At 41.9% G+C, this 72,089-nt stretch overlaps 1 protein-coding gene across 1 annotated transcript; it reads left to right on the top strand.

Moving 5' to 3' along the window:
* The first annotated feature begins 24,209 nt into the window (after positions 1 to 24,209).
* Positions 24,210 to 55,624, top strand: LOC123948966 (solute carrier family 22 member 10-like). The gene is made up of 10 exons (XM_046016194.1): positions 24,210 to 24,774; positions 26,005 to 26,108; positions 46,414 to 46,568; positions 46,671 to 46,839; positions 48,220 to 48,343; positions 49,594 to 49,709; positions 51,148 to 51,362; positions 52,803 to 52,911; positions 53,713 to 53,916; positions 55,244 to 55,624. Exons 1-10 carry the CDS (start codon positions 24,373 to 24,375, stop codon positions 55,302 to 55,304), a joined length of 1,659 nt encoding a protein of 552 aa, XP_045872150.1. The 5' UTR covers positions 24,210 to 24,372; the 3' UTR covers positions 55,305 to 55,624.
* The last annotated feature ends 16,465 nt before the right edge of the window (positions 55,625 to 72,089 follow it).

Genomic DNA, 72,089 nt, shown 5'->3' with positions numbered 1-72,089 from the left:
GGACAGTGGTGGCCTACCCCGGGGGCCGTAGGCTAGTGTCACCAGCGCTGCTGACGAAATGCAGCTGGTTAAGTTTCTCAGACTCGTAGAGAACTCAAAGCTGAGATTTAAGGTATCTAAGTAGGAGAACGGAATCAGAATGCAAAGGGATCGGATGGGTGAGTGCTGGGCCTGCCGCTGTCTAGGTATGCCCCTTCAGTCAAGCCGCATCAACTGTCGAAACACTGGCTTCCCCACCTGCAAAATGGGGGCAGTGTCACCTCTCTGCCGGTGCCGTGAGGGTCGGTGAGAGGACCTGTCCGCAGCAGCCAGCTCGCGCTGGGCTACGGGATGGCTGCGGCTTTGTCTAATGACAACGGGAGCTCCTTGGGGCCAGGGGACTCGTCTTTCAGTGCTGTGTCCCCAGCGCCTGGTACGGCGTGGGCACCGAACAAATGTTTGTCAGATGAACGAACAAGATGAGATTTGACAGGGATAAATGTCAGTTCCTGGACTCGGATCCAAAGACCCAGCTGCACAGAGATGCGGTGGGGGGCGGGGGGTGGGGAGAAATGGCTCAGCCATCAACAGCACATGCGAGAAAAGTCGAAGGAGTTAAGCGGGCAGAGATATTGGCCAGCACGAGGTGGGCTGCCAAAAAAACCAGGCAGGGCGAACTCAGGTGGCATCACAAGAGGCCCAGGGCTCAGAAGGAGGGAGGCCATTGTGGCCAGACCAGCCTCCAGAGCCCCGTACCATTCTGTGTTCCCCCTGTGGTGTGCTTGCAGGAATCCGGGCACTGAGCTTGGACAAGGGGAGTGCCCAGGGTCACAGGGTGATGCTCAGAGCTTGCCTGTTCCACCCGCGTGGGCGACCAGCACGTGGCTCCAAGCCTCAGTTTCCTTGTTGGGAAAGTGTGCCCGCCACAGGCTGCAGCTCACTTGGCTGCTGGGGAAGAGCAGGAATGGGGGGTCCGAGCCTTGCTGGACTCACTCCCCTACGCCTGCCCCGCTGGTCTCTGCACCAGGGTTGTTCACACGGGAGGACAACGGGCGGGCAAGCTGTGGGCGCCGGCACCTGTCTCTTGTGCCCTTGGAGAGGATTACACGGCAGCCCCTCCCACCCTGACCTCCTCACTTTCCTCCTTTTGAGGCTGATCCTGGAGTTCAGCCACTTTACCCGCAGCCAGCTTCCTTCTCGTCAGCATGTTTTGGGTGTAGGACTGTGTGTGCAAAAAGCCTGGCCTCCGCGTTCCTCTTCCGCCCACCAACCGCGCTGCGCGCCTGCCGCGAGCCTGCCTGGGGAGGCCCGGTGCGCCCTCTGGTGGTCGCAGGGAGCACTGCGCGGGGCTCTGCGGGAGGTCTTGGAGCAGAGCCCATCAGAACCACGTTGCAACTCAGACAACCCGGTAAAAATCCTGGACGCCATCAACAGGTGAATGGATAAATACAACGTGGTATATACACGCAACGGAACATTATTCAGCCTTAGAAAGGAATGGAATTCTGATACATGCTGGAACATGAGTGAGCCCTGAAAACAGGCTTAGTGAAAATCAGACACAAAACAAGAAATATTGTATGAGTCCATGTATAGGAGATGTCTAGAACAGGCAGATTCATACGTATAAAAAGTAGAGTAGAGGTAACCAGGGACTGGGTGGGGAAACGGGGAGCTATTGTTCATGGGTCCGGAGCTTCTGTGTGCCATTATGAGAAAATTTTGGAAATGAATGGCGGTGATGGTCACACAACATTGGGAAGATACTTAATGCCGCTGAATTGTACGCCTAAAAATGGTTCGAATGGTAAGTTCATGTTATATTGATTTTATCACAATTAAAAAAAGTACCAAGAAAAATCCTGGACCTACCACTTAAAAGCTGCATGACCTTGGTTAAGTCACTTCACTTCTCTGAGCCTCCGTGTCCCCATCAATTCTACCTACCTCCTGGCCAGCACCCTGGTCCAAGCCAGCCCTTCGCTCGCCTGGAGGATTGCGAACAGCCTTCGTGATGGTTTCCAGTTTCCCTCCTGGGCTTCTTACCCAAGTCTTTTTCTTTTTAAAAAGATTTTATTTATTTATTTGACACAGAGAGAGACACATCGAGAGAGGGAACACGAGCAGGAGGATTGGGAGAGGGAGAAGCAGGCTTCCCGCTGAGCAGGGAGCCGGATGCGGGCTCCATCCCAGGATCCTGGGATCATGACCCCAGCTGAAGGCGGACTCTTAACGACTGTGTCACCCAGGTGCCCCATCCTACCCAAGTCTTTTCCAACTAAGCTGCAGAATATCTAAAACTATAAACCAGATCAAGCCTCTTGCCTGCTTAAAATTCTCCCCAGACTCCTCCCGTTGGCTGACAGATCTGGGTGGCAACCCCTCTCTCCTCTCTCAGCACTTCCTGTCCCCCCTTGTTCCCGAGCTGTCACTCCATGCTCCTTCCTGCCTCCAGGTCTCTGGCCTTGCTGGTTACTCTGCCTTGAACACGGATCTCCAGATTGTCTTGTTTTGCTGACTGCTTGTCGCTGGGGTCTCAGCTCACATGTGGCATCACTCTGTACCACCCACTCCAATGTGGCCTCGCCTCCCAGTCTCATCGCGTGTATCCTGCTTTATCTCCTTTCTCTGTAACAGCAGCCATTATCTGAAATTGTCTTATCTTCTTTATGGAGCTTGTTTATTCAACTGGCTGGATTTCGTAGGGTGCAAGCGGGAAATAGTTCAATTTTTCTCACCCCCAGCACATGGTTTGTCTCTTCTCTCTTCCCCCTCCTTGAAAATATTTCACGGACGCCTGGCTGGCTTGGTCGGTAGAGCGTAGGACTCCTGATCTTGGGGTTGTGAGTTCAAGCCCTACGTTGGGTGGAGGGATTACTTAAAACTAAAATCTGTAAAAAGAAAAAAAAGAGAGAGAGAGAGAAAATATTTCAGCTAAATGTAGCTTTATCCATTTCCTTCTGATATTAGAACAATTTCAATTTCTGGCATCAAAAATTCTGATTCTTTTAGGAGATGTATGTTGAAGGATTTAGGAGTGCGCTGTGATGGCTGAAGCTTGCTTTCAAATGGTTCAGCCAAACCATGAACGTGTGTGCGCGCACACACACACACACACACACCCGTCAACAATTTTTGGGTGAGCATATGGGTGTTTATTGCACTATTCTTTCAACTTTTCTGTGTGTTTGAAAATTCTTGTAAAAAGTTGGGCAAAAAAGAAACTATTTTTGCCAAGTTGAAAAATAAGGCTCGTCCTCTCTCAATAGATATATTTATCCTCCATTCAATATCAGCTTCTCCAGTGCAAGCCAACCGGGTTCTCAGCAGCTGGGAAGGTGGGCGGTGGGTGTGTGGTCACAGAGGGTCGGCTCTCTGAGACTCACTTCCTTCCTCTGGGGAAGGCAGCTGCATTCTGGCTCCTGCAGAGGGGTCCGGAAGGGAGGAAGGGGACTCCAGGAAAAGGGTAGTGCTCCTTGATGATGCTGTTGTCACACAAGGAATGTGGATTGGTGGGCTTACCTCTTGGAGGGCTCTGCCCCGCGCTGATCCCCATGCAGAGAACGTCTGATGCTGGGGAGTGCTCAGACCCTGCCCAGTGCTCCTGATAAAACCTCTTTCTGTGCCCACAGGCAGCCCTCTTGGGTGAGGTCCCTTTGAGAACACTCCAGTCCAGCTCTCTTCTGGATGTCCACTCTGGCCACGGTGGGGGGCAGGTCTCCCCACTGAAGCCCTCTCTTCCCTCTCTTCTGCCAGGCTGGAGACTGTTCCAGGTTTCTGGTCTCCATTTCCTCCCACCTTCTCTCCCTGAACTCTGCACTGGAGACTGCAAGGCTCATAGGGTCAGCGGCTCAGCCAGCGCCCTGGATGACAGTGTGGGGATGAAATGCCACGGTCCTCTCTGGCAGCCTCCGCCCCCTATGGTGGCGCTCCTGAGTCCCCCTCACCTGACTTGAGGGGTGGCGTGTTTTGGGGGGGGGTGTGCGTCCACACTCTTTCCCTTCTCCTGGGCTGACCACCTCCTTTGGAGAAAGTTCCAGCTCAGAACTGTCTTTCTTGAACTTCTCAACGTCATGGGCATAGGGGGCGGATAGGACTTGCTTTTGTTACCTCTCAGTGAGCCAGCCGAGGTAGCCCTCTGGGCTTTGGGGTCTCCGCAGAGAGCCCTGAGGGCAGAAAAGTCCCTACAGGAGTTGCTGTCCCCTCTAGTTACTTCTTGTAGTCTCTGCAGAAGACAGCACAGACCGGAGACCTTTATCATTACCGACCACTGGCTGACCGTGAAAGCAGACAGAGGCCACGCTGTGGTAGGTCGGGAGGCAGGATGTGCAGACCAGGAGTTCACAGCAGAGAAACCAGGTGGACCCAGATCCCCGGACCCGCCCCAGGCTCAGCCTCATCCCCACCCCTGCTGAACCAGCCAGACCCAGTCTTTATTATGATTATTATTTAAAGTACTCGGTGGAGGGGAATGCCATGCAATCCCAGTTCATTCCAAGCCCACATCTGAGATGCTTGATGATGAGATGAGTGTCGGTTCGCTCCCTGTGACATTACACGTCACGGGTCAGCCCCTCCTCTCAGCTTCTGCTTTGGAGGACGTCCCCACTGAGATGCCACACTGCTTTCTTCATTGGTTTCCTCGTACTCTTCGCTGGTACAGGGGTGTCCTCTGGCTGGGGGCATGCTCGGCCACTCACTGGCCTTACTTCTTGCGCACCGCCCCTCCCAGTTTGGTGCCAGTCTGTGTGATGGAGATGTCCATGTTGCTGTTTGCCCTGACCCCATGGGAACCATTTATCTGGTAGCCTCCTGGGGGTGCTGAGACGTCCAAGATGGGGGCTGCAGCTGGCATTGATTTACTGGCGGCCGCCCAGCCTCAGTACCCAGACATTTGGCTTTTCACACACACACACGCACACACATATTTTAAAAGTCTGATGCTCTACCGACTGAGCTATCCGGGCTCACATATTTTAAAGATGTATTTATTTTTATTTTATTTTGAAGATTTTATTTATTTATTTGACAGAGAGAGACAATGAGAGAGGGAATGCAAGCAGGGGGAATGGGAGAGGGAGAAGCAGGCTTCCCGCTGAGCAGGGAGCCCAACATGGGGCTCGATCCCAGGACCCCGGTATCAGGACCTGAACTGAAGGCAGACGCTGAATGACTGAGCCACCCAGGCGCCCAAGATGTATTTATTTATTTTTAGAGGGAAAGAGGAGGCGCAGAGGGGGAGGGGGAAGGAGAGAATCTCAAGCAGACTCACCGCCGAGCACAGACCTTGACAGGGGGTTCGATCTCCCAACCCTGAGATCACGATCTGAGCAGAAATCCAGAGTTAGACTCTGAACCCACTGACCCACCCAGGTGCCCCTGGCTTCTGACTTATAGATGACAGGAGGCCTTTGGTTACATTATAGTTCTAGACAACTCCTCTACTCCTCACCTTCTTGTCCTGGCTGAGTGCCTACTGGGCCCATGGCCAGCCATGTGAGCCAGAGAGGTGCCAGGGCGGTTGAGGGCAGAAGCTGGGTTTGCGAAGCCAACCGTGGAGTGGTGTTGGTCACGTCATTAGCTGTACCAGCTCTACACAGAGTCGGGACTGAATGGTCCAGCAATTTCTCCTGGCTGTGCTGTGCCTACGTGTGTGTGTGTGCATGCGTGTACACAAGCAGGTGCACAAATATGTGTGTACGCACACGCACATCGGGAGGGGTGGATTTCCGTGTTGCTGGATCCTGAACTACAAATCAGGTGCTAAAAAAGAACTAAAGGTTTGGGGCGCCTGGGTGGCTCAGTGGGTTAAAGCCTCTGCCTTCAACTCAGGTCATGATCTCAGGATCCTGGGATGGAGCCCCGCATCGCGCTCTCTGCTCAGCAGGGAGCCTGCTTCCCTTCCTCTCTCTCTGCCTGCCTCTCTGCCTACTTGTGATCTCTGTCTGTCAAAAAATAAATAAAATATTAAAAAAAAAGAACTAAAGGTTTATTATACTGATCAGTTATCTCCTAAAACTCAGCGGCTGACAATAGCAATGATTTATTTTGGCTTCCGCCTCTGTAGTTTGCCTGGGGGTCAACTAGACCCCGTCTTAAGTCTTGCTGGGTTTAGTCAGCTCAACCTGGAAAAGAAAATGGTCCCGATAACAAAGAACGAGCAGAGAGCAGAGAGAGGACAGGCACACGCACTGTTGTGCGCTTGTGCGTGTGTGCGCATGGGTGTGCACGGTGTTGGTGTGTGCACGCGTCTATGTGTGATGGGCATGCGTGCTTGCGTGTGTCCGGTGGCTAGGTTGTAGGGTCTGGGGTGGGGTCAGACAGAGTGGTGGTGGCTTTGAGGGGGAACGTGTGTTTGCACGGGGGAGGGGGGAGGTCTTGGCAAATACAAATTAAAAGTAACAAAACAAGGAGCACCTGGGGTGGCTTGGTTGAGCATCTGTCTGCCTTCAGCTCAGGTCATGATCTCAGGGTCCTGGGGTCAAGACCTGGGGAGGGCTTGAGCCTGCTTCTCCCCCTGCTTGTGTTCTCTCTTGCTGTCAAACAAACAAAAATCAATAAAATCTTTTAAAAAATCCTCTAAAAAATAACAAAACAAGTTTAATTCTCCCTATTGAAAAAAAAAAGGGAAGACACTTTCTCCCTCTCTTTTTTTTTTTTTTTTTTTTTTTAGATTTTATTTATTTATTTGACAGATAGAGATCACAAGTAGGGAGAGAGGCAGGCAGAGAGAGAGAGAGAGAGGAGGAAGCAGGCCCCCCACCAAGCAGAGAGCCCGATGCAGGGCTCGATCCCAGGACCCTGGGATCATGACCTGAGCTGAAGGCAGAGGCTTTAACCCACTGAGCCACCCAGGCGCCCCTCCCTCTCTTTTCTTAGAGCATTCAGCTTAGAAACCTTGCAATTTTAAGTTCTGCCTCTTTGAAATATATGTAAATCTTTTCATAAGTGAAGACTCTTGCCAGCTCTACATCCCAGGAATGTTTCCTGAAGGACCTGGAATCCATCTCCTTGAAATGGAATCATGGAGGAAGAAAGCGCCGGTCTCCCCCTTTCCGTGGGGGAGTATCGGCCTGACTTCACGGGTGCCTGGTTCCAAGCTGCAAACCTACCTCCTGTCACAGAGATGGGAAGGTATTTTTCTTCTGCGTGAAGGCAATTAGCAAACACAGGTGACAACCGTAATTGCTAGGAACGTTCAGCATGAACTGTGTGCGCCTTGCTATCAAGTCCTCTTGGTGGGGGCCGGGCTGTGTCTGGAGCCCATGCCATGTGTGGTACCGGGCCATCTACCTGGCCGTAGAAAAGGAGCGAAGTCTTCCTTCGCCGTCTCTTTGCCGGTCGCCCGTGATGTGCAGCGCATTCCGGCGGAACCCTTATTTAATAATAAACCTGCGTTCCTTCCCTTCTACTTCTGCAGAGAGGTGTTCTGGGTTGGCAGGAGAGTTTGTCTAATTTGTATTTTCCAGTCAGTGTCTAGGCGCCCTCCAGCGACTTTTTGGTGCACGAACGTGCATCTTTTCCAGAGAGAGAGAGAGAGAGAGAGAGAGAGAGAGAGAGAGAGAGAGAGGAAGCAGCAAGCAAGCAAGTCTCCCAGCCTCCCGGGCCTCCTGGACCACCGGGGCCTCCCCCGCCAGCCTTCCTGGAGGCCGCCTCTCCCAGGGAAGGGGGGCGCCTTCTCAACGAACGGTCACAGCGGCGGCTGCGCACCTCGGCGTGCCTCGGCGCACCAAGCGGCAGAAGCCAGCCGGACCCGGGCCCAGGCCCAGGACACGAGCCCGGGGTGGGATCGCGGCTGCTGAGCCGTGGGAGGCGCCCACGCCTCCCCGGCGGAGACCCACGGCCCCGCGGCCCGGTAACCCCGCCAGCCTCCGGATCGGCCCGGGACGGCTCGACAGCGACGCCCTGTGGCCGCGAGGGGCGCCAGCGGCGGGACTGCCGCTTCTCTCGTGTCCAGACTGACCACCACCCTGTGGACAGCTTCAGCTGGGGGCGAAGGACGATAATAAGGCAGCTGGGGCCCTGATCAACCGACTGGGAAAAACAGTCGCTATCATCTAACATTTCCTGACCACCAACGAGTTATAGCGCGACAGGCATCCCTCATCCCCACCTGGGTGGGGCGATGGGGTAGGGAGGGGCTTGGGTTTGGCATCAAGGTGTCTGTTTCCCACATTGCTTGATATAACGCATTGACTGTTCAGTGACGTGTGTCGTAGGCCGTGTCAGGATGTCCCTGAAACAAAACGGCAGCACCAAAGCAGCCTCAGCAAGGCGTCTCACACCCCAGCGGCTACATCCCTTAGGTCAGGCACGGGAGAGGTCCCAGGGCCACTGGGCTGCATTCCTGAAGCTTTCCGTGTTGTGCTCCAGGGAACGTCTTTCACACATAGAGTCGGTTAAGTCGTGCCTCCCATTGGCAATGTGCCTGCGAACACAGGCCAGTGAGGGTTGGGCCCTCACTGGGTGTGGGAAGGGAGAGGACAGCTCTGATGTGTCCCCAAGGATCTGGATCTAGAGGGCAGGTGCTCCTGGCACAGGACTGGTACATGGATAATTCCTTGTGTACTAATTCCTGCCCATGGGCATGTGTTGGGAAGCACTCTGTGCTTGGTTTGCGTGGGAAAGAGTGGTTGATTGGTTACGGTATGAGTTCGCTATGGCCGCTGTAATGAATTTCCATAAACGTAGTGACTTAAAGCAACACAAATTTACTGTTACAGTTCTCGAGGTTAGAAGTCCGAAGGAGTCTCACTGGGCTTAAATCAAGGCATTAGCAAGGCTGTGTTTCTTCTAGAGGCTCTAGAAGAGACTGTTTCCTTGCCTTTTCCAGCTTCTAGAAGCTGTCCACATTCTATGGCTTGTGGCCCCTTCCAGCAACCACATTGCTCCAACTTCTGCTCCCATCATCACATCTTCTCTGACTCAACCATTGATCCCATCCAGATAATCTAGGATGACTTTGATCCTGCAATTTTCTTGCAATCTCAAGACTGGCAAAATCCCTTTTGCCCTGTAAGGTAACATATTCAGAGATTTGGGGGATTAAGATGTAAATACTACTGGGGGGACATTATTCTGTCTACCACAATTTCCGATATCTGTTTCTTACTTTGGGCTCTCTTATAAGCGTACTGAGCCTGAGACATGAGCAAGTAGTTTATTTAGGAGGTGGCCCCAGGACACACAATAGGATGGTGGGGAAGTGGGATGGGGAAGGGAGGGGGACCAATAGAAGGTGTTTCATCAAGCCAGATACCCCTGTGGGCACCTGGAACTGAATCCCACTGGGGAACTGCAGGAAACAGCATGGAGCTTGTGTCTCTGAGTTATTCCTGCACCCAGGCTGAGGGAGCTGGGGTATTTTGATATGAATTCTGGCAGCCACGGGTCATGGAATGTTGTGCAAATAATTAATTCCTCTGCACTTGGAGGCTGCCCTGTTTGCGGAGAGCAGGCTCCAGGGGCCAGAGAAAGCCTGTTGGTAAGACAATAGGGAGTCAGGCCATCAATGACTAAAATGGCCAAGACCAATGGCCTGTGGTCAGGGGGTCGACAGTCTCTGCCGGTCAGCTGTGGGTAATGGCTCTGCACAGCATAGCAAGGCTCTGTGCACCTCTATATTCACAGGACTCCTAGGAAGGGCATGTGGCCAGGCCCAGGAGTCAGTCCACCTGGTTTTCTCCACGGGTGGGAAGGGAAGCAGGTGTAGTCATCATCCCCTCCCACAGCTTGTTCACAGACACCATCTCATCTGACCTTCCATGAAATAGAGACCCCTGATAGGACCTTTGCTCACTTGGAATCAGGGTGTGAAGTTTCTGGCACCCAGTGGAGAAGGAAGGAGTGGGGGAATATTGCAGGAGAGGTGTGAAGTGGGGGGGGGGCAGAGGGGTACTCACCCAGCGCCTCATACCGCAACTAAGCCCTGTCTGCGCTCACCGACTTTTCCCAGTGGCGGTTCTTCCCCATCTTCTCCTTCCCCTCCCCCTCCTTTTCCCCCTTCTCTAGTGTGCATTTTTAGAATTACCATTTTTTGTCATGTTATAATTAGACTACATACCAAACACATGCCCAAACACCAGCTCTGACTTGTACCATCATTTACTATAACCCTTCCTTATGGAATTATTCAAACATATATTAAGATCATTCAGCTTCAACATTTATCAACATTTGGTAAATTTTGTTTCACCTATATCCTCCCCTGCTCAGTTTTATTCTCATTATTTAAAAGGACAATTTAGGGATGCCTGGGTGGCTCAGTCAGTGAAGTGTCTGCCTTCGGCTCAGGTTATGATCCCAGCGTCCTGGGATCGAGTCCCGCATTGGGCTCCCTGCTCAGCAGGGAGGCTGCTTCTCCTTCTGCCTGCTGCTCCTCATGCTTGTGCTCTCTCTCTCTCACTCTCGTTCTATCTCAAATAAATAAATAATAAACCCTGAGACCATGACCTGAGCCAAAGTCAGACGCTTAACTGACTAAACCACCCAGGTGCCTTCCATAGCCTCTTTATAACTTAACCTCAGAAATGACAGCTTATCACTCTTGCTGCTTTCTGTTTCACCCAAACATTTAAAAACTAACGTTTATGCTCCTGAATCATCAGTTACACTGACATCAAAGGCCTCAGCAGGCTCTTGGGTCTGATTGGCTTACCCTTTCCTCCCTTTGTATTTGTCAATGAGGAAGGGCTTCGAGAAGTTTGCATGGAGCACTGGGTGTTGTGCAAAAACAATGAATACTGTTACGCTAAAAAAAATAAATAAATTAAAATTTTAAAAAAACTGTTTCTCAAGTAAATGTAGCCTGTAAGCAGAGTTCAAACTTGATCTGCTCAGTTCCATACCCCAGCCGTGCCCTTTCTATTGGGCCTTGATGCTTCTTGAGGGGCGAGTGGGTTCTGTGAGGGACCCTCAACAGCCTATTGGTGGTCGGTTTCTTTCCCACTCAGTTGACTGGCATCAGTCTCCCGGGGCTGTTGTAACAAAATACCACAAGTTGTATGGCTTGAAGCAGCAGAAATTGTCTCGCCGTGCTGGAAGCTACGAGTCCAAAACAGAGGTGTCGGCAGGGTTGGTTCCTTCTGAAGTCTCTTAGAAAGAGTCTGCTCGATGGGCTTCTCTTAGCTTGTGGTGGCCCCAGTCATTCCTTGGCTTTCAGAGGCGTCACCCCAATCCTTCATCCTCACGTGACATCTGCCGTGGGTGTCTGTGTCTTCCTGTGGGGACGTCTCTGGGGCTGGGTGAGGCGCCCTCCCCTCATTCCAGCAGGACTCATCTTCACTAAATACACCCGCAATAACCTCTTTCCAAATAAAGTCACATTCTGAGGTAATGGAGGCCGGGACTTCCACAAATCTTTTTTGGGGAGACACAATTCAACCCATAACAGACTCTGAACAGAACTGAAAAGAGTAGAATTTAGGGCATTTGAACTCGTTGGGAAAAATTACAGGCTGGAGGGGTATTTCCCTCAGCAAGTGTTCCTGTCACAGAATCCCGAGCTGTTGACCAGGGTCGGGAGGAGAAGATGTCCTTAGGACACCTGGGGAGGGCTTATTCCAAAGCATATCTTTTGGGGTGTGTGTGTGTGATTTTAAAAATTTTATTTTATTTAAATTCAACGAATTGACATGCAGTGTATTATTAGTTTCAGACGTAGAGTTCAGGGACTCATAACACCCAGTGCTCATTCCATCGAGTGCCCTCCTTAATGCCCATCACCCAGTTATCCCATCACCCCACTCACTTGTGATTTTTTTTTAAATTTATTTTTTGTTATTAACATATACAGTATTATTTGTTTCAAGGTGCAGGTCTGTGAATCATCAGTCTTACACACTTCACAGCACTCACCATAGCACATACCCTCCCAACATCCATCCCCCAGCCACCCTCTCCCTCCCACTTCCCTCCATTCCAGCAACCCTTTGTTTGTTTCCTGAAATTAAGAGTCTCTTATGGTTTGTCTCCCTCTCCAGTTTCATCTTGTTTCATTTTTTCCTCTCTCCCCCTATGATCTTCTTCTGCCTTGTTTCTCAAATTCCATGTATCAGGGAGATCATATGATAATTGTCTTTCTCTGACTGACTTATTTCACTCAGCATAATACCCTCTAGTTCTATCCATGTCATTGCCAATGGCAAGACTTCATTTTTTATGGCTGCATAATATTCCCATACATACATATAGACAGACAGACATACCACATCTTTATCCATTCATCTGTCAATAGAAATCTGGGCTCTTTCCATAGTTTGGCTATTGTGGATGTTGCTGCCATAATGTCCAGGTGCCTGTAATGTGCAGGTGCCTGTTGAGATCACTACCTTTTCCGGGTCCAAGTCCCTACACCGCTGCGTCGGGTATACTTGGACCCAAGCTTAAGCTTGTCAAATAAACCCTCGTGTGATTGCATCGGTACTTGGCTCCTTGGTGGTCCCTGGGACGGGAAAACTCGGGCATAACAATGATCTCATGGTTGTGAGATCCAGCCGGTGTCAGGCTCTGTGCTGCGTGTGGAGCCTGCTTGGGATTCTCTCTCCTCTCCCTCTGCCCCTCACCAACCCCCTTCTCTAAACAAAAGCAAAGCAAAGCAAAGAAAAAACAAAACATTGCGCAATATTTTCACAGCATCATTGCTTTCTGGAAACTGGCGTGTTCATCCTGTATTTTTCCTCTTTCCAAACTCAATGGGAACTTTTTTCGATAAGCCCTGGTTCCTTTCAGTGGAGGACCGCATTTGTGATTAAAATCACAAATCTGGGGTTTTGCATGAGTGCGTAAAAGCACCATTACTGTGGGGTTAATTTTAGTGATACCGCTGGGAAAGATACTCCTTTTTTAAGTTTAGGAACTCACGCAGTGTTCATGTTTTGTGATATGCCCATAAAAGAGGTCCGTGGTTCAAAAATATTCGATTGATCTCTTAGGGTTGCTTCCATGTCTTGCTATTCTAAATAACACTACAATGAACGCGAGAGTCTGTAAATCTCTTCAACATCTGAGAGTGATTTCATTTCCTTTGTGATTGCTGGATTATATGGCAGTTTCGTTTCCAATTTTTTAAAAAACCTTTACTCCGCCTTCTATAGTGGCTGTGCCAAGTTACATTCTTACCAAGAGCATACAAGGGTTACCTTTGCTCCACATCCTTGCCAACGATGACTTCTTGCTTTCTGATTAGAGCCCTTCTAACAGGGGTGAAGTGTTATCTCATTGTGGTTTTGAATTACATTTCTATGCTGATGAATGATGTTGAGCTCCTTTTCACGTCACCCTTAGCCATCTGGATGTCTTCTTTGGCAAAGTGTCTATTTATTCTTCTGCCTATTTTTTAATTGGATTTTTTTTCTTTTTGCTATCGAGTTGTATGAGTTCCTTATAAATTTTGGAAATCAACCCCATATCAGATATACAACTTGCAAATATTTTTTCTCAGTCTGTAGGTTGCCTTTTCATTTTGTTGACTGTTTCTTTTGCTTCACAGAAGCGTTTTAAGTTGATATAGTCTCACTACATAGTGATGTTGGTCACACAACTTGTAAATGTACTTTGTGCCACTGAAGGTACACTTTTGAATGATTAACATGGTTAATTTTATGTTATACATATTTCACTACAATTAAAAATAATTACTACACACACAAACATGTGTTGTTAGGGTAAGGAGTCGACCACCCCTCAATGAAACAGAGAACACTCTCGATAATGCAAGTCACACAGTGAGGTTTATTTCCAGCTAGCTGGGGTCCAAGTATCGCCCGGCGCAGCGGGTTTCAACAAGGACCCCGAGCACTCAAAGCCAAGAGTTTATATAGCATTTTCAAGGCCTTTTTTCATAGCTACATACATATCTTGCACCACACTTTGACAGTTCAACTTTAACTTTTTGCCACCCCGGCGTCACCCTGGCGGTTAAGTGAGATTTAAGTTTAGAAGAAATTTAACTTTATTTACCTTTCCCTCCCCCTCAACCTCCTTCAGTTTTATGGTGGGGAGGGCGACCTTAGGCCTCAAGGAACTGAGCTATTTGTCTCTGGAAATTGGGCTATGGAGAAGATGGCTTCTTTGTTGTAAATCACTAGGACATTCGTAAACCGAGGGAGACACCTGTCTTGCAGGTTTGTGATTTCTGCAAGTTAACTATTTGTTTTTTATTAAGATTTGGTCCCTGTGGTGCTACCACCTAACCGCCCTGGTGGTGGTATATGATTAAGTTGTTTTCCCAGGTTTTAGCTAGTTTCTTTTATCTCAAGTCACCGTACCCAGTATCGGCCTGTTAGGGATGCTCAGTAAAATGGCCTCCCGGCCTTCAGGACGGCCATTCTTATGCTACCCACTCTTACAGTGCAAGGTGCCAGCTTTTGCTTTGTCAAGATGGCTGGACTTATGTCAGGGCTAGACTCAGGGGGGTACAGCCTTGTTTTTCTTGGCCTCCACACCTGGAGCTGGTTTCCGGGACTTGTTTTTAAATCCCCTGGGGGAAGGGGAGCAGGGACAGTTTAAGGGTTAAACAACAAAGTTATTGTTTAACCTCAATGGAAGCCTCTGGCTAAAATAGAAATATAAAATAGGTCCTACAGTATTAATAAGTCACATTATAGGAACCTCGTAACAGTGAGTTTGGCTTAAGAAATTTATCTTCTTTCAACAAAATGAGATCTGCAAAAATATTGAAATGTTGGAGTTTATCAGATACATGAGAACAATTACCCTTACTATAGCTAACAAAGTAAAACCGAGATTGAAAATATTTGCTGGGATAAGAAAATTTATAAAATGACGTGATTGTGAAAAAAAGTAGGCTTTAAGAAGTGAAAAATACAAATGATGTATTTGGCAGCAGATTGGATTCAGTTTTCCCTGAGATCCTAGAGAAAAATGAGCCAACTGAAGGATACAAGAAGAAGACTATTAGTTTGGTTGACTCCAGCGGTTCTAGCAAAAACCTTTCAAGTTCAAGAGATTCAGTATCATAAAAAAATTTCTTGCTCACTCAAAAAGTAAGTACTGTAAGTTAGGCAGATTTTCTTGCCCGTTCTCCTCAAGTAAAGATCTGGATGTCTTTCTATGAATGACTTTGACATCTTTGAGTCTTTTTCTTTCTTCCAGACTGGTGTGTGTGTGTGTGTGTGTGTGTGCGTGCACGTGCACACGTGTAAATGCAGTTTTTCAATAAGTAAAAACTAAAAAATAGTCTGGGGTTGTAATAGATATTCTTAATGTAATTTATAATTAATTTCATTTACTACATTTATTTATTTATTATTTTTAAATATTTTATTTATTTATTTGCCAGAGATAGAGAGATCACAAGTAGGCAGAGAGGCAGGCAGAGAGAGGGGGAAGCAGGCTCCTCGCTAGGCAGGGAGCCCAATGTGGAGCTTGATCCCAGGACCCTGAGACCATGACCTGAGCTGAAGGCAGAGGCTTTACCTCACTGAGCCATCCAGGCACTCACTATATTTATTTAAATAGGTTTTGGGGCATCCAAACTAGACATAAAGCTTTCAAAGATGATGTCAGGAATTTTGCTTCATAACACTAGAAAAACCACTTGGCTGATATTAATAGTAAAAAAAAAATCATCTCTAGATGATGAAAATAGGCAAAGTTTCAAGATGCCATTTTCTCTTCATTGCAGGTGTGGGTAGAATTAATTCTCAGCCAATGAAAAGATAAATTGGATGTAATCATTTTAGATTTTTCTTTCTTAGCATTGGTTTTCAAAATACTTGAGACATCTGGCTATGTGCTATGTAAGAATTTTGTTTAGAGAATTTCCATGAAGATCTAGTTAAAATCTTGAAATGAATTTGCAGAATTACTATCATTATCATGCTACTTATTAACTTGTGTTTCAACATCAGTTTCTCCAACGCTTTCTGTACTTGACCCTCAGTCAATTGTGTGTATAAATGAGACAACAAACAAATTAAAATTCCAAACAGTCCAAACCATCACCAAGAATGGCAGTTCAGCTGAGTGGGAAATGCTCTAAGTCGTGAGCACATTCATCCGCTCTTGACCAACTGTTCCACTTTGTCACACAGAATTCTTTTGGTTCCATTTTAAAAAGACTAATACTTTAAAGCTAGTGTGTTAATGGAGACAGAGGAAAAATTAGGACAGGCTTCCAGTTTTAGATAAAATTTGAAACTGGCATGACCTGTTGGTATCGTTCCTCAAGCCCAGCCCTTGAGGTGCCAGAGAAGTAAGAGAGAGAAGTTCATGGATAAACTCCAGTAAAACCTGGGAGAAAACCATGAGGAGGGAGAGGGGGTTGGATCACAGAGTGTGGGTATATACACTATCATGCAGGTGCATAAACAGCCTCTCTGTGAGAAGAAGACATTTCAGATATATTATTCCTCATCCCATATAACTTAGGGTGGATCATTTCCCTATCTCTGCTATCTTATTCTCCCCACCAGCTTTATTCAGATATAATTGACATATGACATTGTGTAAGTTTAAGGGGTACAATGTGATGATTGGCTATATGTACACGTTGTTGAATGTTTTCCACAATAAGGTTAATTAACATATTCTTCTCATAATTACTGTTGTGCAATTACTATTGTTCTGATGGAGCATTAAAGCTGTTCTCTCACAGCAATTTCCAAGTATATAACACAGAACTGTTAACTATAGTCACCGTGGTGTATCTTAGATCCCTGGAATTTGTTTTGTAACTGGCAGCTTGTACCCTTTGACCAACGTCTCCTCATTGCATTCACCGCCCCTGACCCTGCTACTGGCAATCACCTCTGCTCTCTATTTCTATGAGTTCAATGTTTTTAGATTCCACACACACGTTATACAGAATTTATATTTCTCTGTGACTTATTTCACTAGGCATAATGCTCTCAAGGTCCATCCAGTTGTCATAAATGGCAGGATTTCTCTATTTTTGATTGGCTAATCCTTTTAATGTATTGTTGGATCCTACTGGCTACTATTTTGGTGAGAATTTTCACATTCATGTTCATCAAGGATATTGGTCTGTAATTCTCCTTTTTGAAGGGGTCTTTATCTGGTTTTGGGATCAAGGTGATCCTGGCCTCATGAAATGAGTTTGGAAGTTTTCCTTCCATTTCTATTTTTTGGAACAGTTTCAGAAGAATAGGTATTAATTCTTCTTTAAATGTTTGGTAGAATTCTCCTGGGAAGCCATCTGGCCCTGGGCTTTTGGATTTTGGGAGACTTTTAAAATATATTTTATTTATTTACTTGACAGACAGAGATCACAAGTAGGCAGAGAGGCAGGCAGAGAGAGAGAGGGGAAGCAGGTTCCCTACTGAGCAGAGAGCCCGATGCAGGGTTCTATCGCAGGACCCTGGGATCTTGACCTGAGCTGAAGGCAGAGGCTTTAACCCACTGAGCCACCCAGGCACCCTTGTTGGGAGCTTTTTGATGTCTGCTTTAATCTCCTTACTGGTTGTGGGTCTGTTCAGGTTTTCTATTTCTTCCTCGTTCAGTTTTGGTAGTTTATCTGTCTCTAGGAATGCATCCATTTCTTCCAGATTGTCAAGTTTGCTGGCGTATAGTTGCTCATAATATGTTCTTATAATTCTCTGTATTTCCCTGGTGTTGGTTGTGATCTCTCCTTTTTCACTCATTATTTTATTTATTTGGGTCCTTTCTCTTTTCTTTTTGATAAGTCTGGCCAGGGGTTTATCAATCTTATTAATTATTTCAAAGAACCAGCTCCTAGTTTCGTTGACTTGTTCTACTGTTCTTTTGGTTTCTATTTTATTAATCTCTGCTCTGATCTTCATTATTTCTCTTCTCCTGCTGGGTACAGGCTTTCTTTGCTGTTCTGTTAAAGAGGTAAAAGTTAAAAAAATTAAAAAAGTAAAGTAAAGTGACTGTTATTGTATACTGTCTCTGTTCCTTTCTGGTCTATATTACCTTTGGGCTTTCTCTTCACTTCAAGTATCTCTTTTAATATTTCTTGTAGGGCTGGTTTGATGATCACAGATTCTTTGAGTTTCTGTTTGTCCTGGAAACTTTTTGTCTCTCCTTTTATTTTGAATGACATCCTAGCTGGATATGGTATTCTTGGCTGTGTATTTTCTCCTTTAGCCAGTCCTTTCCAGCCTGCCAGGTCTCTGTGGATAGGTCTGCTACCATCCAATATTTCTACCCTTGTAGGTTACAGAACTCTTGTTCCTAGCTGCTTTCAGGATTTTCTCTTTGTCTCTGAGATTTGTAAGTTTCACTATTATATGTTGGGCTATTGACCCATTTTTATTGATTTTGAGGGGTGTTTTCTATGCCTCCTGGATTTTGATGCCTGTTTTCTTCCCCAGATTAAGGAAGTTCCCAGTGTAATTTGCTGCAATATACCTTCTGCCCTCCTCTCTCTTTCCTCTTCTACTGAGATCCCAGTTATTCTAATATTGTTCTGCTTTATGTTATCACATGTCTTTTGAATTCTTCCCTTGTGATCCAGTAGTTGTTTATCTCTCTTTCTCTCTCTCTCTTTTTAAAAAGATTTTATTTATTTATTTGAAAGAGAGAGATCACAAGTAGGCAGAGAGAGAGAGAGGAGGAAGCAGGCTCCTTGCCAAGCAGAGAGCCCGATGCGGGACTTGATCCCAGGACTCTGGGATCATGACCTTAGCTGAAAGCAGAGGCTTAACCCACTGAGCCACCCAGGCACCCTGTTTATCTCTCTTTTTCTCAGCTTCTTTATCATCCATCATTTAGTCTTCTATATAATTAATTCTCTCTTTTGCCTCATTTATTTCAGCAGTTAGAGTCTCTTTTTTTAAAATTGCATTGTATTACTAGCATTTTAAATTTTGACTTTGTTAGATTTTAGTTCTTTTATTTCTCCAAAAAGGGATTCTCAAGTGTCTTCTATGCTTTTCTTTTTAAAGCCCAACTAGTATCTTTATAGTCATTATTCTGAACTCTAGTTCCAACATTTTACTTATGTCAATACTGAGTAGGTACCTGGCAGTCAGTACTGCCTCTTGTTCTCTTTTTTGAGGTGAGTTTTTCTGTTTTGTCATTCTGTCCAGAGAAGAATAGATGAATGAGAGAACAAAATACTAAAATGACAACATCAACTCCAGAGAAATATACACTAAACAAACTAGAAGAGATCCAAAACTTGGAAGGAGGGGGGGGGTGGAGAGGGAAAAAAAAAAGAGGAACAAAATAAGAAAGAGAAAAAAGAGAAAAAAGAAATAGAAAAGAAAGAGAATATAATCAGATAGGTAAGCAGAATAGAGCAATACTCTGGATTCTGTGTGTATTTTGGTCTGTTTTTTAGAAAACTAGATCCCAAAATTTTAAAGAAAGAAAAACTTATATATGTACAAAAATAAAATTAAATACAATAAAAGGATAGAATGTAACTGTAAAAATGAAAATTAAAAGAAAAAAGAACAAAAGAGAAAGAGAAAGAAACAACAACAGCAAAAAGGAAGGGATATAAACAGACAGGTGAATAGAACAGAGGAATATACTATCTCCAGAGTATATTTTGGTCAGTTTGTTAGAGGAAGCTACATCTCAAAATTGTAAAGAAAAAAATATATACAAAAATAAAATTAAATACATTGAAAGGATAGAATGTAACTGTAAAGATGAGAACTTTTAAAAGAGGACTTTAACAAAATAAAACAAAAACAAAACAGAAGAAGAAAAAAGAGAGAGAATATGATCAGGCGGGTGAATAGAACAGAACCATACACTAAATTCTGGATGTATTTTGGTTTGTTAGAAGAAACTGCATCCCAAAATATTAAAGAAAGAAAACCATATATAAAAATAAGATTAAATACAATGAACAGATAGAATGCAATGTAAAAATGAAAATTTAAAAAGGAGTTGATAAAATGAGAAGTTGGTTGAAAAAGAAGGAAAATAACAAAAAGACAAAGAAAGGAAATTAAAAAAAATTAAAGTTGAAAGACTAAGGAATCATGGGGAAAAAAGCCATGAGTTCTATGTGCTGTATTCCCCTAGTGCTGGAGTTCTGCAGTTCTCATTGATCAGTAAACTTGGTCATGGCTGGATGTTTTTGCTGATCTTTTGGGGGAGTGGCCTGTTGTGTTGATTCTCAAGTGTGTTTGGCCCAGGTGGAATTACACTGCTTTTGCCAGTGGCCAGGCTAAATAATCTGCTCAGGTTTGCTCTCTGTGGCTTGTCACTTGGTGGTAGCTGGCTACCAGGGAGGGTAGAGGCTCCCTCCCCCTGCAGTCTATCTTCCCATATATTTCCTTGGATTCACTTCTCTGTACCTCTTACCTAGCAGAAAGTGGTCTCTTTTCTATTTGTAGAGTTGCAGCTATTCTTTTCTTATACCTCTGATTGAGTTCATAGATGTTCAGAATGATTAGATAGCTAGCTAGCTGAATTCCTAGGACCAGAGGAAATTAAGGTCTCCTATTTTTCTGCCATCTTGGACTCTCTCTCTGCCCTCAAAGCTTTTGAGGCAGGTGGATAGTTTCAGTAAAGTCACAGGTATAATTATTTAGCAAAATACTTAGTAGCTGACTATTGAACTTGCTTAAAAGATTACTCAGTGAATGATACTGACCTTACAGGCTCCTGAGATACAAGATGCTGACCTTATAAGCTCCACCTAAAGCAGAATTTAGGTGGAAATACACCTGTTCAATGATCTGCTATTATTTTCAGAAAAGGGATGTGTGAATATTCAAAGGTAAACTGCTTTGTTATGTTTCTGTGCAAAAAGCACAAAGAAGGGATTTTTCTTCATTTGGTTGTAGGTTGATGAAAGCCATCCTTAGTTAAAGCAAACTGGAATACTTTTGTAACTGAAGTTCTGCTTCAGTTTAGATCATGCCGTAACAGTGATTTTAAAGATTTTCATAATGAGGAAATTTCAAAATGGAGGAAGGAAATATTATTCCGTAATAGTTTATTTTACCAGATTTATTGAGTCATACCAAATACCATTTGGGACTCACTTTCCCTGCTGTTGCTATAAATAAAACAGTGTTGTGTGTTTATATGTATTTGTATGTTATATTTTATTTATGTTGATAAGTGAAACATGAGGTCAGTGTTTCAAGGTCTCATAATCTAGTTAATAAGAGACAAGTAGATAAATAATTACACCGTGATGTTATAAGATAATTGTAAGGAAGATAAACAATGTGGTCTGGAAAAAATTTAAAAGGCAATGTTTAATGAGTCCAGGTGAGGGGCTGAACCATGGACCAGGGTAATGATCTCTATAGAAGTGAACTTTTAACTACTATTGAAGGAAGATAATTGAGACAATAAAGCAGTGGGTGAATGTTTGGGGGAAAAAAGTTTCTAACCAAGAGAATAATAAGCACACAATTATAGTAAAAGTTAATATTTATGCACTTGCAAGACATTCAAAAGCTAGAAGCTAAAGAATATACAGGGCAATGATGGGAGAAGATAGTTTTATTTACTTATTTATTTATTTCAGTAGACTCCACACTGGGTGTGGAGCTTGAACTCATGACCCTGAGATCAAGTTCAAAATTCAATGTATTTGTATAAATTCACATAATAGTGTAAATCCACAGTCCTATCAACAGACAGTAAGTTGTATCATCCCAGAATTTTTTTGTGCTCACTCTTCAGTCAAAGTATCCCTTAACCCTCACCTCTCCAGTACAAATTTTATTAGGAACTAAGTTTGCTTTTTGTTTTGTCTTTGCTCAGTGTAGTATATATGAGATTCATGCATATTTTTGTTTGTATCAGTATTTTATTTCTTTTTATTGCTGAATAGTTCTATATAGTATGGATGGAAAAATATTTGCAAAACATATATATTGATAAGGGATTAATATCCAAAATATAAAGAACTCATACAACTCAATAGCAAACTCCTCAAATAACCCAATTTAAAAATAAGCAAAAGACCTGAATAAACATTTCTCCAAAGATGAGTTAGAAATGGATAACAGTTATATGAAAAGTTGCTCAGCATCACTAATTGTCGGGGAAATACAAATCAAAACAACAATGAGATATCATTTCACACTGTTAGAATGGTTTAAAAAAAAACACAAGAAATAACAAGTGTTGATGAGAATGTGGAAAAAAGGGAGCCCTCCTGTACTGTTGGTAGGAAGGCAAAATGGTGCAGACAGTCTGGAAAACACAATGGAGGATCTTAAAAAAATCAAAATAGAACTACCATGTGATCCAGTAATTCCACCGCTAGGCATTTGCTCAAATTACTCAGCCATCAGAAAGGATGAATACCGGGGCACCTGGGTGGCACAGTGGGTTGAAGCCTCTGCCTTCCGCTCAGGTCATGATCCCAGGGTCCTGGGATTGAGCCCCGGTCGGGCTCTCTGCTCGGCGGGGAGCCTGCTTATCCCTCCCTCTCTGCCTGCCTCTCTGCCTGCTTGTGATCTCTGCCTGTCAAATAAATAAAATCTTTTAAAAAAAAAAAGAAAGGATGAATACTTATCATTTACAATGACATGGATGGAACTGGAGGGTATTATGCTGAGTAAAATAAATCAGTCAAGAAAAGACAATTATCATATGTTTCACTCATATGTGGAATGTAAGAAACAGCACAGAGGATCATAGAGGAAGGGAGAGAAAAACAGAACGGAAAGAAATCAGAGAGGGAGACAAACCATGAGAGACCCTTACCTACAGGAAACAAACTGCTGCAGAGGAGATGGATGGAGGGCTCGGGTAATTGGATGGTAGGCTTTATGGAAGGCATGTGATGAGCACTGGGTGTTATATGCAACTGATGAATTATTGAACTCTACATCTGAAAATAATGATATACTATATGCTGGCTGATTGAATTTAAATTAAAAAAAAAAGAAAACAAAAACAGCAATTCAAAAAGTTATATGCATTCCTACACTTACTGCAGCATTTACAGTAGCTAAGATACAAACTATACATACAAACTATAGGTACAAAAAAACTTGGAATGGCTATATTAGTATGAGAAAACACATGCTTGCAGGCCAGGAAAACTATCAGAGATAAAGAGGCCTCATTCATAAGGACAAAATCACCATGGGGCGCCTGGGTGACTCAGTCAGTTAAGCGTCTGCCTTCCGCTCAGGTCATGATCCCAGGGTCCCGGATTGACACCTGCATTGGGCTCCCTGCTCAGTGGGAAGCCTGTTTCTCCCTCTCCCCCTCCTCCTGCTTGTGTTCCCTCTCTCTGTAAAATAAATAAGTAAAATCTTTTAAAAAAGAAAAAAGGATGAAATCACCAATTAAGAATTCTAAACACAAGCACAGAACAGATCCTCAAATATATTACATAAGCAAATAAATAAACCCTTGCACGGACTTACCACATCCTTCCTCCTGTATTTACATTGTAAGGAATTGGTGTAATTTAAACAGAAGTTCAATATCAGTCACCGAAAGGTAATTGCACCATATTCCACTTTGTTCTGATTAAAAACAAAGGATTGGGGCGCCTGGGTGGCTCAGTGGGTTAAGCCTCTGCCTTCGGCTCAGGTCATGATCTCAGGATCCTGGGATTGAGCCCTGCATTGGGCTCTCTGCTCAGCGGGGAGCCTGCTTTCTCCTCTCTCTCTCTGCCTGCCTCTCTGCCTACCTGTGATCTCTGCCTGTCAAATAAATACATAAAATCTATACAAACAAAGGATTGTAGGGCACCTGGGTGGCTCAGTCATTAAGCATCTGCCTTTGGCTCGGGTCATGATTCCAGGGTCCTAGGATCGAGCCCCAGATTGGGCTTCCTGCTTGGTAGGAGGCCTGCTTCTCTCACTCCCACTCCCTCTTCTTTTTCCTCTCTCACTGTCTCTCTCTCTGTGTCAAATAAATAAAGAAAATCTTAAAAAAAACAAAAACAAACCAAAAAACCCACAAGAAAATAAAGGATTGTTAACTATTTTAAGAATCTTATGCTCTACTGACTGAGCTAGCTGGGCGCTGGATTATTAACTATTTTAACCTAAATTCAGTACCAAGCAAGAAAAACACTTGCTTTTTGTTCTTTCCACAGAAAAATCACACAGCCATTCACTTTTTGTCTCTCAAACTCTGTATTTTGGAAATGGCTGAGGACTGCATTGACAAGCTTATTTTAGCTTATTTAGAGAGCTCTGTACATGCCGAAAGCTGTGTACATGCCGAAGTCCAATGTTCACTCAGAAGATCATTGAGGACAAGCGCATTTAGAGATTAAAATTTTAAACAGATATCTTTGTCAACAGAAATGCCTCTGGTAAATAATTTTCTCTGTGACTTTACTAAAAAAATTAACATCTCCTGATTCCAGAAGGACTGGGATACTCTTTCCACAGCTCTGTTGTAGGAATGATTGATAAGAAACTGGCACTGGTCAGTTTTCTCCCTTTGAATTTCTCTCTTTAAAGTCTTCTCTTGAGGCTCACCTGTTCACACTCAATGGCCTTTCAGGAGCTCCTGGATCAAGTTGGTGGCCTGGGGAAATTCCAGATCCTTCAGATGGTTTTAACTCTTCCCTCTTTGGTGATATTAGTATGTCAAATGTTTTTGGAGAACTTCACTGCAGTCATTCCTGGTCATCGTTGCTGGGTGCACACCCTTGACAATGACACAGTTTCTGATAATGATACTGGGATCCTTAGCCCTGATACCCTTCTGAGAATCTCCATCCCACTGGACTCAGACTTGAGGCCAGAGAAATGTCACCGCTTTATCCATCCCCAGTGGCAGCTTCTTCATCTGAATGGAAATGTCACCAACATGACTGAGCCAGACAAAGAGACCTGTCTAGATGGCTGGGTATATGACCAAAGCTCCTTCCCCTCCACCATCGTGACCGAGGTAAGAGGCCCCGTTTACCTCTTTTGAGTATACAGTCTGGGTTTTTATTTATTTATTTATTTGTTTGTTTATTTATTAATTCATCAAATGTCTTTTCTTTTTAAAGATTGTATTTATTTATTTGACAGAGAGAGAGAGAGAGAGAGAGAGAGAGAATAAGCAGGGGGAGCAGCAGAGAGAGAGGGTGAAGCAGGCTGCTTGCTGAGCGTGGAACATGAAGCAGGGCTCGATCCCAGGACTCCGGAATCATGACCTGAGCCAAAGGCAGATGCTTAACCACCTGAGCCACACAGGTGCCCTGGGTGTTTAGAATAACAGGATGAACATGGTTCAAGTCTTGAGTTATTGTGTAGGTACTGTAGCCAGCCCTCTTTCATTCTCCCAGCAAATTTTAATTAACATAGAGTGCAATATTGGTTTCTGGGGTAGAATTCATTGATTGATCACTCACATACGACACAGTGTTCATCACAAGTGCCCTCCTTAATACCCATCATCCGTCAAGCCCACCCCCCTCCCACCTCCCTCCGTCAACCCTCAGTTTGTTCTTTATAGTTAAGTAACACTTATGCCTTGTTTCCCTCTCTCATTTTTTCTTTTCTCCTTTCCCATATGGCCATCTGTTTTGTTTCTTAAATTCCACATATTACTGAGATCATATGATATTTGCCTTCTTAACTGTCAAACACTTACGTTGAATTTGAGGTCAGTGAAATCAACCAACTAGACATGGATTCCACTAAATATAGTCTGAATACTAGTGATTAGACAAGCAAGTACTTGATATAGTGTGTGAAAAGTTATTTTTTGGTCACTTGTTCTCAGCCTAGCTGCAAATTGGAAGTACCTGTATTAATTAAAAAAAAAAAATCTCCATGCCCTGGCTACTTCTCAGAGAAGAAAATCAGAGTGTTTCACTTGAGGTAGGAAATGCAGGCAACAGTATTTTAGAAAATCTCTTCAGTGTTTTCAGTGTGTGGCAAAGATCGAGAACCACTGAGGTATGGAATGCTAAGCACATATAAAGATCGGCCCCAATATAACCTAGAAGATTTAGTTGAGGATTTCTGGAGAAATTCATGCTTAAATTGAGACTTGGGTGATCCATGTAATTAAATGTAGGAAAGGAAGGCTGGAGAGCATGTCCACTGATGGCTGTTGCAGCAAGTGAACACTGGGGGATTGTAAGCTGCTGTGAAACTACTCTGTGCTGACTTTCTTCTCTTCCAGTGGGACCTAGTATGTAATTATCAGTCACAGAAATCAGTTGTTCAATCCCTATTCTTGGCTGGAATGCTCGTGGGAGGCGTCATAGGTGGTCATCTCTCAGACAGGTGAGTGTCTCCAGATCACACTGCCCTTATTCTATGGTGTTTTCACCACTTTATGATTAACTCTTTCATAAAGAAGTCTTTATTGGGTTCAAAATGCAATTCATACTGTTGTGGGTTGCCTTGGTTCCTTAGGAGCTAGAGATGGAAGTGGAGAATTAGAGTCTGTACGATAGATGCCATCTTGTTGTCACACATATCTTTGTACAGGACACAACAATGACATCTCCATAAAACCTATGGGCATTTCAGAACAGTATTTGTCAGAATATTCCATAATACTTCATTTACAAAGGTGAGAAGGAGTTACCTATGGGCAGGGAGAGAAAGGTACTCTAAGACAGGGGGTTCAGCTTGTCTAAAGACATGGATATGGAGAACAATATTGGAAGCCTTCAGCAGGGCTTCTGTGTTAAGTCCCTACTGGACCCAGTGAGTTAAGTGCTTATAAGTTTTCAGACTGATCGTCACGACATGGTTGTCCCACTGTGATTAACAGACATTGATATAAAACATAATGAGGTGGTATTGAAGTTACATTAAGAAATAATTGTGGCTAAATTTGGCTGTTTGATTTTGTAAAAAAAAAGGGGGAGGATTGAGGCTTTTTAGAGATAAATTTTTGCAACCATATGAAGTAATTAGTCTAAAGACTTTGCATGTCATGATTTCTGTTGTGAGAAGTTTGGGATGTCCTGCACCTGTCAGTGTCCATCGTGAAGTGGCAGCCAACCATGGAAGGCACAGACTCAGGTCTTCCTTGGAGGAGATGGAGATTTAGAGTATCCCTTATCGTTTATTAGAAAAACTTCATTTAATCTTTCAGCTGAAAATTGAGAACTCTGAGTATATCACCCTAAATGTAATTCCTAAAAGATATCAGGGTCAAAGTGTTGATATTGATCAATCTTTTGACTGAGTCCTTTTTGATGATTCATCATAAAATGCTGATTGATGAGTTTATATGAGCTTATATAGGGTAGTTTATACTAATTTATATAGGGTAGTAGATATGTATGTGTCTATGGGGGCGGGGAAGGAGGAGGTGGGTATGACAGGATAGGAGAGTAGAAAATTTGGTGAAGAAGACTGAGCCTTATAGCTAAGCTACAGATTTTGAATTAAACATAAGTAAAAAGCTCCTGAACAGTGGTCTTGGCACCAAAAGCACAGGCAATAAAAGCAAAAACAGACAAGTGAGATTACATCAGACTAAGAAGCTTCTGAATAATGGAAACAATCAACAACATGAAAAGAAAATCTACAGAAGGGGAAAATATTTGCAATCCATATATTTGATAAGGGATCAATATTCAGAATATAAAGGAAACCACTATCATCAAGAGCAAAAACAAAAACAAAAACAAAATGAATAACTAGATTAAAAAATATGGAGAGGACTGCCTGCCTCCCTGCCTACTTGTGATCTCTGTCTGTCAAATAAATAAATAAAATCTTAAAAAAAAATATGGAGAGGAGACGGGAGTTAGGGGAAATTGGAGAGGGAGATGAACCATGAGAGACTGTGGACTCTGAGGAACTAACTGAGGGTTTTGGAGGGGAGGTTGGGTGAGCCTGGTGGTACGTATTGTGGAGGGCATGTGTTGCATGGAGCATTGGGTGTGGTGCATAAACAATGAATTCTGGAACACTGAGAAGAAATTAAAAAATTAAAAAAATTTAAGAAAATAGGCAAAGGAACTAAACAGATATTTCTCCAAAGAAGATACAGAAATAGGCAACAGGCATATGAAATGGTGTTTAATATTTCTGACCATCAGGGAAATGGAAATCAAAACTGCAAAGAAATATAACCTTACAACAGTTTGAATAGTTATTATATCCAAAAACTTGTGTGAAGACCAATGTCAAGGAGATCTCTCTCTCTCTCTCTCTCTCTCTTTTTTTCCCTTTTAACTAGGAGTTTAATGGTTTCAGGTCTAATTCTTTTTTTTTTTTTTGAATAAAGACAATTCACAGCATTTATTCAAGTTAATTCATTTCACTCAATAATCTGCCACAGTGTTGCTGTCACCATTCATATTACTGTCATTACTGTTTCTTTTTCAAGAGGACCATGCTTTTAAAAACTCTGTTGGATTTCCATGATATTTAACTCGATGGTTAAAAATTTTTTTTCTTGGGGCACCTGGGTGTCTCAGTTGGTTAAGCTCAAGTCTAATTCTTAAGTCTTTAATCCATTTTGAGTTAACTTTTGTGAGTGCTATAGATAGGGGTCAAATTACATTTCTACGTATTATTTTCCATTTTAGCCAGTACCATTATTGAAGAGAACATCTTGTTCCCATTTTGCATTATTATCCTTTATCAAATATTAGTTGACCATATTACTGAATTTTTAGATTAGCTTTTTTGGTTGAGTATTTAGGATTTTCACTATATAAGATCATATCACCTGCAAACAGAGGCAGTTTAATTCTTTGCTTCCAATCTGATGTCTTTCATTTATTTTTTCTTGCCTAATTGCTCTGGCTAGGACTTCTGGTGCTATGCTGAATAGGAGTGCTGTAAGTGGGCACTCTTATCTTTTCCTGAACTTAGAGGAGAATCTTTCAGCCCTTTACCATCGAGTAGAACGTTAGCTACAGGCTGTCATATATAGCTTTTATTTATTTCACAGGTTTTTGTATGTTGTGTTACCATTTTTATTTGTTTCAAGATTTTATTTATTTCTCTTTTGATTTCTTCTTTGACTCATTGGTTTTCCAGTTGTTTAATTTCCATTTATTTGCAAATTTCCCAACTTTTCCCCTGTATTTTTAGTTTTATCCTATTGTGGTTGCAAAAGATGCTTGGTATAATTTTAATTTTCTTAAATTTACGAAGACATTTTCTTGACCTAACATATAATCTGTCTTGGAGAATGTTTCATGTGCACTTGACGAAAATGTGTATTTTGCTGCTGTTGGGTGAATGTTCTATGTGTGTTTATAATGATCATTTTTTCTAAAATACAGTTGAAGTCCAGTGTTCCCTTATTGATTTGCAGTCTGGATGATTTATTTATTGTTGAAAATGGGGCTACTATTTTTGTGTTTTTTTTTCTGTTTCTACCTTCAGACCTGTTAGAATTTGCTTAATCTATTTAAGTGCTCTCATGTAGGTGCATATTCACTTATGATTGATATATCTTGTTGATGAATTGACCCCTTTATAGTTACATAATAACCCTCTTTGTCTCTTTTTTTAAAATTGGGAAATTCAATCCATTTGTATTTAGAGTAATTATTGATAGATAAGTCTCATTAATTCCATCTTATTCATTATTTCCTGGCTGTTTTGTATGTCCCTTATTCCTTTCTGCCTCTTTGCTGTCTTCCTTTGTGAAAGATCATTTTCCTTAGTGGCATACTTTGGTTCCCTTCCCTTTATCCTTTGTGGATCTAATGTAGTTTTTTGTTTGTGGCTACTATGAGGCTTACAAAAAATATAAATATAACAATTTATTTTATAAGTATAAAATAAATGAATGAATTAAAAACAAACCTTAAGTTCATGCACATATAGAAACTCTACCATTTTACTTCCTCTTATTTATGTTTTCGTTATGTTAAGTGTTCTTATAAAAATAAAATATAAGATGGTGAAAGAAACCTTTTGCAGTTAATATGTATGGCATAGGTTGTAATGATGATTTCACAGTCTATACTTAATTCCAAACTCAAGTTATAAACATTAATTATGTACAGGTTTTGTATGTCAAAACAGAAAAGCAAAAAAACTAAATAATATATGGGCACTAGGTCTAGTTTTTTATCTGGAGTGCCATTGTTTCTAAGTCCTCTTAGGTGAAAGACCAAGGAACTGCAAGTGTGTATTCTAACCCATGTATATAAATGTGCATAAATATTTCTATGTGTAATCATCTGTATGTATATTGATACATGAATTCATACTAATGTTTCCAACTCTAATCTATCACTATAATGACCATTCTAGCCTCCTTCCCTTGATTATCTATGAACTCTCTCTCCAAAAGTGAAAAATCTGTGTTCTACCAACCACCATCCACATAGTCATTTGTTCAATTCCATTTGTGCATCAACATCAGAATTGTTAACCTGTATCTTTCTTGGGAAACAACTTTATCAATTAGATTATAGGGTTTATGTGTAGTTTCTTTAGTTTTATATATTTTAGGCATGTCAAAAATCATTTAGAATTTTGCATGCTATTGAAGTTGGCATCAATTCAAACTATATTTTTAAAATTTGGGATGTTAAATGTCATCACCATGGTAACCACAAAGAACATATCTCATAATAGATACAAAAGGAAACAAAAGAGACTTGAGGGGATACCTGGGTGGCTCAGTCGGTTAAGCCACTGCCTTTGGCTCGGGTCATGGTCCTGGGATCTTGGGATAGAGTCCTGCATCGGGATTCTTGCTCAGCGGGGAGCCTGCTTCTCTCTCTGCCTCTGCCTCCATTTGCTCTCTCTCTCTGACAAATAAATAAATAAAATCTTTAAAAAAGAAAGAACTTGAAATGGTACATAGAAAAAATCAAGTAAACATAAATGAAGGCAGTAATAGAAGAAATGAATAATGAGAAAGGTGTAAGACATACAGAAAACAGCAAAATGGCAGAAGTAGTTCCTTGTCAAAAACTAATTTAAATATGAATAGATACAATCCTTCTAACAAAAGGCAGAGATTAGTACAATGCATAAGCAAAACATGATTCAGCCATAATAAAACATGGTGCAACCATATGCTGTGTACAAGAGACTTGTTTTAGATCTGTAGACACAAATAGATTCAAAGTGTAAGAATGCAAAGAGATATTCCTTGGAGGACAGGTATTGCATGGAGCACTGGGTGTGGTGCTAAACAGTGAATTCTGAAACAAAGAAAAAAAAACCAGTAATCAAAAGAGAGCTGGGTTAGCTATAATAAAAGACAAAATAGACTAAATAAAAAATTGTTACAAGAGACAAGGACGTAGGACGTTATATATTGATACAAGAGTCAGTTCATCAAGAAGCTGTAACAATCATAACCACATAGGCATGAAAGTTCCCTAACATATGTTTCAATCATTGGCATAATTGAAGAGCAAACTAATTCTCTAGTAGTAGTTGAAATCTTCAATGCCTCACATTGGTTGTTGTTGGTTTTTTTTTTTTACTTTATTTTTTATTTGTTTGTCCACTATTTATTTATTTATTTATTACAAATTATGCAGAATTTAAAACAAATGCAATTTTTATGAATGCTGCTTGATGAGTTTTGACAAATGCATAAACAAGTGTAACCACCAGTTCAACCAGTCATGATGGAAATATGGAAATTTCTATCAACCCAGATGGAACAGTTGAACATTTTTCAGGCAATTCACATCTCTAAACACTATGCTAATTTATATCAGCATAGAATTTTATCTGTTCTAAGATCTCATGTAACAGTATTTTGTGTGTGTTTGGCTTCCTTAGCTGAACTCAAAAATTGAAATTCCTACATTTAGTTGGATTTCATTTCTTTTCTTTTTAACTTCTGAACTTCAGCTAAATCATTCTCTTTCAGGACATAATATACCCATGTTCCCTGGATAAATATCTAAGAGCAGAATTGTTGCTTTACAGCCTATTTTTAACTTTATAAAAATACCTCATTTCTAAAGTGGTTGCTTCATTTGTAACTTACACTGAAAAATTATGAGATTTTAGTTATTCTGTTTCTTTAAGAATATTTGATAATGAGATATCAGTATTTATCAATACTGATAGTGGCTGTAAAGTGGTATTTCATTGTTTGAATTTGCTACTTTCCAATATCTAGCAATGGCAATCTCTTTTAAATGTGGTTGTTGGTTATTATTTTGTCTTACTTTGTGAAGTCATAAGTGTTTTGCTTTTCTGGTTTGTTATCATTTTATTGATCTGTAGAAGCTATCAATATATTTTGATGAAGTCTATCAGATATATTTAGGGAAATATTTTTTCTCAATCTGGCTTATAGTTTTTTCTTTTTTTATTGTTTTTTTAATTTTATTTTTAATTTTTTTTTAAATTTCTTTTCAGTGTAACAGTATTCATTGTTTTTGCACCACATCCAGTGCTCCATGCAATACATGCCCTCCTTATGACCCACCACCTGGTTCCCCCAACCTCCCACCCCCGCCCCTTCAAAATCCTCAGGTTGTTTTTCAGAGTCCATAGTCTCTCATGGTTCATCTCCCCTTCCAGTTTCCCTCAACTTCCTTCTCCTCTCCGTCTCCCCATGTCCTCCATGTTATTTGTTATGCTCCACAAATAAGTGAAACCATATGATAATTGACTCTCTCTGCTTGACTTATTTCGCTCAGCATAATCTCTTCCAGTCCCATACCAAGTACCCTGGGGTACAAATGGCCCTTCTTTTCACTACATCTGTATCTTTGGGGTAAATGCCCAGTAGTGCAATTGCAGGGTCATAGGGAAGCTCTGTTTTTAATTTCTTGAGGAATCTCCACACTGTTCTCCAAAGTGGCTGCACCAACTTGCATTCCCACCAACAGTGGAAGAGGGTTCCCCTTTCTCCACATCCTCTCCAACACACGTTTCCTGTCTTGCTAATTTTGGCCATTCTAACTGGTGTAAGGTGGTATCTCAATGTGGTTTTAATTTGAATCTCCCTGATGGCTAGTGATGAACATTTTTTCATGTGTCTGATAGCCATTTGTATGTCTTCATTGGAGAAGTGTCTATTCATATCTTCTGCCCATTTTTTGATATGATTATCTGTTTTGTGTGTGTTGAGTTTGAGGAGTTCTTTATAGATCCTGGATATCAACCTTTTCTCTGTACTGTCATTTGCAAATATCTTCTCCCATTCCGTGGGTTGCCTCTTTGTTTTGTTGACTGTTTAGTTTTTTTCTTTTTTTAAAAAATGATTTATTTGGAAGAGCAGTTGTATTTAGTTATAATATGGTCTAGTCTGTTATTTTTTCTTTTATTCTTAGTCATTTTTTGTCTTATTTAAAAAATTTGTTTATCACAGGGTTACATAATATTTTCCTATACTTTATTTCTTATACTTTAACTTTTACTTGTGTATGATATCAGGTAGAAGGTTGAGGGTTTTTTTTGTTGTTGTTGTTTGTTTGTTTTTCTTTAACTCAGTGACTCAGTTTTTCCAGCATCTTGTGTTGAAACTTTTTTTTCCTTTCCAGGTACTTGCCTTGATACCTTTGTCAAAAATTAAGAAAGTTTGGGCAAATAAAATGTGGATTAGTTTGCAAATTATTTGTTCGATTAATTGTATTTATTTGGTTTATTGCTGTTAAATATAATTTTCTTTTACTTTAAAGATTTTAAGTAATATTTCCACTTTCATTTCTAATCGTGGAAGTCTTTATTTTTTCTCTTCTATTCTTTATCATTCTTCCTGTTTTTTTTTTTCAAATTAACAAAATTATTAACATATAATGTATTATTTGTTTGAGGGTTACAGGGCTGTGATTCATCAATCTTACACAACACACAGAGCTCACCACAAGACATACCTTCCCCAGTGTCTATCACCTAACTACCACATACCCTTTCCCTCCTCCCCACCAATAACACTCAATTTGCTTCCTATGATTAAGAGTCTTTTACTGTTTGTCTCCCTCTCTGGCTTCATCTTGTTTCATTTTTTCCTCTCTTCCCCTATGATTCTCTGCCTTGTTTCTCAAATTCCACACATCAGTGAGATCATATGATAATGATCTTTCTGTGATTGAGTTATTTCACTTAGCATAAACCCTCCAGTTCCACCCATGTTATTGCAAATGGCAAGATTTCATTTTTTGATGGCTGTGTAATATTCCATTGTACATATATACCACATCTTCTTTATCCATACATCTGCTGATGGACATCTGGGATCTTCCTGTAGTTTGGCTATTGTGGACATTGCTGCTATAAACATTGGGGTGTAGGTACCCCTTCGGATCACTACATTTGTATCTTTGGAGTAAATGCCCTAGTAGTGCAATTGCTAGGTCATAAGGTAGCTCTATATTCAATGTTTTGAGGAACCTCCATACTGTTTTCCATAGTCAATGTCTCAGTTTTAATAATGGAGTAACATCTAGAGAGAAGAACAGTAAGGAGTTAGAGGAGTTGAGCAGAAATTAGCATGGCTGACAGACATGCAGAACTCTCTACCTGAAAATAGCAGAATAAACACAGTTTTCAAGGGTACGTGGAACATTATTTGGACTAGACTGCATTATAAGGCGCAAAACCAGGAATCAATAGACTTCAAAAGTTCAAAATTATATAAAATATTTTCTTTGATTATAAGAGAGTGAAACTAGAAGTCAATAGTAGAAGCAAAACTGGAAAATTCAAATTCATAGAAATTAAACAGCACACTTACAGACAACTAATGTGTGAAAGAAGAAATCACAAAGGGGTTTAGAAAATACTCAGATCAATTTAATAAAAATTTCAACATACCAAAATTTATGGGATGTAGTGAAGACAATCTCAGTGGGACATTCATAGCTATGAATACCTACATTAAAAGAGGGAAAAGAAGTGTAATGATGACAGCAAGAGGACAGAATAGGAGGTCCCCAGCTTTATCCCCATACTGAAACAATGATTTAGCCATCATCCACAGACAAAAATGCCCTTGTTGGAACCTTGGGATTCAGGTCAGATTTTCAAAAGCTCAGTAGAGGTTAAGATACAGAAGGGCAGCTTTGAGAAGCACTCTAGCAACAGGCCCACTGATTGTGGTCTTAGCTGTGGACCGGAAAGGAACCTGACCCCTGCAGATCCAGTTCCAACCCAATTTTTCTGTGACTTTGCCACAAGCCACACCGACTAAGTGACCCAGGAAGTGCCATGCTCATTGGTGACCTTGATTACGGACCTATTGGACTCAGACCTTACCGCAGGTCTTGATGTGGCCCTGTGACACTGCACACCGAGGATCAGGGCAGTCTTGCCAGTCCAGGGGCCCGGCAGGAGCCACACCAACCTATACCACCAGTAAAAGGCCCACTAACTGGGTATCCTCATGGACCCCACAGCAGCCACACCACCCAGCTCCAGCCTCACCCAACCATGATCTCAGAGGCAGTCCCAACAGTCTGGGGACTCAGGAGGAGAAGGTCTACCTTACCTACCAAAACCAGTCCAAAAAGTCAAGAAGTGTCTGCTCCTTCAATGAAGAGACACCAATGCAAGGCTATATATTCATGAAGAATCAGGGAAACATGTTACCACCGAAAGAAACTAATAAAGCCCCAATACCTGCCCCTAAAGAAATGGAAATCCGTCAACTTCTTGAGAAAGAATTCAAAATAATTATCTTAAAGAAGCTCAGAGAAATGCAAGAGAGCTCTGGTGGACAACTAAATGAAATTAGGAAAACAGTATGTAGAAAAAATGACAAGTGTAATAAAGAAACAAAAGAAAAAAACATTAAAAAAGAACCAAATAGAAATCCTGGAACTGAAGAATCCAGTGACTGAAATGAAAAATTCAAAAGAGAGCTTCAACATCAGACTTGATCATGCAGAAGAAAAAATAAATGAACTCCAGGAGAGGTCTTTTGAAATTATCCAGTTAGAGGAATAGAAAGAAAAAAAAAGTTGAAAAAGAGTTCAGAAAGCATATGAGACTTATGGGACAAAATCCAGTGAGACAATGTATGCCTTATGGTTGTCCTAGAAGGAGACAAGAGAGAGAGAGAGAGAGAGAGAGAGAAAAGGACAGAAGAAAGCTTACTTAAAGAAATAATGGCTAAGAACTCCTCAAATCTAGAGGAAGAAATGGACATCTTGATTTATGAAGCCCCAAAGTTCCCAAATGGGTAGAACCCAAAAAGGGTCATTGCCAAGTCCAGTAGAACTAAATAATCAAATAATCAAAAGTTAAAGAGAGAATTTGTAAAGCAGCAAGAAAATGATTTGTCAAAGACAAGGGAATTGCCAGAGGACTATCAGTAGATTTCTCAGAAACCCTGCAGTCCAAAAGAGAGTGGAATGATATATTCAAAATATTAGAAGAAAAACCTGCCAACCAAGAACACTTTATCTGGCAAAACTGTCTCTTTGTACCATATGATTTCATTCACATGTGGAATTTAGGACACAAAACAAAGGAACAAAGGAAAGAAAGACATACACCAAGAAAACAGACTCTTATCTACAGAGAACAAACTGATGGTTACCAGAATGGAGGTGGGCGGGGACTTGGGAGAAATCGGTTATCAAAGAGTACACTTGTCATGATGAGCCCTGACTAATGTATAGAATTGACGAATCACTATATTGTATACCTGAAACTCACGTAACATGTATAAGTAACACAAGTTACGTATACTGGCATTTAAAAAGCTAAAAATGAATGAATGAATGAATGAATGAATGAATGAATGATGTGAAAAACAAAACCTGAAAAAAAAGAAAAGGAATGAAAGAGAAATAAAGACTTTGCTCGATAAACAATCACCGAGGGAATGCGTCACCACTAGAACTGCCTAGCAAGAAGTGCTGAAGGGATCTCTTCAAGTTGAAACAAAGTGTCACTAAACAACAACATGAAAGTTTATAAAAGTGTGTGTGTATGGTGGGGGGGGTGGTTCTGGTGCATGACGGTGACATAAGAAAACCCTGGAGTCAACCCCCATGGAACACACCAAAGAGCACCTATATGTAGAACAGTCCTCCTGAGGATGAGCTGAACTGAAGGGCACTGAACACCTTCTGCACAACAGAAGACAGAGAGAAGAGCAAAGAGAACAGCCAGAGAGAGAGGAACATGGTGACAAAGGGAACCTCCACCCCCATGCTATGAGGGATAGTGCTGAAGGACTGGGAACAGCTTCCTCTGTCCTTGGGGACAGGAAAAAAAAAAAAAGCAACTAATATCACACTGTATGGTAAACATACTGGAGTTTAAAGAAAAAAATTGAAAAAAAAAAAAAAAAGAGCAGCTAACATAAAAAAAGACAGCACTAGAATTTCACCATCCAGATGGGGGAGGAGCTGCAGGGACACTCTCCAGGTCAGAGGGACTGGTTGATGCTCCCTGTCTGTTTTAAAAGCCTAGACCAGCGCAGGGCCTGAATGCCATAACTGGCTTGCTGCCTCAGAGAGCCTGGGTCCACAACCTCACACCGGCCCTGGTCGAGCTGGGACACAGAAAAAAAGCTGCAGGTTTTTTGTTTTTTCCCTTTTTTTTTTCTTTTATTACACCCCCCCCCCCCGCCCCCTTCTCCTTCTTCTTTAAAGCCATGGTTTAAAAAAGCAAATATGCTGAATGAAATAAGTCAAGCAGAGAAAGTCAATTACCATATGGTTTCACTTACTTGTGGAGCATAAGGAATAACATGGAGGACATTAGGAGAAGGAAAGGAAAAGTGAATTGGGGGAAATCAGAGGGGGAGATGAAGCATGAGAGACTGTGTGGACTCTGAGAAACAAACGGAGGGTTTTGGAGGGGAGGGGGATGGGGATGGGTGAGCCTGGTTGTGGGTATTAAGGAGGGCACGGTTGCATGGAGCACTGGGTGTGGTGCCTAAAAAATGAATCTTTGAACACTGAAAAAATAAAATTAAATTTAAAAATTTAACAAAAAATTTTAATAAAATCACATATTTCCCTAATTAAAAAAAGCAACTAGCATATCAAAGAGCCAGCCTAGAATTTTGCCAAACAGCTGCTAGAATGGGGAGCTGCTAGAATGCTCTCCAGGTGTGTGGAGCTAATGGACTCTGTCCACACTTCCCCTCTAACATGAAAGCCCAGATCAGAGCACAGCCTGGGTGCCCAAACTGGCATGCCACCTCAGTGAAACCTGGGTCCCTAACCCACACCAGGCCCAGGCATCCCACCAAGGTGGCCACAGGGCAGTACACACTGGGACACTCCTGGTTAATGTTCACTACAACCCTAGTCTTTATGCCGAGGGGACATGGAGGCAAAGTGCTCCAGAACACTCCAGTACCACACTAATTTGTTTTAGCTGGCTTGCATCTGCTTTATCTTTAGCTGTTTTGGCAGGGTGCCTGCTACATGGAAAGCCCCAGGACCCCCAGTCCACACCAGCCACAGGTCCAAGAAGCCAGCAAAAGTCACCAGGCACACATAGTCTACACTGCGGACAATCATACACAAGGTTGTTCCTTCAAGTTTAGGAGAAGTCACTCTTCTGCCGGATTCATAAAAACAAACACAGAAAGTCAAGCAAAATAGGGGGACAGAAAAATATGCTCTAAAAGAAAAAACATAAAGAAAAAAACTCAGAAAAAGAACAAAATTAAATGGAGATAAACAATATGCCGGATAAAGAATTTAAAGTAATGATGTAAAGATACAGACTGGAGAGAAGAGTGGAGGAACTCAGTGATACTTTCAATAAAGAGATAGAAAATACAAAAAGGGACCAGTGTGGAGGGTATTATGCTGAGCAAAATAAGTCAACCAGAGAAAGACAACTATCATACAGTTTCATGTATATGTGGAATATAAGAAACAGGGTAGAGGACAAAAGGAGAAGGGAGGGAAAACAGAATGGGAAGTCATCAGGGAGGGAGAAAAACCACAAGAGACTCTTAACTATTGGAAACAAACTGGGGGTTGCTGGAGGGGAGATGGATGGGGGGACGGGGTAATTGGGTGATGGGCATTAAGGAGGGCACCTGATGTGATGAGCACTAGGTGTTATACAAAACTGATAAATTACTGAACACTACATCTAAAACTAATGGTGTACTGTAAGCTAGTTAACTGAATTTAAATTTGAAAAAGAATCAGAGTTGAAGAATACAACAACTGAAATAAAAAACACATGAGAGGAAATCAACAGTAGATTAATGGATGCAGAAGAACATATCAGTGATCTGGAAGACAGGGTAATGGAAAGCCCCCAAGCTGAACAGCAAAAGGGGAAAATAATTTTTTAAAAATGAGGATAGGTCAGGTCACCTGGGTGGCTCAGTCGGTTAAGCATCTGACTTGATTTTGGCTCAGGTCATGGTCTCAGGGTTGTGAGGTTGAGCCCTGCATGGGGGGTCTGTGCTTAAGCAGGGTGGAGCCTGCTTAAGATTCTCTCTTTAAAAAGAAAAGAAAAAGAAAAAAGGAGAAATTAGGGAAGAACTAAATAAATGGAAACTATCCCATGTTAGTGAGGTAGGAAGATGTAATATTAGCAATAAGTCAGTAGTACTTAATGCAATCTATAGTTTTTATGAAATCCCTATCAAAATCCAGCATTGTTTTTGCAGAAATGAAAAATCTGAACTTCAGATTCAGGTGAGATTGCATGGGGGTCCAAATAGCCAAACAGTGTTGAAAAAGAAGAATAAATTCAGAGGACTTATGTTTCCTGGTTTCAGAATTACTACTGAGTTACAGTAAATGATTACTATGGTTTTGGCATATGAGTAGACATATAAACCAGTGTAATAGAACTGAGAGTCCAGAAGTAAACTCATACATTTATAGCTAACTGACTTTTGAACAAGTGTGCCAAGGCCATTCAATGTGGGAAAGAACATGTTCTTCACCAAATGGCATTGAACGGAATTTTCACATAAAATAGAATGAAGCTTACAGAGGGATATCAGCTCACACCAGTCAAATGGCTAAAATTAAACAGTCGGGAAACAGTAGGTGTTGGAGAGGATGTGGAGAAAAGGGAGCCCTCCTACATTGTTGGTGGGAATGCAAGTTGGTCCGACCACAGAGTCCGACCACTCTGGAAAACAGCATGGAGTTCCTTAAAAAGTTGAAAATGGAGCTACCCTATGACCCAGCCATTGCACTGGTAGGTATTTACCACAAAGATATAAATGTAGTGATCCAAAGGGACACATGCACCTCAATGTTTATAGCAGGAATGTTCACGATAGCCAAACTATGGAAAGAGCTCAGATGCCCATCAACATAAAGAAGATGATATATATAATGGAATATTATGCAGCCATCAAAACCCATGAAATCTTGCCATTTGCAATGCCACGGATGGAACTAGCGGGTATTATGCTAAGCGAAATAAGTCAATCAGAGAAAGACAAATCATATGATCTCACTGATTTAAGAAATTTGAGAAACAAGACAGAGGCTATTAGGGGAAGGGAGGGAAAAATGAAACAAGATGAAACCAGAGAGGGAGACAAAACGTAAGAGACTCTTAATCTCAGGAAACAAACTGAGGGTTGTTGAAATGGAAAGGGGAGGGATGGGGCAGCTGGGTGATGGACACTGGAGAGGATATGTGCTATGGTGAGTGCTGTGAGTTGTGTAAGATTGATGAATCACATACCTCTACCTCCAAAACAAATAATACATTATATGTTAATAAAAAAATAGAATGAAGTTTACCCCTACCTGATATTCTACGCAAAAATTAGCTCTAAATGAATCAATGATCTATAAAATTCTTAAAATAAAGAATAGAAATAAATGTTTACAATCTTGTATTTGGCAATGATTCTTAGACCCCCAAGAACACAAACAACAAAAGAAAAATAGGTAGATTGGATTTCATAAAAATTAACATTGTCATTATCAAGAAAGTTAGAAGACAACCTACAAATCAGTGAAAATATTTGCAAATCATATATCTGAAAAGGGCTTAATATCCAGAATACATAAAGAACACCTACAACTCAACAACAAGATGATAAATCATAAAAAATCAGCAAAGATTTTGAATAGATATGTGGAGAAATTGAAACCCTTGTGCATTGATGTTGGTGAAGCCACTGTGGAAGACAGTTCAAAAATCTAAACAGAATTGCCATATGAACCAGCAATTCCCTTCCTAGGTGTATACTATAAAAAATTGAAAACAGGGATTTCAACAGGTAGTTGTACACTGATGTTCATGACAGCATTACTTATATAGTCAAAGGTGAAACAATTCAAGTATCTGTCAACAGATTAATGGATAAACAAATATTATATATATACATATATATACATATATATGTGTATGTATATATGTATAATGTATAATATATACATACACATATATATGTGTGTGTGTGTATATATATATATATATATATGAAATGCAATATTATTCATCCAGAAAAAAGAGTGGTATATGGTACAATACAAACAAACCTCAAAACAGTCATGTTAACTGAACTGAGACAGGCACAGAAGGACAAATGTAAGCATTGCCTTCTATGAAATATCTAGACTAGGCAAATCAGTGGAGACAGAAGGTAGATTAGCGATTACTAGAAGGAAGAGAGGGAAGGGGAGAATGAGGAGCTATTCCTTAATGTTTACAAAGTTTTTTGTCTAGGGTGATGAAAATGGAAATAGTCATGATCGTGAAATATGATAAATGTAATTAACCACTGAATTGTACATCTGCAAATGATGGAAATGGCAACTTTTGTATTATATTATATATATCTTACCACAATAAATATATACAAAACTGTCTCCAACTATCAATATGAATTATAGTTCTAATTTTGTCAATTTTGATTCATGTGCTTTGTAACTTTTTAAGTGTATATACATTTGACATTTTCAGTATTATTTCTGAAAATGTATTCTGTTTTGAAATTTATCTTACTTGATATTAATATAAAGACTGCAGTGTTCTTCTTTTTGCTATATGAATTATATATCTTTTTCTATCACTGTCCTTTCAACCTACAGTATTTTTAAAAATTATTTATTTATTTATTTAATAAACATATAATGTATTTTTATCCCTAGGGGTACAGGTCTGTGAATCGCCAGGTTTACACACTTCACAGCACTCACCATAGCACATACCCTCCCAATGTCCATAACCCCCCTCCCCCTCTCCCAACGCCACCTCCCCCCAGCAACCCCCAGTTTGTTTTATGAGATTAAAGGTCATTTATGGTTTGTCTCCCTCCCAATCCCATCTTGTTTCATTTATTCTTCTCCTATCCCCCTAACCCCCCATGTTGCTTCTCCATGTCCTCATATCAGGGAGATCATATGATAGTTGTCTTTCTCCGATTGACTTATTTCACTAAGCATGATACCCTCTAGTTCCATCCACATTGTCGCAGATGGCAAGATTTCATTTCTTTTGATGGCTGCATAGTATTCCATTGTGTATATATACCACCTCTTCTTTATCCATTCATCTGTTGATGGACATCTAGGTTCTTTCCATAGTTTGGCTATTGTAGACATTGCTGCTATAAACATTCGGGTGCACGTGCCCCTACGGATCACTACGTTTGTTATCTTTAGGGTAAATACCCAGTAGTGCAATTGTTGGGTCATAGGGTAGTTCTTTTTTCAACATTTTGAGGAACCTCCATGCTGTTTTCCAGAGTGGTTGCACCAGCTTGCATTCCCACCAACAGTGGAGGAGGGTTCCCCTTTCTCCGCATCCTCACCAGCATCTGTCATTTCCTGACTTGTTCATTTTAGCCATTCTGACTGGTGTGAGGTGATATCTCATTGTGGTTTTGATTGGTATTTCCCTGATGCCGAGTGATGTGGAACACTTTTTCATGTGTCTGTTGGCCATCTGGATGTGTTCTTTGCAGAAATGTCTGTTCATGTCCTCTGCCCATTTCTTGATTGGATTGTTCTTTGGGTGTTGAGTTTGCTAAGTTCCTTATAGATTTTGGATACTAGCCCTTTATCTGATATGTCGTTTGCAAATATCTTCTCCCATTCTGTCAGTTGTCTTTTGGTTTTGTTAACTGTTTCCTTTGCTGTGCAAAAGCTTTTGATCTTGATGAAATCCCAATAGTTCATTTTTGCCCTTGCTTCCCTTGCCTTTGCCGATGTTCCTAGGAAGATGTTGCTGTGGCTGAGGTCGAAGAGTCAACCTACAGTATTTTAAGTGCAATTATTGACAGTGTATATATATATTTTTAACCTATTCTGGTAATCTCTATTATTTGATAGACTGGGCTATTAGCAATACATTTGATTGTGATTATTGTTATGGTTTTGTTTCAGTCTACCATTTTATTTATTTATTTATTGTTTTCTTTCTTATTTCTTGGGTGATGATAATGATCATGTTGTGGGATCATTTGTTGTTTTCATTCCTATGTTTCACACCTTTTGCCTTTTGGGGGAATTATTTGAATATTTTTAGAATTCTGTTTCAAATATTGCAGAGGAATTCCCAATCCTAAACTTTGTCCATGGATTTTTCTTACTGAGCATGTAGACTAGCATGTTTTATTTAGTCCCACTTGTTCCCACTAAGACTCCATTTTCCTGATGCCTAATGATCCACAGAGTTTCCTTTTCCTTATTTGTCCTTCACCTTTCTTGCTTCCATCTACATCTTATGTAATTCTTTCCTCTGAGAAATTTATATAACATATAAATTTATATATTTAAATATAAATATTTATTATTTATTAATTATTATTAATTAATTATAATTATTAAAATCAAATATATTTAAATATAAATATAAATTACATTAATATATAATTTTCTTTCTTTGAGTTGTGGCACTCTTACATTCTGTTCTAGATAAAGCATGTTGCTTGAGGCCTATAAATCCAGATTTAACAGAGAGTCACTCTTACACAACTGTTAAGCAACTTTGATTGTTCCACTGATGTAACAATCAGTTCTGTATCAGTTTAACCTTAATCTGTACGGTCCTAGAGAACCAAGTACACAGTTAGCTCTCCTGTGTTCTAGACAATTTAGAGACTCTCTACTATGCTAAATACATATGATAGTACAATGGATGCTCATAATATATTACAATTTCCAATATTTTATTCTTTTTTATATGGTATCCCTTAGTATGAAAGGCCTCCTGGTGATTGGATACTAAAGTTTTGTTACTGTTTGTCTACATTATGAACACGGATGTTATTTTTGAGATTTTTGTTGTTTTAACTCTTCATTTGTCAAACTCTCAGGTACAAAGAATCACTTGTTAAAATATTCTCTATTTTTTCCATTGGACATTCTTTCCTGCTTTGTCGAAGATTAGTTGACCATAGAGTTGAGGGTCGATTTCTGGGCTCTCTATTCTGTTCCACTGATCTATGTGTCTGTTTTTGTGCCAGTACCATGCTGTCTTGATGATGACAGCTTTGTAATAGAGCTTGAAGTCTGGAATTGTGATGCCACCAACTTTGGCTTTCTTTTTCAATATTCCTTTGGCTATTCGAGGTCTTTTCTGGTTCCATATAAATTTTAGGATTATTTGTTCCATTTCTTTGAAAAAAATGGATGGTATTTTGATAGGGATTGCATTAAATGTGTAGATTGCTTTAGGTAGCATAGACATTTTCACAATATTTATTCTTCCAATCCAGGAGCATGGAACATTTTTCCATTTCTTTGTGTCTTCCTCAATTTCTTTCATGAGTACTTTATAATTTTCTGTGTATAGATTCTTAGCCTCTTTGGTTAGGTTTATTCCTAGGTATCTTACAGTTTTGGGTACAATTGTAAATGGGATTGACTCCTTAATTTCTCTTTCTTCTGTCTTGTTGTTGGTGTACAGAAATGCAACTGATTTCTGTGCATTGATTTTATATCCTGACACTTTACTGAATTCCTGTACAAGTTCTAGCAGTTTTGGAGTGGAGTCTTTTGGGTTTTCCACATATAGTATCATATCATCTGCGAAGAGTGATAGTTTGACTTCTTCTTTCCCAATTTGGATGCCTTTAATTTCTTTTTGTTGTCTGATTGCTGAGGCTAGGACTTCTAGTACTATGTTGAATAGCAGTGGTGATAATGGACATCCCTGCCGTGTTCCTGACCTTAGTGGAAAAGCTTTCAGTTTTTCTCCATTGAGAATGATATTTGCGGTGGGTTTTTCATAGATGGCTTTGATAATATTGAGGTATGTGCCCTCTATCCCTACACTTTGAAGAGTTTTGATCAGGAAGGGATGCTGTACTTTGTCAAATGCTTTTTCAGCATCTATTGAGAGTATCGTATGGTTCTTGCTGGGAAAATTGGACAGCCACATGCAGAAAAATGAAATTGGACCACTTCCTCACACCACACACGAAAATAGACTCCAAATGGATGAAGGACCTCAATGTGAGAAAGGAATCCATCAAAATCCTTGAGGAGAATGCAGGCAGCAACCTCTTCGACCTCAGCCATAGCAACATCTTCCTAGGAACAACGGCAAAGGCAAGGGAAGCAAGGGCAAAAATGAACTATTGCGATTTCATCAAGATCAAAAGCTTTTGCACAACAAAGGAAGAGTTAACAAAACCAAAAGACAACTGACAGAATGGGAGAAGATATTTGCAAACGACATATCAGATAAAGGGCTAGTATCCAAAATCTATAAGGAACTTAGCAAACTCAACACCCAAAGAACAAACAATCCAATCAAGAAATGGGCAGAGGACATGAACAGACATTTCTGCAAAGAAGACATCCAGATGGCCAACAGACACATGAAAAAGTGCTCCACGTCACTCGGCATCAGGGAAATACCAATCAAAACCACAATGAGATATCACCTCACACCAGTCAGAATGGCTAAAATTAACAAGTCAGGAAATGACAGATGCTGGCGAGGATGTGGAGAAAGGGGAACCCTCCTCCACTGTTGGTGGGAATGCAAGCTGGTGCAACCACTCTGGAAAACAGCATGGAGGTTCCTCAAAATGTTGAAAATAGAACTACCCTATGACCCAGCAATTGCACTACTGGGTATTTACCCTAAAGATACAAACATAGTGATCCGAAGGGGCACGTGTATCTGAATGTTTATAGCAGCAATGTCTACAATAGCCAAACTATGGAAAGAACCTAGATGTCCATCAACAGATGAATGGATAAAGAAGAGGTGGTATATATACACAATGGAATACTATGCAGCCATCAAAAGAAATGAAATCTTGCCGTTTGCGACGACGTGGATGGAACTAGAGCGTATCATGCTTAGTGAAATAAGTCAATCAGAGAAAGACAACTATCATATGATCTCCCTGATATGAGGACATGGAGAAGCAACATGGGGGGTTAGGGGGATAGGAGAAGAATAAATGAAACAAGATGGGATTGGGAGGGAGACAAACCATAAATGACCTTTAATCTCACAAAACAAACTGGGGGTTGCTGGGGGGAGGTGGGATTGGGAGAGGGGGAGGGGGCTATGGACATTGGGGAGGGTATGTGCTATCGTGAGCGCTGTGAAGTGTGTAAACCTGGCGATTCACAGACCTGTACCCCTAGGGATAAAAATACATTATATGTTTATTTAAAAAAAATTTGGAAGGGGAAAAAATATTCTCTAAATTTCAGAGTATGCTTTTGGTTTTTTCTTAAGTTTTTTTTTTTTTTTCTGTACAAATTCTCATTGCTCTCATAATCTAATCTGACTCTCTGTTTCTCAGGTTCGGGAGAAAGTTGATTCTCAGGTGGTGTCTCCTACAGCTTACCATCATTGGGACCGGTGCGGCTTTTGTTTCTAACTTCCACATTTACTGCTTACTACGCTTCTTGTCTGGCTGTTCTTCCATCATCATCCTAACAAATGGTGGTATGCTCAGTAAGTCAGCAATTTTGATCTTCTCCATTATCCAAGCCTTGAATTTGACCTGGAACTTTCACCTTTTTCTGACATTAATATCCCAATTGGGTTTTCTTTCAGTCGTGGAGTGGGTAAGACCTCCTTCTAAAGTCATGGCAGTAACACTGATATCCTGTGCCTTCAGTGTGGGACACATACTCTTGGGAGGACTGGCATTTGTCTTTCGAGAGTGGCGCACTCTGCAGCTGGTGGTGTCTGTACCTTTCCTTGTCTTCTTTTTCTCCTCCAGGTATGAGTCTTCTTTCTCATTTTGCCTTATGGGAACCTGGGACAAAAATGAGGACTGAATTGGAATATACTGATTTTCTTATTTCCTGGACCCTTTCTTATTGTCTGGACCTAAAACCCATGCCTTTCATATGTTCAGTCTGTGCAATTTCACATGCAGAACAAGAAATAGTAATGACCTTTCTGTCTGGGAGTCCTAGGTATTTTTTGTTTTGTTTTGCTTTCAGTCCTACCCAGTATAGTGGTCATAGAGTTATTCGAATATTATTTTCCTTAATATAAAATATAGATTCAAATATTTCAAAAATAAATTCTTTTAATTCTTTTTTTTGGGCTTTGGAATGAATCAAGTTATGGTAGCTTTCAGATTTTCATTTTTGTAGGTGAAGTTGGATAAAAGGAAGAGGCAGCAAATTTATTCATAGAAGAACGGCATGGTTTCTTCAGTACTAAAGTTAGGTGTGCAGATTGGATGATTGACATCATGTGTTCAGCACTCCCTTCTCCCTTAAATAATTTTTTAAAAGATTTTATTTATTTATTTGAGAGAGAGAGAGAGGGAATGAGAGAGAGAACATGAGAGGAGAGATGTCAATGAGAGAAGCAGACTCACTCAGGGAGTCTAATCCGGGACTTGATCCTGGGACTCTGGGATCATGACCCGTCGCTTAACCAACTGAGCCACCAAGGTGCCCCTCCCTTAAATAATTTTAACAAACATTTATTTATGGGTAACTTCATTCCTGTACTTAAAACCATCTAAAGGAGAGTCAGATTTAGTTCATCCTTGCAGACACACTATAGATTTCATACAATGAGAGGAGTTCAGAGACAGGGGAGAGTGTAATCCATGCCAAACTCATCCATTATACCATTATATCCTCATGATAATCCTACAAGGAAGATGGTGCTATTGTCCCATTTTATTGATGAGAAAACTGAGGCAGATGTAAATAAGTGACTGGCTTACACAGTAAGTTAGCAACGTAGCTGGTAGTGGCAGGAGTACTTCTTTGTTGGGTTTTACATTTACACTATTTGGGGACTTATTTTTTTTTAAAGACTGTATATTATGAGCACAAATTTGGTAAAACCCAAATTATGCATGAGGAACTCTCAAGCTTAAGCTTCGTACGCTTCTTTGAAAATCTGCTAAGTAGAGAGGCGCGTTGCCTCCATAAAGATGCATCCATAAAGATGTACTGGAATGGACTGGTCTTTCTTATATTTTCCTAGTATTTGCGAAATAAAATGTGAGTTTCTATTCCTAACCCAAGAAGTGGTGGATATTAGATGGAAGGCGAAAAGCATCCATAGTCAATAATCATATGACAAGTAAGCAAGAGTGACTTGACTGCACTTGTGTGCTCTTCTTCTTTAGGTGGATCGTGGAGTCTGCTCGGTGGCTGATTGTCAACAATAAACTAGAGGAGGGCTTGGAGGCACTAAGAAAAGTTGCATACACAAATGGAATGCAGAATGCTGGAGATGTCCTGACCATGGAGGTGAGTAGGAAATGGAAGGTGATTACCGGGTTAGAGGGAAGACATAAGCTGACTCTGCCTTCTTCTTACTGAGATAGACAAACTGTTTTCCTAAAAGGGGCAGCCAAGAAGGCGAGCTCAGCTCCTTAGTCTTTCATGGCCACCTTACACGGAAGCTGCTTTGAGCACTGTGCCACCCATCTCTTCCTTTAGTTCACTTCTTGATCTAAATCTATAATCTATAACTCTTGTGGATGACTGCACCTCTCCATGGCCTCATTTTCTTTCTTTTTTCAAATTTTTGTTAAAATTCTGGCTAGTTAAAATATAATGTAATATTGGTTTCAGGAGTACAGTTTACTGATTCATATGACACCAAGTGCTCAACACAACAAAAGCCTTCCTTTAATATCATTTTTGCTGCCAAGGTCAAAGAGGTTGCTGCCTGTGTTCTCCTCTAGGATTTTGATGGATTCCTGTCTCATTTTTAGGTCTTTCATCCATTTTGAGTTTATTTTTGTGTATGATGTAAGAGAATGGTCCAGTTTCATTCATCTGCATGTGGCTGTTTAACGTTCCCAGCACCATTTATTGAAGAGACTGAACTTTTTCCACTGGGTATTCTTTTCTGTTTGTTAAAGATTAGTTGACCACAGAGTTGAGGTTCCATTTCTGGGCTCTCTCTTCTGTTCCAATGATCTATGTATTTGTTTTTATTGAAATTTGCTATTTACAAGGATGCGGATGGACCTGGAAGGTATTATGCTAAACGAAATAAGTCCGTCAGAGAAAGACAAAGACTATGATTTCACTCATATGTGGAATTTAAGAAACAAAACAGATGAACATAGGGGAAGGGAAGGAAAACTAAAATGAGATGAAGATTGAGAGGGAGGCAAACCATAAGAGACTCTGAACCCTAGGAAACAAACTGAGGGCTGCTGGAGGGAGCTGGGTGAGGGGAAGGGATAACTGGATGAAAGGCATTAAGGAGGGCAATTGATGTAATGAGCACTGGGTGTTCTGTGCAACTAAATCACTAAATTCTACCTATGAAATTAACAAAAAATATCATTTTGGTGTTTAATATCCTTGAGTCTTCTTTAACTCTCTACATCTTCTTTCATAGCCCGTTCACACCTGTGACTGCATGTACAATAAGTTATGCTGGAAAGAAAGGGAATGTATCTCTCCTGTCCTGTTGGGTGCCTGTGCTCACCACAATCCCTGACACCACGTTGGCAAATGAAACATGTTTGTTGCTATTAAAGGGTTTGAGATCCAGCATGCAGGACGAGCTGGAGGCAGCACAGACCAAAGTTACCACTTGGGATTTGTTCCATACCCCCAGCCTGTGTAAGAGAACCTGTATCCTGCTATTTGTGAGGTGGGTTTCACATAGTGCATGACAACCTTAAAAAGGGGGAGACATGAATCTATTTATTTCAAAGGTTCTAACAGTGTTGTGGGTGCAGGGTGTGCTGATTTGAAGATAAAAGGTGAGGAAAACAGACTGGATACTGCTGCGCTGGGAGCTGGGCAAAAGGTTATAAAAAGACTCACCATATGATGAGGAATTAATTGCATCATATTGCTCCATTCTCATCCCTGGAGACTGATGCTGGGGCTTCCACCACAATACAGATTTTGACATTTAGTTTCCTTCACTTTTTTTTTTTAAGATTATTTATTTATTTATTTATTTGACAGAGAGAGAGAGAGAGAGAAATCACAAGTAGGCAGAGAGGCAGGCAGAGAGAGGGGGAAGCAGACTCCCTGCTGAGCAGAGAGTGCGATGCGGGGCTCGATCCCAGGATTCTGGGATCATGACCTGAGCCGAAGGCAGGCTTTAACCCACTGAGCCACCCAGGCATCCCTCCTTCACTTTTTCTTACAATTTTCCCAAATTTTTATTTAAATTCTAGTTAGTTGACATACAGTGTAATAAAATCTTACTAGCAGTAATATGAAGAGATTATGAATATATACAACCTGATAAACATATCAATGGGGAAAAATATAAGCAGTACCTAGATCAAGATAGAAATTCTAATTCCCCAGAGAGTCCCCTGATAGATCCCCTGCAGAACTACCATGACACTGGGTCAGCTCTCATTCCCTCCTCACTGTCTGCTTGCATGCCACATAAAACTTACCAACTGTCCTGCTCCCCATTACCACAGAGGCGTGTTGCCTAGTCTTGACTTTCACATGATAATTTGTAGATCCCCGGTGGGAACCTGTGATTATATTTCCTATGGTACAGCTTGTGCATGTTTTCTTGAATTCTGACATTTTCTCTTAGTCCTAGAAAATCATATGTGAGCCTTAAATTCCCTAAAACTGGCAGACCTCAGGAAAGGTGCCCCCCAGATAAAGGGAGACACATGTAATCTCTTTGCAGCTTCCGTCACTAGTTGACCAATTTGAGCAAGAACTAGTTGAGTTCTTCACAGTATTGGGGTTAAAGGAGAAGGAGGACTCACAGCATCCTGACAACACTCAAAAAAGAAATTCTTCTCCCCAGATTTTAGTCTTTGTATCATTCAGTTTGGTGATTGGGACAGGTTACGTTTCCCAGTCATTGCCAACTCTTCGCTTAGGGACTCAGACGAAATAACAGAAGGAGTATTGTCTCTATATATTGCCAGACAATTATTTATGGTAACTTTAAAATTATCCTTAAAATAATGTATTATACAAATCAGACTAGGTCTTTATTCTTTAACACCAATCACTAGCTGTCTGGGTTAATGTAGACATTGACTGCAACACGTAGGCTTTAAATCTTATGGCATGTGTCTTTCCTCCTTTGTTCATTACAGATTTGCAATCACAATACCCTTTTATGGAATCATGATCAATCTACAGCACCTTGGGAGCAATATTTTCCTGTTCCAGGTGGTCTTTGGGGTCCTCACTGCCATTGTCCGAAGTCTTCCTCTTTTAGTACAGAATCATATGGGCCGTCGAACAACCCAGACGCTTTTCATGTTCCTGGTGGGACTTTCTGTTTTGGTCAACACGTTTGTGCCCCAAGGTGAGAGAAGGCTGGATTGTAGGGGAAAGAGGTGTCTTTTCCCCCATCCTCTGGGGATTGTACTGGTCACACTTGTCTGAAGCAAGGAGTAAAGATAAGTGCCAATTAAGAGCTAAGTATTCTCCCAAACTGATCTGAGGATTTAAGGCAAATCCTGCTAAGAATTTGTTGGGAAAAGAGTCAAAGGTCCACAAGGGGCAGCTCAGACATATATTTCTCTTCATCACATCCTGGAAGTATCTAGAAACTGGTGTCTTTATTCCTGACAGTTTCTTCAGGACAGCAGTTGATCACTTGCCTTTTGGCCTTTCACATTTTTAGTAACAAGCATGAAGGGCCTAGGTTTTGTAATTATATCTCAGGTGAGGACACAATGTGGTCATTTGTTCTGGTTGGGCTCTTGTCACCAGCTTTGAAGACTAGTCAATTTCCTGATTGCTCTGTATCCACATGTGTGTGTATGGTCTTAGGTCACCACCACAACAGCCTTTGCTTATGGGAGTCTTCTTGACTTCCAGGAAATGAAAAATTTCCCCTTTTTTCAAGTAGCGAAGGAGTGTACAATAGGAACAGGGAATTAAGCAGATTAGAAGTCCAGTCCATTCCAGTTAGATGACTCTTTGTATGTTAATAGAATGATGGTACGTAATGACCAGGGGATCCTTACTGGTCATTATGGTTCAGCTATTTCCCAGTGCAGGAATGCACCCTACAGCATTACAGATTCCGCAATCTCTACTCTACTCCTCAGAATATCATTAATGATACAGGCTTACTCCCTTACAATAGAGTCTTTTCTAATAGTATAAAGCTATAATTAGATTTCTTTTTATATTATTTGAAACTTTTCTTTATTGGTTCTCAAATTCTGACATTTTTTCCCAAATAGAAGTTTCCATTCTTGGTTTCATAAGAACCTGGGATCTTCCTGGTTTTATCAATGAAAATCCCTATTGCTAAAACCCCCTAATTCCCAGGAAAACCAGGATGACTTGTCACTTTAAATTCTGCACTTTTATTTTAAAGTTTAGACAACTATAAAGTTGTCAAGTTTAGAGCTGAATCTTAGACCCAGTAATTGTCCACAGGACTGTCCCACCTTCTGCAATAGGGCTGTAATACTGGGCAGGATTAGTAAAAGCAAATTTCTGCCAGATTGAACTCTTCATCTCCTTCTTTAGAAAAGCTCAGATGTGCAGAGAGATTTGCTGCAAGTAACCCAGGTAATTTTATGTGCTTTTTAAGCACCTACATCGGACAACTCTACATTTCTCAGTTTATCAACCACCCCGCTCTCTCTGGCACTATAAAATTTTCTATAGTATAGCTTGAACAAAGCCACACCATATGAGGTTCTTGTTTTTGTTTTCTGGCTAAATTTGGTGGATGCTAATTCCTTCAGCCCAGATTTCTTAGTCTCACTGGCCTTTCTGTCTCCAGAAATGCAGACCCTGCGTGTGGCTTTGGCAAGCGTGGGAGTCAGCTGTGCTGCCGCTTCTTTCACGAGTTTTTCTGTCCACCTCATTGAGCTCATCCCCACAGTCCTCAGGTATGAGTTTATGGACATTCTGCCAGGGCATGGAAGAGGACCTTCTCAGTTAATAGGCATTTATTGCAAGAATAAACACAATAAGGCCTATTTATTATAGGGGCACCTGGGTGGCTCAGTTGGTTGAGTGTCCAACTCTTGATTTTGGCTCGGGTCATGATTTCAATGTCGTGAAATAGAGCCCTGCACAGGGCTCCGTGCTAAGCGCGTAGACTGCTTGAGATTCTCTCCCTCCCTCCCTCTGCTCATCCCTTTTCACACACACACACACTCTCTCTCTCTCAAAAAAGACCTGTTTATTATGAAAGCAATCATTTGTAATTTTAACAGTAATATGATAACAACATTTTAGCCAAAGTTTATTGAGAACTGACTTTGTGTCATGCATTGTGCTGAGTAGTGCTTTATTATTTATTTCGTTATTTATTTTTATTATGTTAGTCACCATACAGTAGTTTTTGATGTCGTGTTCCTTGATTCATTGTTTGCGTGTAACACCCAGTGCTGGTGATGAGCAGTACTTTAATGTATCATCTCATTAATCTTCCAGACAACTCATCGGGGCAGGTGCAATATATAACGTTTGCGTAAAATTATGAAATCAAATTATGAATTCGAGCCTAACAAAGACAGCTAGGAAATCATAGCGCAAATCTAAAAAACAAGCGTTTGTCACCAAACCCCCTATATTTAACAATTGTGTTCTAGCATCTTCCATCTTTTACGAAGTCAGAATAATGTATCTCAAGTTACATGTGCAGATTTTTATCAGATTATTATGTATTGTTGTTTAACCCACAGGGCACGAGCCTTAGGATTAGAAACAGTGGCTAGTAGGTGTGGGGCAACGCTGGCTCCCCTCTTGATGACGCTAATGGCGTATCTTTCCATTTTGCCCTGGATCATCTACGGAGTCTCACCCATTATTGCTGGTCTTGCTGTCCTCTTCCTACCTGAAACAAGGAATCTGCCTCTGCTTGACACCATCCACGATGTGAAAAATAAGTGAGTAAATCTTCTAGCCACCTCCTGGGAGGAACTGTATGCCTTAGGTCTTTGGGTGAGGAAGGCAAAACACCACATGAGTCCTTCAGATCACTGAGAAGGTTCAGCTTTGCCTGGGATACTTCTGTCTCAGGCCACTGCCTTTCATTAGTGGCAGGGTCACTTCTAACCCCTGTGAGTTCCAATCTAGATTGCAGAAATCCCCTCTGCCCAGATCTCATCTGTAGTTTCAGTGGTGAAGAGATGAAAATGAGCTCTGTTGTGATGGTACATATTACCTACCTTCATAAGAGACACACATTCATGATGATATTTCATGATTCCGAGATCCACAGGACACTTGGATATGAAGGGGAAAGAAATACCATGGCCAATAAAGAAATAATGTTAGGAAGATCACATAGAGTTAAAAAAATTTTTTTGAAAAGATAATAAAGAAATCTTGTTTAGGCATCTTGGTATTCAGACAATTGTGCTGCCATGAATAATGGAAAGATTGAGGAGAGAGAAAATAAAAACTAGCAAAATATTTTAAATGAGAAAAAGGGTATATTAGCTTCCTGGGGTCTCCATACTCAAGTTCCACAAACTGAGTGACTTAACAGCAGAAATTTATTTCCTCAAAGTTCTGGAGGCTGGGAGTCTGAGCGCAACTGTCAGCCGGGCCACATTCTCTCTGAAGTCCTTAGGGAAGGGTCTGTTCCAAGCCTCTCTTCCAGCTTCTGGTGTCTTTGGCTTGTGGCAACAAAATTTCAGTATTCACATGGCATTCTTCCAGGCTGGTCTCTGTGCTGAAATTTTCCCTTTTGTGATACCAGTCATAGTGATCAGGGGCCCAACCTACTCCAGGATGACCTCCTCTTAAGTAATTATATCTTCAACAACTATATCTGAATGTGATAATTTCACGTTCTGAGATACTGAGAGTTAAAACTTCAATGTATGAATTTGGGGACGGGGGAACACAATTCAATCCAAACAAATGAGGGAGTTCTCTTAAGATTGTCAGGCTACTTCTTGACTTTCCAAAGGTGTCACTGGCCAGAAATCTGAAAAGACCAAGTGAGAGTAGCAACTTTTAAAACTGTTTTCTTGGGTCTTACTGCAGGAATTTCTTGGATCTGCACAGGCAGCAGAGACTTTTCCAACATTAATATCAATATGCCATGAATTTTGTTGGGTTATAAAAAGCCAATAGTTGGAGGATTAGTTTGTACTTGTGCATGGAAGGCACACAAACTTATTTTTATCTTTGTTTTTTTAATATTTGTTTTTGCTTGTTGAATGGTTGATTGGTTGACTGATAGCTTCTGTTTTGTTTTTCTAGCAAAGAATTCTCAAGAAAGGTAAATGAAATAAATTCCTTCGTAAGAGTGACAAAATTTTAAGGTGTTTCCATGAGCTGACTGGTGAGGAAAAGAAATACTATGAAATAAAAATAAAACACAAGAATGTTCTTTTATATCTACAAACTACCAAGAAAAATATACTGGAAAACAAATCTCACTTACATTTATTATATTAATTTGCAGTTAAATAATTTTTGGGAACACGTAATTCTATGAATAATCTAATATTTTTGGAAAGTGGTTGAAAGTTTCAAATTTATTGGTAAATTATTAATACACATTCAGAAACAAAGGAAAACCATGGAATTAAGATGTAGCTGGCTGAGAGAAAAGGGATTACATGGGTGATGGGGATTAAGGAGAGCACTTGATGTGAGGAGCATTGTGTGTTGTATGTAAGTGTTGAATCACTATATTGTACACCCGAAATCAGAAGTTAATATCACACTGTATGTTAACTAACTGGAATTTAAATAAAAACATGGGGGAAAAAAAGAAAAGGGGACAGAAAACTTATTGGAAAAAATAATAGCTAAAAACTTCTCAAATCTGAAGGAAACAGATATCCAGATCCAGGAGGCACAGAAAGTCCTACCCCCCCAACTCCAAATTCAACCCAGGAGGTCCGCACTAACACACATAGTAATTGAAATGGCAAAAAGTAGTGATAAAGAAAAAAAATTAAAGCAGCTAAACAAAAAGAGAGTTATCTACAAGGGAAACCCCATCAGACTAGCAGCAGGTTTTTTCAGCAGAACCTTTACAGATCAGAAGAGAGTGGCAGGATATATTCAAAGCACTGAAAGGGGAAAATATGCAGCCAAGACTACTATATCCAGCGAGGCTATCAATCAGAATAGAGGGAGTGATAAAAAGTGTCCCAGACAAACAAAAACTAAAGGAGCTCATGACCACTAAACCCGCCTGGCAAGAAATATTAAAGGGGATTCTTTGAGTGGAAAGGAAAGACCATAAGTGAGATTATGAAAAGTAAAAAACACAAAAGCAGTAAAAGCATTTTCAAAAATGCTTTTATTTTTTGACTTTACTTCTTTTACTTTTCTTGACTGCAAAAATCAGTCAAGAGATTTATAAAATAAAAGGTTGTAAAATAGGACATGATATATTTAAAACGTGGGTTGGGGGAGGGGAGTAAGGAATGGGTTCGATTTTTTTTTATTAAATTTATTTATTTATTTTTTCAGCGTAACAGTATTCATTGTTTTTGCACCACACCCAGTGCTCCATGCAATACGTGCCCTCCCTATTACCCACCACCTGGTTCCCCCAACCTCCCACCCCTGCCCCTTCAAAACCCTCAGGTTGTTTTTCAGAGTCCATAGTCTTTTATGGTTCACCTCCCCTTCCAATTTCCCTCAACTTCCTTCTCCTCTCCATCTCCCAATGTCCTCCATGTCATTTGTTATGCTCCACAAATAAGTGAAACCATATGATACTTGACTCTCTCTGCTTGACTTATTTCACTCAGCATAATCACTTCCAATCCCGTTATGTTGCTACAAAAGTTGGGTGGAATGGGTTCAAATTTAAGTAAAGAATGCATTCAAACCAGCAACTTAATATAGATTGCTAAATGCAGAAGATGTTATATACAAACCTAATGAGAACCGTTATTCGAAAACCAGTAATAGATAAGCAAAGAATAAAGAGAAAGGAATTCAAGTATATCACTATAGAAAGCCAACAAACCATGAAAGAGAGCACAAGAAGAAAGCATCAGAGAAAATCTTTAGAAACAACCACAAAACAAGTAAGAAAATGGCAATAAATACACACCTATCAATAATTACTCTGAATATAAATGGAGTAAATGCTCCTGTCAAAAGACATAGGGTGACAGAGTGGATAAAAAAAAAGTGACCCATCTATATGCTGTCTACAAGAGACTCATTTCAGACTGAAAGACACCTGCAGATTGAAAGTGATGCCAAAGGACACCAAAAGAAAACCAGGGTAGCGATACTTATATCGGACAAAATAGACTTCAAAACAAAGACTCTAACAAGAGACAAAGAAGGGGACTATATAATATAATAATATATTATATATATATAACAATATAGATATAATATAGTAATAATGGGGACAAGCCACAACTCTTCCCCAAAACCACTGACTGGGTAAAGGACAGGGGCTGACTACCACAAGTCTTTAGAAGCAGAGGAACTCAAAATCCGAAGTTCAAGAAGTTGCTGGGGTCCTGCCTGGCCACGCAGCTGTGCACCAGCCAGGAAGGACGGTAGAGACCAGGGAGTGGACAGCGTGCTCTGAGGATCCCCTGGATCCCCAGGGTAGGAACAGTTTCCCTCCTTGGAGTGCATTTGGGAGAGGTAGCACTGCCTCTCAGGGGGGGAAAAAAAAAAGGAGCCTTGGAGGGGCCCCGTTAATTAGCATAAAAGCAGAGGTACCTGCGAAGGCAGGTAACCTAGAAACCAGCTTTTGGCTGCCCTTTACCATAAACCCCTAGCCCCACACTGTTGTGCGACCGCTTTTCTGGGACAATCTGGCACCGGCCACAGTGTGGGGAGACCCTCTCCCAGAGGATCAGTGCCAGTCTGCACCACACCGGGGCCCCAAACTGGAGTTTTGAAACCTGGGGTGACACCTGACATAAAACACAGGAGAACTTTGCCACCTGGTGGGCCGATAGCTCGGACACAGACGCGATGAAGGCAGGGATCTGATGGAAGCTGGGGACACAAGAGGGGACACTGTTGGTTCTTCTGTGAGGACTTCCTGAACAGCAGCAAATGGGAATTCCCTGCTCCTGGGATGACAGTAGGGTGAGGCCAATCTCCCCCCACCCCACCATCAACACAGACAGACTTCAGTGAGCAGCACAGCGCCCCTAGTGGAGGCCGTCGCTTCTTACACCAAGCCCTGAGCCCCGCAGGTCCATCTTTACTAGGGCAAGCCAGGCTGAGAACCACCGCAGGAACCCCGTCCCCTAGAAGACCAGCACATGCACACACCAAGTCTACTGACCATAGAGTGCTGCTGCCAAGCTTCAGCTTTAGGGGAAATAGGATCTAGCTTCCTTTGACAAGCAGACCAAAACACACCTAGTTAGAATTTGCCATGCAGAGGACAAGTTTTAAACACTCCCCACTACAGGCAAGGAGAAACTCTACAGGGGACTGACTCAAGGGAAGGAGCAGGCAAAATGCAACAGCAGAGTGCATACTCTGAAACACTTCCTGAAGCATGAGGCCCAAGATAGTGTAGGACCTCTTCTTAATGGACCCATCACTCTCAGGAGTGGGAATATAATAGGCTTTCCTAACACACACAGTGACCCAGACAAAATGGAATTCACCCCCAAAAGAAAGAAGAGGAAGAAACGACTGCCAGGGATTTAATCTGATGAATATAGAGATAAAATAGTAGCAAATCAAATTCAACAATGCATTTAAAAAGTCATACATCACAATCAAGTGGGCTTTATTCCCAGGATTCAAGGGTGGCTCAATATTTGCAAATCAATAAGAGAAAGAATAAAAACCATATGGACGTTTCAATAGATGCAGAAAAAGTGTTTGACGAAGTACAACATCCATTCATATAAAAACCCTCTGCAAAGCAGGTCTAGAGGGAACATACCTTAACCTAATAAAAGCCTTATATGTAAAACATAAAGCCAACATCACACTCAATGGTAAAAAATGAGAGCTTTTCTCCTAAGGTCAGGAAGAAGACAAGGATGTCCACTCTCACCACTTTTATTCAACATCATCCTAGAAGTTCTAGCCACATCAATGAGACAACAAAAAGAAATAAAAGGCATTCGAATTGGCCAGGAAGAAGCAAAAATCTCACTATTTGTGGATGGTATGATACAATATGTAGAAAACCCCAAAGACTGCCAAAAAACCTGCTAGAACGGATAAATGAATTCAACAGAGTCGCAGGATACAAAATCGATGTACAGAAATCTGTTCGATTCCTATACACTAATAATGAAACAGAAAGTAAAATTAAGAAAACCATCACATTTACAAATGCACCAAAAACAATAAAATATTGAGGAATAAACTTCACTAAGGAGGTGACACAGATCTGTACTCTGAAAACTATAAAACACTGATGAAAGAAATTCAAGATGACGCAAAGAAATGGAAAGACGTTTCATGTTCATGGATTGGAAAAATATATATTAAAATGTCCATACTATTCAGGGGCGCCTGGGTGGCTCAGTGGGTTAAAGCCTCTGCCATCGGCTCAGGTCATGATCCCAGGGTTCTGGGATCGAGCCCTGCATTGGGCTCTCTGCTCAGCAGGGAACCTGCTTCCTCCTCTCTCTCTGCCTGCCTCTCTGCCTACTTGTGATCTCTGTCTGTCAAATAAATAAATAAAATCTTTTAAAAAAATGTCCATGCTACTCAAAGCAATCTACAGACATACTGCAATCCCTAGCAAAATACCAATAGTATTCCTCACTGAATTAGGACAATCGTAAAATCTGTATGGCACCACAAAAAGCACGGACTAGTCAAAACATTCTTGAAAAAGAAAAACAAAACTGGAGGCATCATAATTCCAGACATCAAGTTATATTACAAAGTGATAGTAATTAAAACAGTACGGTATTGGCACTAAAATGAGACACAGATATCAAAAACTAATAATGTACTGTATGTTGGCTAATTGAACTTAATAAAAAAATACAAGTGTGTGTGATTGTAACGTGGAGGCGCTTTCTCTCTAAATTGGCAGGATTCAAGGATGATTTGGGGGACATACTCTTCACAATCTCTCCATCTGAGTTACAAGATTCTAGCAGCTCTGTACAACTCCAAAATTATAGGCTGGAGGACAAAGAGGGGGTGCCAGTAAGTTCCACTTTCTTGTTCAGAAAGATCCCTGGGTCTCCAGAAAAGCACCCTTTGTCCAGTTTCACTTTGTACTTCTATAAATCCTCACCTTTCCCAGTAGATTTTGAGATTTTTTGAGATGAACATATGGTTTTTCTTGCTTAGTCTCATGAAGTGGTGAATTACATTTTAAATGCTAAGCTCACCACTGAAGTAAACCTACTTGGTGAGGATGTAGGAAACTTGAAAAAAAATACTATTTTACTTGATTTGCTAAGATGTTAGTGAGAAGTTTTGCATTTATGTTAGTGAGAATTATTGGTCTGTACCTTACTCTTGTATCTTCACTTACTTTGGGTAGCAGAGTAGTGCTGGCTACGCAGAATGTTGGGGAACAGTCTCTCTTTTCCTACTCTCAAAGGAGTTTGTGTACCAGTGGAATTATGTCTTCTTTAAATATTTGCTAAAAGTTTTCAGTGAAGATGCCTGTAGTTTTCTTTGTAGGAGGATGTTAAACTGCAAACTTATTTTATGTACTATATATACACAGGACTATTCAATTTATCTACTTCTTGAGTGATGTTTTCCTTACCATGGATCCTATTTTCTTTCTTTCGTTCATTCATGGTTGTTGTTTTTTTTTAGAAGATTTTATTTATTTATTTATTTATTTGACAGAGAGAGAGAGAGAGACAGCGAGAGCAGGAACACAAGCAGGGGGAGTGGGAGAGGGGGAAGCAGGCTTCCCACTGAACAGAGAGCCCGAGGCAGGGCTCTATCCCAGGACCCTGGGATCATGACCTGAGCCTGAGGCAGATGCTTATTGCCTGAGCCGCCCAGGCGCCCCGGATCCTAGTTTCTTATTTCTTTGCAGGCACTCCTCACTTCACTCCTCAAGGTCTCCTCACTTCAACTTGTGGAAGCCCGACAGCATCCCCAACCCTGACCCCTCGTGCCTCTGGTCCTCCTCTGCTTAGACCCTTCCTTCAGGCAAGCTGTCATGCCTGCCGAGGCATGACACCACAGCTAAGGACAGGGATCACCCAAAGGCTCCCCGGATTTCACCCCCCACCGTGAAAAAAAATCTGACTAGACTGGCCTCACCCACACGAGGCTCTGCTCTATGAGACTGGAAACTCCACGGAGTCAGGGGCAGGAAGAGTAGGATCCCGAGCAGGATGCCGATCCCACTCCGTCTGTGCCTTTTGAAACTGCCACGTGGCCCCTAGTATAACCCTGTGGACTTGGCCATGTTGTGTGAAGTGACTTTTCTCCATGTTGTGCTTGGGACTCACGTCAATGAATGTGGTCGCTCACTTTCTCAGGAAATGTGAAAGTGGAAAGGCCAAGTGCACCGTTGTGACTCACTGGCCATCTTGCTATCTTTCCAGGTAAGTGTATACTCTGACTATAGAGGAGGCCCAGGTTCCATTTCCAGTCCTCTCTCCTCCAGCTTAACACGGCCTCTCACGTGTGTGTACTCGCTGCCGAGAACCCAGCTACTTACGTCAATGAGGGGAAAGTGGCAGAGGAGAACCTCACTTCTTACTCTGATCTTTACCCCCAAACCCTGCCTTTCTCCTATTGCTCAGCATGACCTTCTCCTGCCCAAAGCCAACCCCTTCATTTTCACAAGGGGTCTCACTTCCTCACATCTACTCAATGACTTGACTCTCAGCATCTTTCTTTTGTTACAAAACTCTCATGAGTCACCTGCTTCCTGTTCTCCCTCTTGTCCCATTTTTTATATTTAAAAATCCTTAACTATGGAACTTATTTATGGACGGAAGACAGTTTTAAAGAGGCATTCATATGTACACCACCAAAATGAAACAGGTATTGCCTGTTTGCTGGGTGGTGTTGGTACAGAGCTTTCCTTAAGAAAGGAGAAGGAGGGCGCCTGGGTGGCTCAGCGGGTTAAAGCCGCTGCCTTCAACTCAGGTCATGATCTCAGGGTCCTTGGATCGAGCCCCGCATCGGGCTCTCTGCTCAGCGGGGAGCCTGCTTCCTCATCTCTCTCTGCCTGCCTCTCTGACTACTTGTGATCTCTCTCTCTCTCTCTCTCTCTGTGTCAAATAAATAAACAAAATATTTAAAAAAAAAAAGAAAGGAGGAGGGTTCTGATTCTGGGGAAGATGGACTGCATCTGGTCTCTTGAACTGGATGCATCTTAAAAACAAGAAAGAAGGCACAGAGTAACTATTTTAGGCTGTGAAAAGTATATTCCATTAACATATTAGTATGGGTGGCTCACTCAGTTAGGTGTCCAACTCTTGATTTTGGTGCAGGTCGTATTCTCATGGTTGTGAGATCGAGCCCTGCTCTGGGTTCTTTGCTGGGCGTGGAGCCTGCTTGAGATTCTCTCTCTCCCTCTACTGTCCCTCCCCCCATAAATACATAAACAAAATCTTACAAAAACACACTAGTGTGGGGCGCTTAGGTGGCTCAGTGGGCTAAGCCTCTGCCTTTGGCTCAGGTCGTGATACCAGGGTCCTGGGATCGAGCCCCGCATCAGGCTCTCTGCTCAGCAGGGAGCCTGCTTTCCCCCATCTCTCTCTGCCTACCTCTCTGCCTACTTGTGATCCCTCTCTCTGTCAAATAAATAAATAAAATCTTAAAGAAACAGACACATTAGTGTGCCTAATAATTGTACAAAAATGGTTAAGGAAAGAAATAGAGCTACAAGAAAGTGAAGTTTCTATGTCATCTTGGAATCCAGTGAGTAGAAACATAAAATTATTTCTTTTTTTGTTTTAAGATTTTATTTATTTATTCGACAGAGAGAGATCACAAGTAGGCAGAGAGGCAGGCAGAGAGAGACAGAGAGAGGAGGAGGAAGCAGGCTCCCTGATGTGCAGAGAGCCCGACGCGGAACTCGATTCCAGAACCGCAAGATCATGACCCGAGCCAAAGGCAGAGGCTTAACCCACTGAGCCACACAGGCGCCCCCATAAAATTGTTTCTGATAGGTTATGACATGCGCTCTCATCTCTAGAGTGACCGCTGACAAAACAAAAACAGTTAAAAATCCTTAAATGAACTTAATGATACCCTAGAAATAGTCACTTGAAATAAAAGGTGATTTTGAAAGAGGACCAGAGGGACAAAATAGTCAGGAGGCATAAAGAAAAAAAAAAAAGCAAAATAATCGGTATGATTTCAACCATATCAATAGCATTTACAATCCAATCAAAGTGGATAAAAGCAATACCCAACTGCATGCTGTCTTCAGAAAATATACTTTTGGTTCAATGATACAGATTAATGGGAAGTAACAGGATATAAAGAAGACATACCATTCACACAGCAGCCACAAGACAGCTAGTGTGGTTGTACAAATATCACAAAAATAGACTTTAAGATAACAACTAAGGCAGGATGCCTCTGTGGCTCAGTTGTTAAGTGTCTGCCTTTGGCTCAGGTCATGATCCCAGGGTCCTGGGATCGAGCCCGCATCAGGCTTCCTGCTCAGCGGGGAGTCTGCTCCCCCTTCTTGTGTTCCCTCTCTTGCTGTGTCTCTCCCTGTCAAATAAATAAAATCTTAAAAAAAAAAAAGATAACAACAAAGGCAAAAGAGGGACATTTCAGGATGATAAACAGGTCAATTCATTAGGAAGATATAATAAGCATAAATATTAATCAGCATGAACCCTAAAACACATGAAGCAAAAATCGACAGAATCGAAGGCAGATGTAGAAAATGCAACAATAATAATTGGAACTTTCTGTAACCCACTTTATGAAACCGAGAGAACACTAAGGCTGACTATCAACATGGGCATAGAAGACTTAATACCATAAACCCACCAGACCTAACAAATACAGAACACTTTCCCCAATGACACACCACAATATTCTTCTCATCAAAGTGCTTCTCCCACAAAGCATTCTCCAGAATGGATTACAGATTGGTCCATTAAAGAAGCCCTTAGACACCGTCAAGGATTGAAATAACACAAAGTGATGCTGTGGAGAGAGAGTTGGGTCAGTTTCCTTCCAGTTTGATGCGGAGCAGTAGATTTATCCTGAAGACTCCCTGCCATGTTTTCCCACGATGCTCCTTTTGCAATAGGGTTACCAGTGAACACATTTCATTTACTTTGTGTTTGTAGTCATTCTTTTTTTTTTTTTAAGATTTAATTTATTTATTTGGGAGAGAGAGAGCACAAGCAGGGGGAGCAGCAGAGGCAGAGGGAGATGCAGACTCCCCACTGAGTAGGGAGCCTGACTCGGGACTCGATCCCAGGACCCTGGGATCATGACCTTAGTCGAAAGCAGACGCTTCACCAACTGAGACGCCCAGGCACCCCTTGTTGTAATTCTTGAAAGGATTTTTATAAAAAGAAAAATAAGTTGGGGAATGGATGGTAACATCAGAAAACAATGAAGAGATGCTAGAAATTATAGTAAATTCTCTGTCTTAATTGTAACGTTAGAGTTTCTTCCTGGATACGGCCACAGATGGCCCCTTAAAGAAGGTTCTGTCAACCCTCTCTTTCTGAGCCACATTCTCGTTCCTTTCAGGATTCCCAAAGTCCTTGTCCTTATGGTAGCACCCGTTCAAAGTAGCCAATCTTATCATCTACATGAGGCGCAGACACAGATGGGGCCATCGGGCGTAGTTCCTTAACTACACCTCTGTAGTTCAGTAAGTCTTGTCTAATGCTACATAACAAGGCTCCCTTTCACCCAATTCCCATTAACACGCTCTGCATTTTCCTGTAGCCCTCTTACGATTTTGTTAAATTAGCATTTGGTAAGTGGAGCACAGGACACCGGGTGTTACCCTGTGGTTCGGTGAAAGACCACAGGAGAAACTGACAGAGAGAAGTTTACTACTCGATGTCATACCTTGAAGGGCATCATGGGGAGAGCAAGACAGGTGCAGACAGAAAGAGCAACATGGGGCCCATGCCTTTATTAGGGGGTGTGGGTCGCATGCTTCTGGGTTCCCTGAGCTAGGGCTACATTGGTCAGTGCAGACCAAAAGAGTAGGGTTTTGGTAATAAGCCCCATGGGGGGTCTTATTTCGAGGAGACTTGGTAGTTACTTGGTAGGGTGGGTGTTTGGAGACTTTAGGCCCAGGAATTAGCATTAGAGAGTAGGGTAAAAGTTCTGCCCATTTGGAGAAACCACTTATTGTTTAAAAGCTTGAGGTTAAGTGTCTGACTTAACCGACGCTCGAGTCAGTTAAGTGTCTGACTGGCTCAGGTCCTGATCTCAGGGTCCTGGGATTGAGCCCTACATCAGGCTCCCTGATCAGCGGGGAGTCTGCTTCTCCTTCTCCCTCTGCCCTCCCCCTGCTCATGCTCTCTCTCTCTATCTCAAATAAATAAACAAAATCTTTTAAAAAGTAAAATACAATAAAAGCTTGAGGAGCATGTCTCTGAGTAGGCCATTATGTCTCTCTCTGCCTGGCCATGGGAGGGGGGTCCATAAACTAGGTAGAAATTCCATGAGATCCCATGTTCTGCAGCTCACGATTGAACACTTGGGAGGTGAAATGGGCACCTTGATCTGAATCCATTATGTCTGGTGGGTTGAAGGGGATGAACCGGTAAGCTACCAGAGATGGTGGGTACATACCTAATAGCTCCAGCAGGGGGCAGCAGTGGCCCGATGAAACACATTTGCCAGCCCTAGAGGGGTCTGTCACCCTGAGGCCCAAGTCTCCCCCTGGGGGACTTTCAGGGTTTTGTTTGGGAACAAAGGAGGTACTTCTCTACCACCACTTTGGCTGGAGCCTGGGTGAGGGCTCCCTATGGGCCGTGTCTGCACACCCAGTCAGTGAGGGCTGTCACTCCCCTGAGGCATGTAACATGGGCCCACGCAGCACTAGTGGGTATGGCCTCTCGGAAGGAACAGTCGTGTCTGGGGCAACGTCTGGTACTCTGGGAAGTCATTCGGGTGGGGTCTCTTGGATAAGGATCTGCAGTGTAATTATAATGTTTCCGGTGCCTGCCGAGGGGTGTGTACATGTGCGTGCAGACACGAATGACCGTAACCAGCGTGGGCAAGTTGGCTATTTCTCTCCAAGCGGAGGCACCGCAGGTCGGCTTTCTCTGAATCATGAAAGTACCCTTTTGCCATTGTCTAGGCCAGACGATGAGCCCCTCAGCGACCTCCCAGAAGTCAGTAAAAATGAGCGTCCTTGGAAGTCTCATTTGTGTGGCCAGGCACATCGTTACTGATTCTGCTTGTGGGATGGAGCCGGGAGAGCCCTCCTGACCAGGGATAGGCCAGTAGCAGGATGATAAGCTGCAGTGTCCCAGCGGGCTGCCTGGCATACAAGGATGTTGTTGTTATCAGTGAGAAATACAATTCCCTTTCCGCTTTTTTTTTTTAAGATTTCATTTATTTATTTGAGAGATAGAGGGAAAGCACTGAGGGAGAGTGACAAGGAGAAGCAGACTCCCCGATGAAGAGAGAGCCCGACCTGGCGCTCGATCCCAAGACCCTGAGATCATGACCTGAGTGGAAGGCAGATGCTTAATAGACTGAGCCACCCAGGTGCCCCTCTCTTTCCATGTTAGACAGTTGGCTCCAGTGGGCTCCCCGGACCGCCAGAGGGGCATTGGGGGTGCTGCTGGCTGCACTTCAGTACCAGTGGGCAAGGGGCTCGGCATGGGAGAAGCCACATCCTCTTATAATTTGGAAAGGCCCTTAACATGAGGTGTAGCCCTTTCCTGAAGGGCCCAGAGGGGCCTCCGGGGCGATGCCAAGCCTCTGCTGGGTTAAATCTCTGACCCAAAGCAGGAGAGCGCTTTTGTGGGAAGCAGTATACACTGTGAGTGTATTATCGCCTCTTTAAAAGGGCCCCGTAGTCTGCCAAGATTTGGGGCTCACGTGGTGTGTACCAGGTGGCTGTCTAGGGCAGACGGTTGGTCCAGAACCCATGGGCAACCAGATGGAGCCATGTTTAGACCAGAAACGCCACCGGGTATAATCTCAGGTGTTGTCAGTAATTCAACTCAAAAGTCTGAGTTCAGATGGACTAAAGGCAGGGTCTGCTCTAAGTCACCTGAGGAAGGTTCTTCCCGATGGAAAGAGGCTAATTTGCTTGCAACAGCGTCAGTGGGTCTAAGTAGAATGGATATGCGTGGGATGTGTTGCCCCCCCAAGGGTGAGGAGACCTCACACATGTTGTGCCTGCTGAAGCAGGAGGCTTGATGGTTCTGGGTTGTTGTGTTCCAGAAAGAGGGACTTCATGGCTCTCAGCTGGCCACCGTCTGCCCAGAAACCCGACAGGAGTGGCCAGGCCTTGGCTTTTATGCTGGGCAATGACGCGTCCTCTCTGCTATAAATGTTGTGTCACCAGAAGTAAGTCTCCCTGTGTGGCATCCTCAGAGCCCCCCATGATGGAATGTCATCTCTATGATGACGAAGGGGGCAGCGGGTTAGTTTGAGTGGATTTGGATCTTGACTGCAGAGGTTATGTGCAATGGGGGGCTACTCAGATCCCCGTGGGCAGCCGAAGTAAGGTATACTGGGCGGCCTCAAAAGTGAACGCGAATTGAGGCCACGAGTCTTTGGTCAGTGGAACCCAATAAAACATGTTGGCGACAGCTAGGACAGCAGAGAGAGGCCCTGAGCCTTTGCATACCATCTGTTATCTCTGCAATACTGGGAATGGGGCCTCAAGCACAGGAGCCTGGGCATTTAAGTTCGTATAGTCGATTGTTAGTCTCCATTCATTGGTGGTTAACAGTAGTGGTTTACCAGTGTCCGGAGCTCTTAAAGGGTGAGATGGTCGGCCTGATGATCCCAGGTCTCTAATGAAGGGCCAAAGGCCTTCTGTACTTTGTTTCGGCCAACATTTTGGTGTATTTAACATTTTCACTAGAGGAGGTAACTGGATGGGTTTTCATGGGCAGCTTCCAAGAGAAAGACCAGGAATTTGGGTTTATTCCCAGACATGTCACTGAGTGAGGGTCTTCATACCTCTCAGGAAGAAAGAGAGCTAGGTGGCCACCACCACCGGCAACTGTTCTAGAAATATGGTGCCAGTAGACACGTCAAGATTAATATTCACTCCCTTTACAGTTTTACCTGCCATGCCTTGTGGACTGTGGGAAGTTTCCTTGGGGAATTGAGAAGGGTTATTTGGAATTATCATGACTTGAGCTTCTATGTCTAATAGGACCACCAGGGTTGTAAATGGATGTTTGTCCCTAGAAGGTGGGACAAGCTCCAGGGAGCCACTGAGTCCCTCAGGGTAATGCTCTAGGAGACTGTTAAGCTGCAGTTGGGGAAGGGAAGTTTTGGGGGACAGAGGGGACCTTGAGACCTTGGGCCACCAAAACTGGGCTCTGTAGTGAGGTAGCTGCTTGTTTTAGGGAGAGGAGTTTGCACCAGGGCCATCCAGATATAAGGTCATTAGAAACCCTAACTGGCAGAGCTGCTCATATAAGGCACTCTCCTGTTTAGAATCATCTTAAGTGTTGCTTCCCAATAGGGTTAGCATGAGGCTCTGGGACCAGGAAGTGGGAAGGGTATTCTGCAAGGAGCATTGCAAGGCCTAGAACCCAAGGGCTGGCATTGGGGGTGTGGGCTGTCTGTGTGTGCCCTGTAAACTCTGGGAGTCTGTGTGTCTCCTTCCTGGCAGACCACCATGTATGTTGCCTCCAGGACTCCTGAATAGCATAGGAGGCCTCATGAAGTAAAGGAGTCCAGATTTGTGATTGGGGGGAGTCCCTGTAAGAAGGGACTTACAGGGGTCCTTGTAAGAAGAATTCTCTGGATTTGGGGTCGATTTGGGGCCTCTTTAGAATTAGATATATAATCCAGATCATCTGGGTTGCTATGTTCAAAAATATGAGAAACCCATTGGACCACACCAATCTTATGGAGAAGGAGTTGGGCCTCATCTAGTGTCTTCTGTTGACGTGGAGCCTTTGCAGTGACAACCATGACAAAGGGGTGCGAGGTTTACATTTAGTGGGAAGCATGATAACTTCCTTAAGTGTTTTAGATACCAGCACCAGGTGTTCAAGACACGCACAGCTTGGGACATTAGATCGTGTGCTACCATGCCCCAGAAGTGGGACCCATGATACCCCATAGGCTGGGGTGGGGAGTGAGGTGTGACGGCAGCAAGGTATACAGCAATAGAGGGACCACAGACCCAGTCTTCACTTGCCTTTGGGAGGAGCCATGCCTTCCCCAACCCTAATGGCACTGCCTGGTACCTTTATGCAGCAGGCCCACACTTGGATGCAGGTCGCTGCTCCCATGTCCCAGCCATGAGCTAATGCAACAGGGCCTTGAGAAAAATCATAGCTAATTTACCTAACAGTTGGCTCTACTTAGAGTTGTGAAATACACTCAAAGTCTATTCCCTGCTGGGGGAATTCACCCTCTGTGGGCATTTGTAAGCAGAAGACACACCCACCACCGAGGTTTGAACTGAGTTCAGGGCATTCTTCCCTTTCCTTTAAGGATAATGCACGTTCACAACCAGGTAGTTTCATTGACCTATCCTGTAGAATCCCAAAAGTGTAACCACTTTCCTTTTTTTCTCTCCCTCTTTCTCTTGTCTTCAGTCCAGGCTGGCAGTGTTTCTGCTGGCATAAAACTCTCTAGAAATGTGGGCCTCCCTTGAAATCCACAGGAGTCTGAGTCATGAGACCACCCATCCCACCCAGGTCTTTCCTTGTTAACCACATCTCCCCACTGACTTCTAGAGTGATGGTGATCGATTTTCCAGGTCACACCTGAAATCACTTTAGCAAGTGATGGCCTAACCACATTTCGGATGTTCTCTCCAGAACATTCTTTCTCATTTTTTGCAATATGTTTATGCTAAGAATTTTCAAAATATTCAATTTCTGGTTACTGCTTGCTTACTACTTCTTCTATGTATCTCTCTCCTCTTCCATCTTACTATGTGAAGCAAGGTGAAGCCAGGTCACACCTTCAATGCTTTGCTTAGAAACCTCCTCAGTTAAATATTCAAGTTCATCACTTACTAATTCTACTTTTCACAAAACACTAGAACACAATGCAACCATATTTATTTGAAAAAACAAGGGTTTCTTTTTCCTCCTCCAATTTCCAGTAACATGTTCTGTTCATCTGAAACCTCGCTAGAGCCATCTTTAATTGTCACGTGTCTACAGATATTCTATTCAAGATGGTGTACGCCTTCTCTAAGATAAAAAAAAACAAAAAATAAAAAACTTTCTCTAAAGCTCTTTCTTTTTTTCTTCCTGATCTCTCAAAAGAATTGCCTTTAACATGCATATTTCTACCAACAGTTTCTTCAGGGCAATCTAGGCATTTTCTAGCATGTATTTTAAAACACTTCTAGCTTCTACCCATTACCAAATTTTAAGGCCACTTACTTCTACGTTTTTAGGTATTTGTTACCAAGAGGCAGAACTCCATATGACAGTACCAAAATCTATACCAATACCCAGGACAAGGAACAGTAGGGATAGAAGCTATACATTAAGCCAAGAAGACAGGCTCCCACTGACACGTCTGAATTAGCTACTGCCAATGGTGAGTGTCAAAATGTTGGGTCGATTTATATGTCAATGTTGGATCAACAACACCATGCCATTTCTCCAGGAGACCAACTAGAACATGGACACCGAATTGGTCATATTAGATCTCTCTCAAGACCAAAGGGGAGTGATTCATCTTGACTGGAATCAACCCAGACTCTAAGTATTTCTCTTTCTTGCCTTTACGACTCAGCTAGAATAACTGTTCAAAGGCACAGAGGAGCACTGATTCACCAACATAAACGTATTCATTACACTTCATCGAGCCAAAGAAGACATGGCATGTGAAAAAAAGGCCTGGCAATGGGTTCATGACCACCACATCCCTGATCCCCTGGTTGAAATTCACACTCTACCACATGGAAGCTGCCAAAATCATAGAGCGATGGGATAGCTTTGTTAAATTTAAAGGGTACTGGGGAGCCAGCTAGGAGACGATAGTATGCAAAAACTGGAAATTATTTCCGAATTAAATCACATACTCTAAGTCAATGGCCACTCTATAGTTCTTCATTCTCCATCGGTAGAATAAAGAGTTCTAGGAACAAAATGGTACAAGTTGAAATAGCCCCATTTACCAAACTCCTAGTACTCCACTTGGGGATTTTGTTCCCTTTGTCCCTGCAAATCAGGCTATGTATATGAGCATAGAAGTCCCGGTATCCAGAACGGGAACCTCTCTACCAGGAAACACAGGAAGAGCATCATATATTAAATTATGCCCACCCCACTGTCATGTCCTTTTCCTGAGCTAAGAGGCCAGAATTCAAGGAAAGGAACCACCAACTGGACTGGATTAATAAACCCTCAATGTCAACAGGAGGTACAGCTGATCTTTCTAGTATGTCTACATATTCTTTTCCTCCAGAGTTGTTCCATTGGGGGGGGGGCATCTCGTGGTACCTGTCCAACTCTGAGGGTAAAGGGGCATGGGAACTAGCCAGCCCCTGGAAAGAGCATGGTGTGTAAAAAGTCTGACCTCCCAAAGAGTAGGCCACTGCTCCTGGTATGACTCGTAGACCCGGACTGTGACGGGTACCTAGAATATGTTATAGCAGAGAGAGAGAATGAATAATACTCTTAGACCTTAGATTAGCTGCAATGATGGGATCTGTAGTTCACAGACTAATTTTCTCTTGTAAGTTTTCCCTGAAAGGAGTTATTCCGTGGTGATTGAATTTATTACATGAATCATATGCATTGACCCAGCACGAGATGGACTGTGTGGGTAGTTACTGTACACCCCTAGATATCCCTAACCACTGTAAGTTTTGACGGATGGTGACTCATGGCAGGATTTAGCCCTTGGAATTGCCCTCGGCCAAAGCAAGTTATATGGCTCGGAGGTACACCCCAGAGGCACTGCCTGTATCCAGTAATTGGTCAATGTGGGGTTGCAATGGCTTATTCTGTGCCTCGGTTACAGACGTTTGTGAAGAGTCAAACTTGTCTTAAAAAACACAAACTGGGATGCCTGGGTGGCT

The sequence above is a fragment of the Meles meles genome, chromosome 8, assembly GCF_922984935.1.
Source record: "Meles meles chromosome 8, mMelMel3.1 paternal haplotype, whole genome shotgun sequence".
NCBI classification, from domain to species: domain Eukaryota; kingdom Metazoa; phylum Chordata; class Mammalia; order Carnivora; family Mustelidae; genus Meles; species Meles meles.
Note: the sequence above shows the minus strand (reverse complement) of the source record. Positions and strands in the feature narration are given on the sequence as shown.

Coding starts and splice junctions, on each gene's coding strand:
- LOC123948966 (XM_046016194.1), top strand. CDS start 24,373: ATGGCCTTTCAGGAGCTCCTGGATCAAGTTGGTGGCCTGGGGAAATTC. Junction 26,109..46,413: donor GGTGGTCATCTCTCAGACAG/GTGAGTGTCTCC, acceptor TCTGTTTCTCAG/GTTCGGGAGAAAGTTGATTC. Junction 49,710..51,147: donor TGTATCCTGCTATTTGTGAG/GTGGGTTTCACA, acceptor TGTTCATTACAG/ATTTGCAATCACAATACCCT.